Source organism: Lissotriton helveticus, chromosome 9 (genome assembly GCF_964261635.1).
Source record: "Lissotriton helveticus chromosome 9, aLisHel1.1, whole genome shotgun sequence".
Lineage (NCBI taxonomy): Eukaryota > Metazoa > Chordata > Amphibia > Caudata > Salamandridae > Lissotriton > Lissotriton helveticus.
The window spans coordinates 400965062-401037150 of NC_136070.1; positions in this window are offsets into that span (position 1 = coordinate 400965062).

The following is a 72089-nucleotide window of genomic DNA, read 5'->3' on the forward strand; positions in this document are numbered from 1 at the left end:
AAAGAGAGAGTTATGTTCACTTGGGTGTTGTAGAAGGTGTAGTTGTACAATCTTGAATATTTTCATGAATTTTGCATTCCGCTTGTACAAAATTCACAATATTATTTAGCGCAGCACCATGTGAACAATGCGAACATCAGAGCACTTTTGTGCACTAGTTATTAGTGCAAAATGCATCCTCGCATCCAAAATAGACGTGAGCATGTATCTTGTGCAAAAATATTGTGCTAATTGCCAGTTTTGCATGTTGAGGAATTTTTGCGTAATTTCACTTAACTACACAAGAGCAAATTGCTCACTTTTTTGCCACCCCAAGTTTAAAGACACTGTCAGAAGGTAGAGTGGTTCTGTGAGACAGTTTCTCTCGTCCTGTGGCAGTCAGTGATAACCACTTCACAGCCTTTGTAGACTTGGCTCTCCAAAGATAGTGAGGGTAGGGGGGTTACTTCACTGATGGTACAAAGTCTGGATCTCAGAGACTGTGTGATACAAATAAATACAATCAATAAACAAAAGGCACAGTCAGAGTTATACATTTTGAAAATAAAAGGCATATTATCTACAGGTCGGAAATCAGGGTAGTCACAATTAAGAACAAGACAAAACAAGTTCCTACTGTGTTCGTGCATGAAATCCACCTCCATTTCTTTTTATTTATATTTAAATGTTGGAATAAAGATATACAAAAACACAGAATTCAACTAAAAGCAGAGCAGTAAACCACGAAGGCATACAACCAGAAGCCCCACAAATAATATGTCGGCAATCTTAATCATTTACAAATAAAACAACGGTTACAATATTAGAAATCCTGAGAGAGAAGCCCCCAAGATAATGGAAAAATATTGCAAATGTTTCCCTTTCTGTATAAATCCTTTAATGTTAATATTCTCATTAGTGGGCCAATTTAGTTCTAAAAAATTGTAGCCTATGGGTCTTAACTCTAATGTCCTGCTTGGAATAGAAACTTGAGATACGCTCTTGCTACCAATCAGCAAGTGAAGAAGGCGGGATTATTTTCCTGGCCCCATCTTCAATCAGGTAACATCAGTTGCATGAACTATCATTGGTTTGCTTTCAGAGATTATGGGTAGTTCCAGATTACACTCAAATATAAGAAGCAGAGGGTATAATATATGGGGAGGCAAATAAAATTGATTCTGACAAAGATGTTCTTTCAACATTTAAATGTTATTTACAGTCAGAAAACATAAGTGAATAATCGGCGAGAAGATGCAAGTATGATCCGCATTGAAGAAGTCAACGTAGACTAGAACCGTACAATTACACGAAAGCTCAGAATATCAAGGTTAATGGGCTTCAATAAGATCTCTGTATAGCGATGGCAAGGAGTCAGAGTTACTTCAGTTGTGGTGGAAAACTTGGATCTCAGAGACACTAAATACACATAATTACAGTTAGCAAACAAAATGTACAGTCAGGGTTAACTTTCTACAGGCCGCACCCACAGGAATGAATGTGGGTGAGTCTAAAGACTAAGGGCCAGTTGTACTATTTATTGGTCGCAAAGTACTGGTCACACTTTGCAGGGTTTTTTTTGCAACAAGTAATGAGTTTTTGGAACACGCCTATGTACTAATGGGCCAGTCTTACAATTTAGAATGGTAATGGGTCGCAATCTGTCCTACTTCTTAAATGCTATTTTGGTAGGTTGCAAATTGGGACTGGGATACCATCTCAGGGATAGTGGCTTGCTGGGGTCAGCAGATCGCCATGTCTGTGATTGGTTTTAAATAAAGGAAGCTTTAAAAAATGTAGCTCCTTTTTCTTAAAGGAAACAAGGCTGCATTAAAAAAAAGTCTTTTTTCCAAAGTTTTAGAATTGGCAGTGGTCCATGGGACCACTACCTACTTATTATTCAACAATGTTTTTCTTCATTTGCAAGCGGAATGGGTCCGAAGAGGATTAGGATTGCACCATAGGTCTAAAAGAAAAGCAGCCTAAAGCCAAACAGATCCACTTTTAGGAGCATTGGGAACATTATTGATAAATGCAGTAAGGTAAACACATTGCCTGACACCCTAACAGCAAACTCATTTAGCTTGGAAGCCTGCGTGCACTGCCTGTAGGTCTCCTGACAGTCTAACATTCAAGCCCCACACTCCTGCGGGGGAATTATTGTTTAAGCACTATAATGGACCAGGCAAAATAATTAGCTCAATGCAATTACCATTAAGGTGGCATTGGCAGTGTACGGCAACTCAAGTATTTCCCACAGCAAATAATGAGGAATTCTTGTGCTTCAGGATATTCCAACTGCACTCCACCTTTTTTTAATACCAGGGCAGGTGGATGTAAAACCAGCAGAAACAGGCAGAACTGGTTGAAGATTTGGATCCACAGACCTCTGACTTAAAAGAAACAAAAAGTCACCGACCCTTCATTTTATCAGTCTGAGACACAGGAGGTGGTGAAATCTGCGTCCAGTTAAACCTGTGGAACTGTCTTTGGACCTGAACTTTCCCTGGTCAGAATGGGCAAAGAAGCCTCATTGCTTTTGAAAGGCACAATGGAAAGCTGCTGTCCTGAAGTACAGACAGATTTGTCGTGCTAAGACCATAAAGACAACCCTCTGGAATCCAAGGACTGGATGATCAACACTAGGTCATATGGACTGGAAGATCTCCCGGGTTCTTGTGACCTCACACTATATAGGATGCCTTGGATTGGCGGTCCTCTTAACAAGCACACCATCTTCCAAAGAGTAGTGCTGCTCGGTATGTGTGTCCTTGCTGTCTGTAAAGCGTCTCCCAGGCCTCCCCGGCTACGCCCACTGTGCATAACCACACAGAGGTAACCATCAATTGAAAGATTCAATGAGAAAATCTCTTTGGTGACCTGTATTAAAATTCACATTTGAAAGAAGAAACAGAGTAACTTTTTATTTTTCGTTTACCTCTGCGGGCAGTGGGGAGACACTACTCCGTCATAGCGGAGTAGCCGTCCATACTTAAAAACATACCAACCAGTATGGATGACCTGTAAATCCTACACCTTGTAGTACCCAATGTCTTATGTAACATTTTCTATACACTGATTTACACATGTACGATTCATTGTCTCTGTATGTGTATGTGACATAAAATGTTCCCACATCCTACACTGGTATGAGAGGGGCTATACAACAAATCAAATATATGTGCAAGAGGGCCTATGGAAAGATGAGAGGCACTGTTGGAGGGTGATAGTGAGGGAATCATGCGCAGTCACTACACCCTCCCCTACTGAAAGATTCCTGCGGGGTGTGATCTCCCAAAAGGCTACAGAGAACCTCTCTATAACGCTATAACTTTGGCAATATTGTACATGCACAAAAGGGTGCTCTCATTTTCGCGGGCTGCGCATGGCTGCAAATGAGCGAACACACCTTAATATTGCCCAGATGTGAAATATACCTCAGAGCAATGTGTATTACTTCTGAAATCAGGACCTTGAGGTCTTAGATACCTAACATGTGTACTGTGATGTCACACTCTCTTCCACGATGCTTCTGATTTGGAGAACCCTGCTGCTCAGATATGGAAACACAATTAGAAAAACGAAAGCATGTTGTTTGAAGGGCCAAAGGTGATCACTTGGGTTTGCAGGAAACCTTATGCAGGTAAAGAAATTGGAATTTTCATAAAGCGGGTACATTTTGATTGCTCAGAATGTAGGAGCAAAACATATTGAATTTCTCGCACAGCTCAGTTTGCACTACTGTGAGGTTAATGGAAGGTTCCCATTGCACTTTCCCTCTGCTCTGTGGCTAGGCTGCTACTGACTGTAATCACCTTCAAAAATGGTTCTGTCGGGTGAGTAAATTGCTTTTACGTAAAGGCTAGATTAGCTGACTGTGCCCGGAGCGACCGCGAGTAATGCAAACCGGCACCCTGCTCTTCTGGATAGTGCTCCTCCATGTTAGATTGACCTATTGGCTTACGCACAGTGTGTGACTTTCGCCTCCTGTGTTTCCGGAAATCTAAACAACCTAGTCACCCCCCTCCTTCCCCCCGTACCCCTCCCCCCTGTCTTGATAAAGATCCGCGTGACCACCAACCGGGGCGCATTAGGATCGAAACGTCGACGCACAATACTGGTCAAGAACCCTCCAGGAACGGGCACAGTCACCATCTGTCTCCTTGGAGTATTAACTTAGAACTCTGACCGCCAAAACCTTTCCCCTTGCCCATTCTTCCTTGTATAAATTTTGTATATACTTGTAAATAAGTGTCACTGTGATTTTTGCACTATTCACTTTGTTCACCAACAGTCACTTTTTTCACCTATAATTGAAATTGAAATGGAATGAAGTAATTCCGGTGTTTTAATGTGACTTTGCTCTTTCATATAAACATTTTGAATTATATTTGTTGTCAGAGAGGTCTTCTCTTTTTATTTGTTATATTTTGTTATGAGCTAATCTAGCCTTTACGTAAAAGCAATTTACTCACCCGACAGAACCATTTTTGTCTTTAACCATACATACCCAGGTTCTGAGGGACACAGGGTTACCCCTTCTTGGTAAAAACATGTAATCACCTTCAGGCAGTAGCGTAGCAAGAGGGGCGCAGGGGTGGGAGGTCTGCCCTGGGCGGCATGAGTTTTAGGGGCGGTGCCCCCCTCCCCCCCAATCTTACCAGCGGACGCGCAGGGCGGCAAACGCAGAAATAGATCACCAGCACCCCCTCCCACTCCTACGCCCGCTGTGGGGCGTCAAAGGCTGGGACCACCGTGGGCAGCAAAAGGCCTAGCAACCAGGGGCGGCTCCTCCATTAGGGCGGAGGAGCGTCACCCCACTGCTTTCTCGCAGTGCGAGAAGCAGAAACATAAAATGATATTTTAAATACCAATTTATATTTATGCTTCTCTAACTGTGAAAAACTAGAAAGGCAGGGTATGCATGGTTGGGGCAGGCGGGAGGGTATGCCTGGTTGGGGGTGGGCGGGGCGGGGACGAGTGGCTTGCCCACTGTTTTGGGCCCTGATTGTTTGGCCAGCCCTCTGGGGCCGACAAAAGCAGTCATGCGCACTCTACATTTTCTCAATGTAGGCTGCATACAGCCTAAATTGAGAACCTCCCTACAGGTGCCCAGCTGGGCGCTGTCCGCATCAATCACAACGCTGCGTTGTGATTGGCTTACAGGAGGGGAGGGGAGGGAGCATGCCTGTTCCTGTTCCTGTTCAGGAGCAGGAAAATGTCAAACGCAGGACCTGGTCCAGGAGCAGAGGTGGCGCGGGATCCAGTCAGGTACGTTTTACATTTATTTTTCTTTTACCCCACCTCCCCCTACACGACCCACCCCCACACCCGTGAGTATTGCGAGCCACGACTGCTAGCTACGCCACTGACTTAGATGCTTCCAGCTTGATAGATATTCCTTACTAAAAGGCCTGGGTGAAAATTTTGTGGGTGTAATTTTGGCAATTTTGCTTCACACTTGTTACATGAGATTGCCAGAATTGCACCACATGGCATAAAATGTTACAAAGGGAACACAAGAGCAACACGAACGACCAGAACACGAGCTGCGGTTGGTCACCGCACCTGTGTTTTTTTGCACTTTTATTTAGTCTGCAACGCGTCCTTGTGTCAAAAATGGATTTATGGACGTTTTTCACACTAAAATATACCGTAAAACTCCGGTATTGCATTTCGTATATTTTGACCTTACTGTAGCATTATTTTTGCTGAATTTTGCATAATAACACAAAAGCAAATTATGCAAATGTAGTACACCCCAATTTGTTATGTCTCAATTACAGAAATCGTTCGCTATGTCAGACCTATTGTATCCAACATGTGCATGCATCACATTGCACATGTGCGTATATGTCATCATACATATCATCCATCTTGGAATGGGTTTTCTTTAATAGGAAACCCATTCAAATACTGCTTCATAAACTTGCCCTGGTGTAGTGATGCATGCTTTTGCATTCTGGTGTAAACAAGCATTGGCAAAGCTAAAGCCTATTGGCTTTGTCAACACTTGCCTGTCGTTGCACATAAGTTAGAAAATGCCCCTCCCTGCAACATCTACTTAATTTCAAACTACAGTGCTTTAAGAAATGCCATTATAGCTCTTCTCTTTTTTTTTTTTATTGCATCCCTGGTTCTATTCTTTGGTCCTAGCTGAATGTGCACATTGTAAATGTACTTTCTTCCAGGCATTCATTATTTAATTCCCACTTGATAGGTAAGTACAATAAAAATTCGGAACAGAATTTATAATTACAGGTGTAAAGAATGACTTAATTACTGGGTACCCCGCAATGGTAGAATGTACAGTTTGACGGGAAAACAACACTTCAATGGTAGTTCAATGTCTAAGTGTGCTGAAATAGGTAATGTTAAAACTAACTCCTGTACTCTGCAACACAGTAGTATGGGAGAAGTGTGAATCTCCTGTAGTACAGGTACATCAGTGCCCTTGCCATTTTCTCTTACACTGCAGCATCAAGACACCATCAAAATGGAGGCTTGGGTCTCTTTTCACAATCTGGTCAGTGCTGGGGCCCTAAGTTTTGCTCTGAAGTCTCTGGCCAGCACTATTTTCGGGAGTGCCGAACCCCAAGTCTGCATAGTCTTGATTCTTCCTGCTGCCTCTTTGATCCATCACCAGTGACTACCGGCCTCTTTATCTCCCTCTTTCAGGTCCTTTTTTAATCACTGTTTTCTTTCTTTGTTTCTGTTTTTCACCTTTCTCTTTCCCCTTCTTTGCCCCGTTTGTGTTTTTTCTCTCTAGCTTGCTCTGAGTGAAAGTCTGATGAGGAAAATTAAGTGCGGGTGCCCAAAAATGATGTCCGGTCAGTGCTTAATTTGTAAAAAAAAAATAAGTGTCAAGGGTCTCGTCAGGAGGTTACCGCAGCTTTCCCCTGCCAGCGATGCCAGTGATGGGAACAAAACAAATACTAACCATCACACTCCTACAAATGTGACAATTCGGACTATTTTAGGCCCCCAAAGCTATAAGGATGGCTTGGGCGGCAGGTAATAGTTATTTTTATTGTATATGAATTCATAAGTAACATTTGGTATAGTCAGCTCTATATTGGCCAGACAGAGCCACTTCACCAGAACCGGTGTTCACAATTAATTACGGGTGACTGGTACCAGAAACCACCGGCTCAAATAAAGCACTGGGTCCGGTAGGCCCCCACCAGCAACCACCAGCTAAAGTGACGCACTGAACACTGCATGTGGAAAACAATTGACGTTTTCAGTAGTTGAAAAATAGTGAAATCAGAAATATGAAACAGAAAGAAAGTGTGGTACCTGAAGTGAAACATCTCCAATAACTATTTTATTCTGTTATTTCATTTCACTCTACTGAGGCACCAGGTGGCGCCCGTCATTCTTCTTTTATAGGCAAACCTAGCAAGAAAGAGGTTACACTTCTGGAGTGCCTGTATTTAGACTGGCGTGGCAGTGGTCTTTGTGGTTTTGCCGTCTCTGTAATGAACACAGAACTCGAATGCGTGTGTCTGTCTGCGCCAACCAGAGAAGAAGACAAAAACATTTAGTCACTGAGGCCCATGGTTTCCTAGGAGCCGTACCTCAGTGAGGCCACAGGCAGACAAGTCAGTCTGAGCTCTCTCCTCCATCTCACAATATTGTTTAATGATGACGTAGCTTCAGTGAGTCAGTGATGTACTGTATGAGCCCCAGAGGCCTGCAAGGCTGTGATATTTAGTTCCTCCTTCTGGCTGAGCTAAGTTTCAATAAAAGGTCACAGGTCAAGAGCAGGCGAATGCGAAAACTGAGGCCTTGGAGGTTCTGGTGGTCTCTGGGATTTCTCCCAAGCACCACAGCTGCAGCTATCAGTAGAGCAACAGCTGGGGTGCAGTGGCAAAGGGGGCCAGAGGGGCCCATTGCACCCCTATAGGCTGTATTTTACTACCAAAAGGGTTCAGTAGGGCCTGTCCTTCTTGCTGGCTAGAACTACTACCACCTTTGCTAGGCCACTGCAGAAGATCAGTTACATTTGAAGGATTTTTTGGGGCCAGGGCAAAACATAATTTGAAGCAACTTTGTACTTATTACTGTCATTCAGTTAATTCCAACCCATATTATGCCAAATGTTCAAGTAGGTGACAATTAGAAATCTTTCATTGATTTAAAATGAAGTTTTATTGAGAACAAAATCGTAAGAACTCTCCTGCCTCGGCAACCGCCAGCCTCAGAATGTACACAACAATCTGGAACCTCTTAAGCTCCATAGATGACACTGCCTGCACGAGGATAGAGGACAACTAACATCATAACATAAAACTAATAGACTTATACCGTAATTGTACACCAAACTTTCAGAAACTGTGGCACACCAAATCAGCAGAAAGCTAAATCTTCCCAGCATCTGCCAGCCAAAAAGTACCAAAAGAAAGCTTGAACAAGCATTTAGAAAGTAATTTCTATTTGCAAAAAAGTCGAATTTTCTTGGTCTTTGAGCAACAACATTTTAAGTGGAATTCAGTGTCTAACTAGAGTGAGATAGGAAGAAGGAAATGTAGAGAGTGGGTAAGAGCTGTGGTGCACCAAGGTTTGAGGTAGTGAAAGAGGTTAGGGAGAAAGAGAGGTGATATAGAGAGATAAATACTGAGACAGAGGGCGAACTGTTGAAAGAGATGAGGTACAGAGCCAAAAGAGTAAAGTAGAGATACAGAGGTGAGGTAGAGAAAGTTGAGATTGATACAAAGGTTGAGAAAGAGAGGGGTGTGGTAGAAAGAGTTGTGACATAAATATAAAGGTTTGGTAGAGAGATGTACAGGGAGAACAAATTAAACAAGAAGGAGGTGCAGCGAAATATGAGAGGGAATGTAATAATAGAGAAAAAGAGGTGGGGCACTGTAAGGAAGTGAGAGAGGTGGGGTTCAGCGACCAGAGGTAGGAAGAGTGAAGGGGAGGAGGAGAGGGTGAAACAGCAAACAAGTGAGGTACATTGAGAAATAAGGTGGCGAGAGAGAGGTGGGGTAGAGACAGATGGAGTAAAGAGAGTTTAGTGAGGTAAAGAGAGACGTGTTAGAGTAAGACGTAAGATAGAGAGTGCTGAGACGGAGCGAGGAAGGAGAGAAAGGCAGAGGGACGTGAGGTATAGAGAGACGGGAGGGAGAGATGTGATAGAGACAGATGAGGTTGGGCGAGAATTAGAGGAGAGAGGGGGTGGAAACAGCAGTGAGGAAACAGCAGTGAGGTGCAGAAAGAGGAATGCACTAGAGGGAAAGGAGGTAGAGGGATGGGTATTGATGTTTCAAAAGACACAGAGGGTGGGGGGCGTGGCTTGGCGCCGAGCGGGGATGGCGGCTGAAGGGTGAGCGCTCCGAGGACGGCGATGAGACCTCCGTTTTTTTGTCATCTTTTTTCATCACGGATGACATAATTTGCAGTCGGAAGGTGTCTGGAACGCTTTGAGGAGCTTTTCGTCGATTGTTGTAGCTGACTCGACTCCGAATTTGATCTTGTAAGTTTGGTCGCGGCTATCCAACTGCCGCGGACGCCACTTTGTTCTCTTCTCATCCTTGAGCCAGCATGATGATTTTGCTCTCCTCTCTGCCTACGGATTTCCGTACCTCCTTTCATACCTTTTGAGGGTCACACAATGACTATCTTTCGCACCTTGATCCATCACTCTGCTTTTCTGCAATGCTGCTGCCCTTCTTTATCTTCATGACGTTTACGAAGATTTCCTTTGCCTCAGCAGTGGCGGCCATTTTAAGTGTTGGAGTTTCAAATTACTTCTCCTCATAACTCCTTCTACATTTTTGGGACTTTTTCCTGGACTAGAACGCATTATTGCTGCCTTTTTCCATTCAAGCTCCTTGCTTCTGTTGTGTAATATTTTTACTTCATGGGCAGGAATAGGTTGTCTTCTAGTTCGGCGACCTCCTCACGTGCTGTGCCAAAAAATTCAAAACTGTTTTCTGCCTTTGCTCAACTTGAAGCTTCTCATATTCCTACTGCTCAAGACGCGATGTCAACGATGGAGCAGCTCAGCGCTAATACCGGACAACTCAATGCGAAGAGGCCGAAAAAAGATCCTCCTTCCCCACCCAAGCCCTATCTCAGGTTTCTGTGGAGTTACTATTGGAGGAAATCAGGGCTTTGCGTCCGTTTATGGAGGAGACCAACGCCAAACTTCAAGTTCTAACAGATAATTGGTCAAGCATGGATACCAGAGTCACTTCTGTGGAGAAAAGTGTTGCGTCTCTTCAAGAATCTTCTGCCAAGGTTACTCACTTGTCGACACATGTTTCCTCCCTTCAGCGTCAAGTCGAGGACCTTGAAAACCGTAATAGGCGCAATAACCTGCGTATCTACGGCCTGGGGGAAGGAAGCGAGGGGACTGACCCTTCTTCAAATCATTCCTCCCCAAGCTCCTGCAACTTCCAGAGGGCACAGCGCTCAATATTCAACGTGCTCATAGACTTGACCGACCTTCCTCCTCCGCCTCACCTCCACCTAGACTGAGAGGAGTCATCATCTATTTCCTGGAATACACAGACCTTCTTAAGGTCCTGTCGGCGACTAGGGCTTCCCCTTGTCTCACCTGGTCTGGTTCCTTCCTATTTTTTGCACAGGATTACGCCAAGGCCACTGCTAACTGATGCAAAGCTTTCCTGGACATGTGACCTGAGCTCCGTTCCATTGGGGCCCGTTATGGCCTCTTTCATCCGTGCATTTTTAGGGTCACTTATAACAACAAGACAACGACCTATGAGGACCCCCTTCGCCTGCGAAGCTTCCTGAACTCATGCGGTTCCTCTGATATGGATCTTTCTGGACCTTCATCTTCATTCCCTCCTTGACTTTTGAGACCTTCATATATTTGTTTGATTTCATTGTTCTGAATGGTCTTTTTCTTTTCCCTCTTCCTGTTTTTGATTACTGATACATTTCATATGTTTCTGGTTCATGTTTGATGCATTTTACTTCTTCTACTTGTTATATTCTTCATTGTTATTCCTTGTTTTGCAGTTGTTACACGCCTTCCACTTTTTCTAATGTTTCTTCCTTCCTTATCATCCGTAGATTTTACCCTGTATTCCGTGGTGCTCTCCCGACCGTCCACACGCTGCCCTGAAGTCTTGCCTTGCCCGATGTGGTTCCACCCCTCCCTCCTTCCTAATCTCCTGGTATTGTTCCTGGTTGTTTCCCCTCGCCCTTCCTTAATTGTAAGTATGTCTTTTTCTCCGTTCTTTCCTCTTTTTTTTTCTCGTCTTTCAGTATTTTTCAGTCAGGTGTCATTCTTTCTTCTCCTTTTATCTCACTCTCATTGCCTTCCTTACTTCATTGCGTTACATTGTCTTACAGACATGGCTTATCTCTTCTTCGTTATTCTCTTCACCAAATCTAGACTTTTTTTTTTCTCTTCTCTTGCCTTTTATCTTCTGTCTTGTTACATGATGTGTGTTAGCGCATATATTTTTTCTAAATTCTGGTTTCTTCTTTTCCTCTTTTTCATTTTTCTTCTTTTCTTTTGTCTTGAGGTTTTTTCTTATTGTATTTGTTTTCCTTTCTCTTATCGTTTTTAATGTCAGTGCGTATCGTGTCATGGAACATTAAAGGTCTTAACTCTCCAATTAAGAGACAGAGAATTCTTTCTCACTTTGCCAAATTGAATGTGGATTTTGCTTTCCTACAAGAAACTCACTTATCTGACGTAGAATCTGTTAAGCTTAAGAGAGGTTGGGTGGGAGAGGTGTGTTTTTCTCCTGGAGATGGTAAACGCAATGGTGTTGTTATTCTAATTCGTAAATCTCTTTCTTACTCCATGCTGGCTAATGAATCTGATATTGATGGTAGATGGTTATATGTCAAGCTTTCCTTGAGGGGTGTTCCACTTTCTCTTTTAAATGTTTACGCTCCCACAGGCGGCGACCCGATTTTCTGGCGCGAAATGGCTACCAATCTTATTGATGATAATTTCATTATGGCAGGAGACTGTGATCAGCCTCTTGATCCTTTTTTGGATCGACACTCTAAAGTTTCCTTCATCCCGAATAAGCCCCACAAACTTTTTACACAAGCAATCTCGCAACATAAACTCATTGATGCTTGGCGTCTATGTAATCCGACGCCCAAAGAGTACACCTTTTACTCTCCCTCTCACCATTCCCAATCACGTATTGATTACATTTTTGTCTCCCATCATCTTTCCCAATCCCTCACACATGCGGAAATTGGCCCTATCCTCTTATCTGATCATGCCCCAGTCTCCATTAATATTGATATCTTACCTAAGGTTATTGGACCTAAGAGGTGGCGTTTCAATAACTCTCTGCTTTTAGATCCTAAATTTACTGCCTCCTTCATTGATTTTTTCAACGAATACTTCGCCATTAACTACACCCCCACTATCCCTACCCACACTATTTGGGATGCATTCAAGGCCACGGCTAGGGACTTTATCATCAAGTATGTAGCTAAGAAACGGAAGACCGCTCGTAAATACACCAGCGATCTTCTCCAGAAAATCAAGGGTCTGGAGCACTCCTTTTACACTTCTCACTCAAAGGAAAGCTTGACAGCACTTATTGACGCCAAGTTGAACTTTAACAAAAAATCCACAGAGGACGCCTCTCTCTACCTATTGAAATCTAGTTCGAAATTTAGCTTTGGAGCCTTTTCTCTCTAAACTCAGACAGAATCCTAACATACAGGGATTTCAAACATCAAGTTCTCACATCAAACTTGCTGCTTATGCAGATGACATTTTACTCTTTATCTCCAATCACACTGACTCTATCCCCGCTTTTCTTACTGAAGTACGTGAGTATTCGCAGATTTCTGGATACAAGTTGAACCATGACATATGCGAAATTCTACCTCTCACAAAATATACCTTTAAACCTGATTTCTCTGCCTCTAATTTCACTTGGAGTCCTTCCCATATCAAATACCTAGGCTTACATGTCACTTCCTCTATTGCAGACACGGCCTCACTTTGTCTCACTAAATGCACCCAGAAACTCTCTGATCTCACCACCATGTTGAAAATGGCAATGTATATGCACATAAGCGGCGTTCATTTGTGTTTACTGTACCCCTTGTTGTAAGCAGAACGGATATCGCTAAACACTGACTGTGTTATCCCGCCAGCATAGACCCATGCACACACGTACACAACAGCCATTTTAGGCACCAAGGCCTCTCTGCCCGTTTGTTCCCGGCACCCCTCCCCGCGCGCACTGCTCATTCATGCATCGGCCATAAAACCCTCTCCCTCTGCGTGACCCTGCTCTAGAAGTAACACTCCTGCTTGACCCACACCCCCCCCATTTCCTCCAAAGAACACCCTTCCCCTCAGCTGACGACCCCCCCCAGCTGCACTTGGCCTTTCGACCCGGTCCCAAGTCCTAAGACCAAGCCTCGTGGATGTACACCCCCCCCTTTTCCTGCCCAGCATAACAAAACCGTGATACACCAGCCCAAGTCCCCGATCTTATCGCCTGCCCAACCTTTGATCTGATCATCCCCTCCTGCCCTCGTGTCCTGTAGGAATGTCCGGCTGAGAGATCACAATCTCTTGTTACATTCAGGAGGGGAGGATGACATCTGAGCGACTGGTATGGGAATAGGCCTGAAGCCGGGATTCCAAGCATGCCTTTTTCTACTTCAAAGTGTCTTTATTGTAATAAGGAATGTTTGTGCATCATAAACATGTGTATAAAAGACGAAGCCTCAGAGAAAAAGGTGGTGGGGTTGGTGTGTGGAGCACCAAGAGAGAGCACCTCCTGAAGACACTATGCGAGTGTCCGAAATGACAGGCTCTCCTCATGAGAAATAAAACTCTGTTCTTGTTTTCCTGCTTCCAGCGCCCGTCTCTTTATTTGGTAATTGTTCAAGATGGGAACTAAGAGGCGTCCTGCACCAGCAGCCTGGGCATCAGGTGCGTTATGGGCTGACTTTTCCACAATTGGCGTCCCAACGCGGGGTCCATCAGCGACATAAGGTCCAGTAAGAGAGGTCCAGACGATGGGGTGAACATCTAAACGATTGGAGTATACCTGCCTTGAGAGGGCCCTCGTCCGGCTGCCGATTGAATGGACTTCACCGATTCCGAACGGACCTCTCTCAAGTGACCTACTGTCCTGACTGGAATCCCACAGGAATGCTGCGGTAAAAACATGGAGAAAGAGAACGATTGGGCGCTGGAAAAGGGAAGGCGAAGAATTGCCCACACGGTCCGGTCCGGGTAAGGGTAAGTAGGACGTCTTTACGTCCGATTGGTAGGATGGCTTTATCCATCTGATTGATTGATTGATTGTACTTGAAGTATTGGTTCTCTTTGAGACATTCTCTATTTGCAAACAGCGATGAATAGGAACGTTCCTCTCTCTTTGCCAATAGTGAAGGATAGGTAATGCAGACGTTTGTCCCCCATTGTAATCCGTCATGCCTATCTTTCTCCCCACTGATTGTTTGTTATCGATTTTTATCGATTATTGCTCTTTGAGATATTCCCTGTCTACAAACAGGGAGGAATAGAAATATTCTGCCCCCTTTGCAGATAGTGAAGGATAGGTAATGCCGATTTTTGTCCCCGTTGTAATCCGTCATGCCTGTTTTTCTCCCCACTGATTGATTGATTGTCTGGACATTTATTGTTCATGGAATAGTTCTTTTGAAGTATTCTCTTGTTCAAATAACGTAGAAAAGAAATATTCTGTCTAATCTTTGCAAGTAGTGAAGGGTAGGTAATGCGGACCTTTGTCCCCCATTGTAATCTCTCGGGCCTATCTACTCCCCACTGATTGGTAAACTAGTTCCACCCGGACCATTTATTAGAGGTAGGTCATCTGGCTCGACCAGAGGGCACCCCTAATAAAAAGGACATATGCAACAATGACGAAGTAATCACCGTATCCTGTTAACAGAAACTTTAGCATGAAACACGCTAGGAAAAAAAGGGAAGAAAGAAATAAGAAAGCAAAATCAGTAGGCCACTGATGAGTTTTTTGATTTCACTACAAATAGGAAAACGTTAGAAATAGCTCACGATAAAACACATGATTTCGCTAGAAATAAGAAATGTTAGAAATAAGCCCGTAATAGGAAACATGAAAATGGTGAAAGAAGCCAAGCTTGACATCGCAACGGCCACAAGGCAACTAGGCTTCGCCACCCCTCACTGCTCCAAACATGTCTGTCCCACCGCCTGCCACGCCCCAATAACGGTAACATGAGATAGATACAAATCAGCAGATACCTACCCCCTTTCTGGAAACATCCGAAGTGCAACAGGTTCGCGGCTACGCCCATCCGGAAGACGAGATCTTCGGCACGTGTAGGGCGGGTCCTGCTGCCAGCCGTCGGCCGGAGGTCGTCGTGTAAGGTGGGCCAGAAGAGGAGCCGAGGCCGACGGGATCCGGGCGTCCCCTCTTCTTTCTTCAATAATGGCTGCGACAACACGGGGGGGATGTCTTGCTCATGCCATCGACCCCCCCCCTCGTATCTCCTGGTCCAGCCCCGGCTTGGTATGAGCTCCCCGTTCGGCCCTGAAGCGGCGCCTTGCAGGCCACCGGGGGGGGGGATGTCTTGCCTATGCCTCCGACCCCCCCCCCTCTCATCGCCTGGTCCGGCCATCATGAATATTAGCGCCGAGAAAAACGGCGTGGGGTGCGCTGGGAGGGAGAGGCGGCGCGAACGAGCCTCTCCCACCTCCCCAGGTGGAGGCCCCCAGCGGCACCCCCAACGCTCCACTCACCCGACGAGGGTTCACCCACTCGTAAAAATGGTGGTCGATCCTGCTGGAGCGGGCCCGGCGTGAAGAGATGGCCCGGTTGCTTGTTGATTAAGAAATGAGTCCCACAATCAAAAGTGTTCTCCTCGACTTTGAAGATTCTATAGGAGCCACGGGGGCCCCCGACCCCCGCAGACACCCCCGATGGGGAATGACTGCCATGATTACCCGCGGAACGATGAAAATGTAGCCGCGAGACGTCGGCGCTCCCATGCTGACGCCAGCCCCAGTTCGAATGACTAAAATCCTGCAGATTACAGTTCGGATCAGTTCCGGTGAAAACCCAGTATGACCCGGTAGGAAACAATTGTTGCCTCCCTCCCCCTTTGACTGATGGTTCATACTGCCGATCCTTTCTGTTGCCCTTTAACGGAACTTTTTGAACTGCCGAAAGAGGCTCTGGGCCAACCACGAGTAGGTGGAGATTTTGACTATGCCTAGATCTGCCTGGCTGCTCCCAAAATGGCGCTGGTACAAATGAAACTTTCAACTCCTTGTTGTACCCCGATTGCTCAGCCTTGGTGTCATGAAATATGTATGCAGTTTTTAAACACAATGAATTAATATGGGATGGGTACTGATTATGTGTTCGGACAATGAATTGAGATGGGTACTGATTGAACATTCGGACAATGAATTGTTGTTAAGTTTTGGCGCATCATGATTATTGAAAGTTCGAATTTCAACACTTATGATACTCGCTCACACTGAAGTTCGATATGATTTTATTGCACCTGTCGCACTTTTTATTATGAAATCAACGACCACCGACTCCATTAGGTTTTCCACTAATAAGTATCCCCACATGTACAGTTCTGGCCGGCCCACGGGGTTGTAGGCCCGTATTTATGCACCGACATTTTTATTAAAGATTTTTGGAAAAAGCAAACGTAGTTGTCACGCGTAAATTGGTAAGTTTCGAATAAATGACCACTATTTCCGATATAACTAGATTACAGGTGAAATGGCTCAGCTCGACTAGTTAAGGGTTAAAAAGTATAGTACGCAGAAATATTGCAAATATGAACGGTCCAGGTTTTTGTTGTATGTGTTTTGCATTTTTGTACAGCCTAAAGCAACCGCTAAAGATCCTGGTATTTAGCCTATACTTTATATGCTACCTGTATCAGGAAAGTTGTTTTAAAATGCCCCTAAATCGCCCCGAAGGAGTGCCACCTGACCCCCCCCCCCTGGTACGAACGACAAACGACCCCGTACCACTGTAGGCTATCACTTTTCCTCAAAGGAGAGCACGAGCTCCCCCCCCCCACGTTGCACCGACTGCCCTTTGTTCTGACCCCCCCCTGCACACGATCCGTAATACCACACTTGGGCGACCTATGCTATCCACAGGCTTCCGATAAATCATCTCTCCCACACTAAATGGTCCACCTGGGCTCTAATGCCAAGTTGGCAGGGACTGCGTCCAGTGGAGATAGCCCGAGTATGTAGTAAGTAAAAGCCTTTTCGAGTTTATGCGCGCTGATGTGTTTTTAAAATGCTGCCCCCGCCCCCCTTCTTTTTCCCTCTTTCTGCAGGTCACATCGGAACGTCGACTAAAGTACAAAAAGGAAAATGGTGATCTAGCGGACAAAGATGGGAAAAAGGGGTTCGATTATGGTACCTACACACGACGAGCGAACAATGGCTATTTCTCTCCCTGAACTTAGCGCTTGGGAGGACAGCCTGAAGCGGAAACTACAAAATATGACTTCGCTTGGCACCCCGAATAATACAACCAAGAATGACGTGCACTAATGAATAAATTCCTACGTTTAATTAAATAGGGAAAGTTTAAGGAATATTCCGAGGTGAGGTTTACCCAAGTACCCTCCGCTCGGAGGACTAGGAATGTTGCCAGTGTTTAAAATCTACTACCTCCTTTCGCACCCTCATAGACATGAAACTCAAAGCTGCCCCATTGTTCTCACAACTAACACCCACTGTTGCCTCAGCCTGGAAACACATTAACCCGACCAGGTTAGTTCTTGACCAATTGCCAAAAGCGTAAGTGTGTGGGAGGAGCCAAGATGGCCGACGGGACGGACGTGTAGGCTCCCGGCTCCGCGAGCCTTCCACTCCTGCATCGACATCCTGATGTTTATCCTGTGCCTCTGTTGCGGTATAACGGCGATTTAAACGCGCTGTTTCCGATCACGTTCTTCCGAGGTCTCTGCCTGCTGGTTTGATGGAGAACTCGATGAGTTGGCTGTCCTCCATGGCTGCCCCTGGACCCTGTGCCGACCGCCGCCGCTGGGCGCTGCTGTAACGGTGTCGGTGGGACGATCTGGGGAGGCGCTGACGCTTGAGGTGGCGCTGCTGACGGCGGAGGGAGATGGTGTATACCCTTTCCGATGTGGCGAGATTCCCTACGTGGCTGAGGTGTATACTGGCGGCGCGGGATCCCTTCTCGCATCGCTTCTCTTTGTTCCGCTGCTGACGGGCTGAGCTGCCTCCATCTTGGAGCGCCTTCTCTGCCGTGGGTCGCCCTCATCGACTGGAGGCGCAGGGGCTCTCCCTGTGCTCCGCTCTGGATTACGAGCCGTGCTCCTACCGGCGACCTGGCCTGATGTTTCCCGGTATCGATGTCGCCCCCCTCCCTCCATTGTGGTCTCATTGACGGGGTGGTGATGGCGTCGGTTTTCCAGGACGAGGAGATGAGTGCCTCCTTGTTCCCGGGGCGTGCTATCCTGCCTGTCCTTGAGCAATATGACGGCCCGACGGCGTCCACTCAAAGCGCGGACCGGTTAGGACTGCAGCGGGTCCTGACTTGCGGCGACATCCTGGCAGCTCTTACCGACTTAAAGGTTACGTGGCTGCTATACACCCGAGAGCTGGGTCGGAAGATTGAAGATGCTACATCTGAACTGGGGCGACCGAGGCGCTCCAGCTCCCTGCTGCCTCCAACTACTCCTGGAATGGATACTATGTTTTAGCATGCGTGTACAATGAAGCGGACTGTCCCGGGCAATAATGGGTCGTGTCCATCTATCGACGGAGCTGCTGCTACACTGTCTCCCCCCGCTCCGAGAACTGAGACTCAGCCGATGCCATCGCTACTATTGCTTCGTTTGCCGCCTTCCCGGTTGCTGGCCCTCCTGGCTGCCTTTGCCTCCGGAGCCTTTTTACTACGACGGTGGAGTGTGTTTCATCCTGTGCTCGAGGGGACACTTGTCTTTTGGGACACTGGACTTCTTGGTAACTGGAGACATTCATTTCATCTTTTTCTGCTTCTTCTTTGTTGGGGGCGGCCATTTTGTCTCTTTGTTCTGCCTTCAGTGGGCTCCCAGCAGTGGCTATGTTTGGTGGGCTTTCAACGTTCGGGCCAGGGCTGATGGTGTTCTTCTCGCTGATTTTGTTTGCTTGACTGGCGGAGACCCGGACTGGAACGCTTCCTGATACATTTGAATGCGCTGTTTGTAATGTGTTTTTCCCCACTTCATGGTTGCAATTGATATGTCCTGTTGTTGATCCTTGTTGGTGGGGTAGAGGTTCTGTGCGGGATGTGGAGTCCGGGATTAATTGGTTCTGGCCCTCCTCCGGTCTTCTGTGTTCTATGGGAGTTTTAGATTAGGATGCTCTTTTCTTACTCTCATAATTTAGGTATTATACTAATTCTTTCTCTCTTTTTTCTTCTTCTCTTCTTGTTCTATATTTCGGGTTTATTGGGCGACAGACACACTGCTGGGGGGGGGTAGGCCGTAGCCTCTGCATGCGTGTAGGGTGGGGGGTTGGGGGAGGGGTTTTTAGTTTCTTGGTTTTAGTTTCTATGGTGCCTTGTTTTTTCTTCGTTTTGTTTCTTCTTCTTTATTCTCTTTGGGTCCGTGTTTTGGATTGCTAGCGGGCGGGTGGCGGTGGACATCGGCTAGGTTGTTGGTTCTGATACCCCCACTGCACACATTTTGAGCCGCCATGCCGCCTGGAGGGACTTGACTTTTGGATTGTTGAACTATATGGTGGATTTGTCACTCATGTACTGTTATGCCAGCACGGACTCCGCTTTCTTAGTTTATAGTTTATATTTTCACTTTGAAAACCGAAAAGTCGACCTTAATAGTTGCAACGAAAAAACATTTAAAATTAACCTTCATCGCTCCTACGACATGGTATCATGATGATCTACGGTGTAACTTTTCAATGCTCGCTTATGGTAGTAATGTGTTACTGTGTCGCCATATTGCATGCGCTGGTGCTTTAACAGTTTCCGTGGCCGGCCTGATGGTTGTGGGCCCGTAATTGTCCCTTTATTAATGCACAATAAAGGTTTTCACAAAAAAAAAAAAAAAAAGTGTGTGCAACCAAAGCCACTAGTGGAGGCAGCCGACGATAAACGAGAAGAAAAAGGTAAAAAGAGCTTAGGATGCTAAGGACGCGCAGCGTACAGGAAGAGATCATTTTGGCCAATAACTGTTCTATGTTTTGTCTTGGATTTTTGTATATAATACCAGTCACTGTTCTATGTTTTGTCTTGGATTTTTGTATATAATACATGTACTGTCTCCCCCGCCTGAGTTTGTGTGCACGTAATGTATGGGTCTACGTCGTCCCTCTGCCTGTGTTTCCGTATTACTTGACCCCTGCTGTTCTGTGTTGTGTGCGCACTAAATGGCCTATTATTGTACACGTTTCTCTCTCTCTCTCTCTCTCTCTCTCTCTCTCTCTCTCTCCATGTCATACGTGTACCGAATTGTTCATTTAGAGTGCGGGCGACTCTCTCTCTCTCTCTGAGGGTCACCCTGTTCCCTCCTCCCTTGTGTGGTAACGTTGTGCCCCACCGGCACAAACCTAATTGGGTCTCTTCGAACACAAAGGTGTTCGGCAAAATTGACAGGAACTAAAACGATTGTAACTTGCCATATTACTACCTCTCCTTTCTGCAAAACGATAGAACCCGAGTTGGTAATGAAAGAAAGGACGGGTAAGACGACTGATGTCCCCTAATCTGGCCTTTTTATAGGGGGACTATAACGTCAATGGTCTTCTGTTTTTCAGTTCGTTAGAAATGCAATCCCCAAATGCCCAGATTGCCTCACCCCTCTGCACTTAAGTGCGGATGTCCAAAGCGTCCTCGCTTCTCCCGATTGACCCCAGCTCCCTGTCCAAAGCGTCCTCGCTTCTCCCGATTGACCCCGGCTCCATATCAGCTATCCCCGAAGAGTAATTGATGACCTTGATTAACAGTCGCTCCCCAAGAAAAACATGTTTAACCTCTGCCCCCCTCTCATGATGATAACCCCCCTGCTTGCAAGAGTTTGCCGACCCCGAAGGGAAATGTAAGATTGTCAGTACTTGGGTTAAAGAAAAGGGCGAGTCTCTACCTAAGGACTCGATTTCGAGTTTGATAGAATACACTGTCAATGGGAGTCCGATTTCTCTCCACGTACGTCACGAATGAACGCCAAATAGGCTTACGAATTCAGTGGAAATGCCCTCCTACATACTCCATAAGTTATGACTTCTGACTGTGACTGATGAACCTATCCCCCACCTACTTAGGATTGGGGACGGAATTGAGATGTATAAATGTCTTCTCCTGCCAGTTTTTCTAAAACTTGTTTTGTACCCATTCAAAGATACAATCACCGGAGGAGAGGAGCTGGACGTGACGCACAGCCCGGCCACAGATCATGAAGCACGTGTGACCGCGACCAAAGGTGGAGTCGCAGAGCAACGAGACGCGGGACGAGGCACCACTCTCAAACTCGGCAGATGAAGGAACGAAGGGCTGCCTTGATGCCCTCGATTTGCTGACCCACTCGTGCCTGAAGTCCCCGTCCCTTTTTGAGCCCGACTGATGGGCCTGCCTGCTCGTCGTCCTTTGCTCCTTTGGTCCCTTGGTGTGTTCAAAGATCTGATCCCACTCCGCCCTCTCTTCCCTTGATTATTCAACAACATCACCCTTTTCGCATAACTTTTTGACTCAGAAAAGAAGAGCAGCATTTAGATAGAATAAGGTTTTGCCACGGAAGAAGAAAAGACACGCAGGTGCCCAGCATGAGGCACCCCTAAGAAGATCAGTTAGGAAACAGGACTGTGATCTAACAGCAGAGGACTGATCGCACCCTGCAACGCGTAAGGATGAATCCGAGCTGGACCTATAGCTCCACCGCCGGTGCTCAACAGCGCCAACGAAAGAAGACGGACTCTGTTAAAAAGACATTGTGACAAAGATCCCCCTTCCTGAACTTTCTACCCACCCCTTGACTAATTGCTTGTATCAAACTGAATTCCTCCCTCAACCATTTTGTACTGCTTTCAAAAATGTTTCATCGGTCACTCATGTATTTAGTTTTCCAAAAAGTCTCTTATAGCACTGACAAGACCCGAAGGTATCAGAGCACTTTTTACTGTATGATGATGTCACCGGAGAGAAAGTCAGAACGTGATTCTATAATGTGTCGGAACCTTTTTCTTGATTGACCCCGACTAAGTATTATTCCGATCTCTAGACTTGTATGAATAACCCAACAAATGTAAAATAATATGTACCGTATTCCGCCAATCGTATCGACTGTATAGAAATGAACTAGCTTATGTAAAAAAGCGGCGACTGTTGAAAATGGCAATGTATATGCACATAAGCGGCGTTCATTTGTGTTCACTGTACCCCTTGTTGTAAGCAGAACGGATATCGCTAAACACTGACTGTGTTATCCCGCCAGCATAGACCCATGCACACACGTACACAACAGCCATTTTAGGCACCAAGGCCTCTCTGCCCGTTTGTTCCCGGCACCCCTCCCCGCGCGCACTGCTCATTCATGCATCGGCCATAAAACCCTCTCCCTCTGCGTGACCCTGCTCTAGAAGTAACACTCCTGCTTGACCCACACCCCCCCCCCCATTTCCTCCCAAGAACACCCTTCCCCTCAGCTGACGACCCCCCCCAGCTGCACTTGGCCTTTCGACCCGGTCCCAAGTCCTAAGACCAAGCCTCGTGGATGTACACCCCCCCCCCTTTTCCTGCCCAGCATAACAAAACCGTGATACACCAGCCGAAGTCCCCGATCTTATCGCCTGCCCAACCTTTGATCTGATCATCCCCTCCTGCCCTCGTGTCCTGTAGGAATGTCCGGCTGAGAGATCACAATCTCTTGTTACATTCAGGAGGGGAGGATGACATCTGAGCGACTGGTATGGGATAGGGCTGAAGCCGGGATTCCAAGCATGCCTTTTTCTACTTCAAAGTGTCTTTATTGTAATACGGAATGTTTGTGCATCATAAACATGTGTATAAAAGACGAAGCCTCAGAGAAAAAGGTGGTGGGGTTGGTGTGTGGAGCACCAAGAGAGAGCACCTCCTGAAGACACAATGCGAGTGTCCGAAATGACAGGCTCTCCTCATGAGAAATAAAACTCTGTTCTTGTTTTTCTGCTTCCAGCGCCCGTCTCTTTATTTGGTAATTGTTCAAGATGGGAACTAAGAGGCGTCCTGCGCCTGACTTTTCCACAACCAGATGGCATCCACTTTATCTTTCATGGTGGGGGCGCCTCGACACCATTAAAATGATGTTATCCCCTATTGTCCTGTATACTATTTCTAATATTCCGGTTCCCATTTCCATGAAGTTCTTTAAAAAGATTAATACCATCCTTTCTTCTTTTCTTTGGCTGGGCAAAAAATCCTGTATGTCTCTCCTCAGATTAACACGTCCTAAATCAGAGGGCGGTGTCAACTTCCCCGACTTTCCTACCTATCACAGGGCTTTCCTTCTACGCCAGGCCTCCTTTTGGCTACGAGACCCTGTTGAGCCTTGTCCTTTTTGGGTTACGGTGGAACGTCTTTCCCTTTCCCCTTTACTTTTGCTGAATTTCTATCTTTTTCTCGTAAACCACAGATATCATCCACTCCCATACACAAATTTACTGTCAAAATACTCTTAGCCTCTTCTCCAGCCCCTCCCTCCTCCGTTGCTGATTTTCTATCCACTACCATCTGGCATAATAGGAGTCTTCTTTTTATTGGAAATCTTGGAGGCAGAAGGGTTTAATTTGGGTCTCTCAACTTTTTTCTCACTCCACTTTCTTACCTTTTTCAACACTACGCCAATCTTTTAACCTCCCCGCTTCCTTTGCCCGTCAATATCTCACACTTAAAGCTGCGGTCATGTCTACCTATTATCAACTCCACCATTCCAACAATTGTTCTGCATCTCCTAACCCTATCTCACAATTACACTCCTTATTAACCGCCCCTTCCAAAGCCTCCTCCATTTACACATTCCTCCGAGCCCTACCCTCTCTTCGCTCAAAGTCTAAGGTTGAATTACAATGGGAATGTGATTTTGCCACCTCTTGGCCCATTCCTTTATGGGACAAGTTGTGGACCAAGATACGCAAATCCTCTCGATCTGTCACTTTAACACAGACATTGTTCTTCATTTACAATAGGCTTCTTTTCACATTCCATTTGCTCAGTAAGAATTTCTCTTCACTCCCTGACCTCTGTTGGTCTTGTTCTTCACCTGATGCAACTTTATTCCATATGCTTTTTTCTTGCAAGTTCATTCATGATTTCTGGAAGCAAATTTGGTCCCAAGTTAACGATATCTTTCACACTCACACTCCTTTTTCTTTTACCCACATTTTCTTAGGTAGTCTTTCTCCTTGCTGGGATCAGGTTACTTTTGATGTGCGAATCGTTGATTTATTGATAGCGGTAGCATTCCAACAAATTACTGTTAACTGGAAAAACTTTACAAATATTTCTTTCAAGCATGGTGGTATAATGTTTGTCATAACCATAGGTTAGACACTGCCTTTGTTTTTCCTCCTCATATGGCAACGAAACGCACCACTTTATGGCTTCCTATTACGTTATACCTTGATGCTTGTGCCAAAAACTCATTTCAATTATCACCTGTTCAACAAGAAGTCTCCAAACCTCCCTGATTGCCCTTTTTATTCCTCAATATTTTACTTTTTAATAGATTTTATTGCAGTTGCCTTTTCACTTTTTTTATTGTATAACCTCATTTATTTCTTTCCAGCCAATCTATCTTTTGTTATTTATGCAATGCTTTTCTAGAATTGTTTTTGTTTCTCTTCTAAATCACGTATGTATATTGTTTTGACACCTTTTATTGTTCAATAAACCCTTTCTGAACTTAAAAAAGACACAGAGGGTGGTGGAGAGAGAGGTGAGGTAATGGAAGGAAGGCAGTGGTGGGGTACAGAAAGGTGTTTTGAGAGAGAGCTGAGGTAGACATGGATGAGGTAAAAACAAGTTGAGCTAGACTGAGAGGTAGGTATCAAGAGTTTTAGAGAAAGAAAGATAAGAAAAGGGCAGTGGTGTGAGGTAGCAGAAGTGAGATGAAGTAAAGAGAAAGTCTTGAAACCAAGACACTCCTCCTATATTTAATTGCCTCAAACTACTTAATGGTCCCTAGGTTAAGAGCTCATGCCTAGCTGTCAAATTTAAAAAACGGATTTGTATGCATACCTTTATAGTAGGACCTCTTATGACCCTGATCACTTTACCAGGGGCCCCCTGGAAGCTGGGAGCCCTGTGCAATTGCCTACTTTGCTCATGCCTTAAAATGGTTCTGCAGAGAATCACTTCAAACACAGCAGCTGTCTCCGCTCACATTTTGTCCGATCAACACCCACCACGTTAGTTTACTTTCTAAACTGGAAACTATACAGCTGGGGGGTGTTCTGTTAGGCAGCATCTTTTTTTAAAGACTGTGTCAGCTGCTTAACCGTTCATTAAATGACTCTCTTGAGGTACTTCAGTTTAAAATGTACAAAAAGTATTGGTCATGAAAAAGTACAAATCCAGGGACGCATTTACAATGAGGCTGCGGCACCGGAGCATCAGTTTTTGTGACACTCCGGTGGCACAGGGGCCTGCTTCATATTTACCAGACAGCACTAAGCCACTTTTTTTGGCTTAATGCTACCTTGCAAATATCGGTCCCTTTAATGCAGTTTTCTGCGTTAAAGAGGTGTGCAATAGGTGTTGCTGGGGCCGTTCCCTGCAACACCCAGGGCCTTTTGACAGTGCCCCAGATTGACAAGAAATCGTAACTCTGAGGCAGCACATAAACATACGCCTCCCAAGGGGAGGTGTAAGGGAGGTGCAACAAAGAGAAATACCTTTATTCCTCCTCTTTGTCTTTTTTGTATGTGAGCTGCATTCTGCAGCACACATATACAGAGGAAAAAGCCTCTTGTGATGATTTCTTTGCAGGAAGGTGTTCCTTCTTCCACAAAAAACAATCATGCCTGCAATGCAGACACTCTTGCACCATGGCGCAAAGGTGCCTGCTTTCGGGCATGGCAGCACATTGTGCACCAGCGCAGGGGATAAGAACTGGAATGCACTGTATCTGATAGATACAGCGCATTCCTGCACTTTTCTTTTGCTGTAGGGCCATACGGCAAAATCTTGTAAATAAGGCTCCCAGTTTTTTCAATCTGCTTTATACATATATTTAGCCAAGTTTTAAGATCTCTCAAATATGGAAAATAGAACTGTAACAGGGATAACTCGATCTGCTAAGTTTAATCAAATGTGCCTAAATGGCGAAATAAACAAGACTTCTGGTGTTGTAGTTTGAAGTGGCTAGAAAGCACATTCTCAATATTCAATTTACTTTATTCAATTCAATTTACTCTATAATTTCAGTTAATAAAAACAATAACAATATTCCAAAAGACAATTAATTTATCAAAGACATTTAAAATTACTTTTAAAACAAATTTCATGTCATTTAAAATAAACCAATGCGTAGCGTATTACAATATCATAGAACTAAATACTGTACGATAATGCTATCACATCAGATCTCGATATAAAGTGCATTGCTACTATTAAAATCTAGAGAGTAAATAGCTTTTTTTTAAAAAAGAGTTTGATGAAGGGTAGGCTTAATCATCCAGTGCATAAATCATAGCGTTCAAGGGCATACGTGATCATTATTATATCAGTGGATCACAAGAAGGCGTGTTATTCCTTGATCCGTATCGTCTTCTCTTAAAGCATCAAAAATGTCATCTTACAGTTCAGTTGGAGGTCTGTTGGATCGAGACCTTTAATTATAGCTGATCTGCAGGACCATATACACTTATCGTTAAAAGCTTTTTTCAATAACAAAACCCAAATAGATTTTAAAAAGGGATATAAACAGATAAGATTAATAAAATCTTGCATCGCTGCACCACATAAGTTACATGTCCTGGAACCATTATACTTTCATGTTGGTTGATCGGCCAAGCTTGGTAATACCCTGAACCTTGTAGCCATTAACTTTCATTGAAGATGTAGCGAATATGTTGTGTTTAAATATTCTGCTGGATGTGCTGTTGTATAGGATTGGAGAACCATCTAGGAGTGGGTCCGATTGGCTAATATACATTTGTCTTCTAGTAGTGAGTGGAGTTTGGCAGTTTTGTTTATAATCCTGCGAAAAACCGTGAACGAGAAATTCTGGGCCCATGTAAAACCTGAGTCGGGTCGGGGACAATCGATATTTGCCCGGCGGTATTGCCTCTGTGACCCTCTAATTATTTAATCAATGAAGAGGCAGGCGCTGGAGACTGGAAAGCAGGAAACAAGGTTTTTATTCTCTCCGGAGGAGAACACGGCAAAACGGACAGCAGGTATCGTTCTGAGGTACTCTACCTTACGTCTGAGGCCTGGCCCCTTATATACAGGGTTTTGCGGTTTTTATTATAGTTTACATACTCATGACAAAGCTTTGATGTACGGAAAGACATTCCCGGAATCCCCCCTCCGGGCCCGTTCCCACACACATTTACAGTAGAGGTCCCCACCCTAGTCACAACAGGTGATGAGTATCGCGCAGCTGGATATTCCGTCAATTCATGGAATGCGGGGTTCGATCGGATCTCATGGGGTGGGGGCTTTGATCAACCCGGGGATCCTTTGATGGGGGAAGCTTTCTATTGTACGGGGAGGGGCAAGGAATAGTATCGGCAGAGCTGGGTGCCGGTCTGGGAACGAGGAAGACAAACGGGCACACGGGGAAAAAGGGGGTTTGCATCAAAGGGCCGGGGATCATGAAAGGGGAGAAGGGAGGTGTTGCGCTGGGAACAGGATGAGGGCCTGAGGCAGAGCAGCGCTGAAGAGGGGTTTATGATTCAGGGCAGGTGCAAGCAGGGGGTTGGTCAGCGTGCAGGCTTGGTGAGGGCGAAGGGCGATGTCAGAGGTCAGCGGCATGCAAAAGGGTTTGTTCTGCTCAGGGCATCTTAAAATGGCGGGTGCGCCCGACAAAAGTGTGGCATCAGGGGAAGAGGCAAGATGGCGCAGATAATGTTCACCAAACCGTACTAATTTTCAACAGTCCTCCCTTTAACATATTCAAGACATCTTGCTGGTTCATTTTCTACTCGGTTCTATTGTGGTGGGCATGAGAAAGAAAGCAGTAGGAACCCTAGATGAAAGAGTTGTAAACAATACATTTTAAGATTTCTAGTTTTTGGAGGCGGACCTATTGATAAACTTTGATAAACTTGTTTAGCAGGAAAATCATAGAAATGCAATACAAAAACGATTCTGTAGCGAGAGCAGCGAGTACATTTCATAATGTGAACTGATAGGTTATTACATATATCAGATTCGGATTGGAGCATAATCAATACAATGGCGGCTGGGAGAGAAATGAGGCGCAGCAGAAACGGTGATTGAGGATGTCAAAATGTCCGCAGTTAACGAGTTCTCAGTATTCTTTGTTGTCTTTCGTTGGCGCTGTGGAGCACCGGCGGTGGAGCTACGGGTCCAGCTCTATTCTAGGTCTCGCGTTGCAGGGCACGACCTTTCCCTCGCACTCCTGGTCGGAAAAGTCCCTTTCGCCCTGTGTCCTTTGAGGTGATTGTCAAAAAGTTCAGATGGAAGAAGGGTGCATGTGAGCAGTCCTTTTGGGTAGGTTGGGGGAAAGAGGGGGATGGAGCAGGGCCAGATCGGGTACAGACTAGGGGGACGGAGAATTTCAGATAGGCAGGCTCATGACCGAATTCAGAGAGCGGGGACTTGTCGGCAAACACTGGACATCGAGCAGGGGCATCAGGTCGGCCCCTTGTTCTCATTTTGTCGAAAACAGTGCCTCGTCCTGCAGCTCTTTTCTGTCGTGGTCTCGCCTTGGCCAATGACGCAGGTGTTCCATAGTCTGCAGTCAGGCCTCGTGCTCCCACATCCGGTCCTTCTCTCTCCCGACAGCCGTACCCTTAAATGAGTTTGAAAAGACAGTCTTTAGAGAATTTGCAGAGGAAGGTAATCACAAAAGTCTATTTCTCTCCCAGCTCCAGGCAGAAATGAAAACGTCCGTTATATTAGGGTTCACAACTAACATATAAATGACCGATGACGGGCCTGTTGGATTTACTATGACTTTCCTTCACAATTACTTATTACAGTTACGACAGTTTATCTGATGGAGACCCACCTTCGTAAGACGAGCCTGACAAAGAAATGCCGTTCTCTAGGGTTTATATTTACCAAGGGTACTGTGTGCTATCGACATGGTACTAAACAGGTATTATGCTGAGGGACGAACATAGGCTAAACATTTCTTTTTTTTTTTATCAATGCGTCCTGCTTTTCAACTAAACATTTTTCACTTTCGACAGGGTTTATTTCAACGATTTCTTCCCTTTGGTCTAGTCTTTTAACCTTGTAAAACATCATTCTGGTCCCTAAGTAGCCTCCTACGGCCGGATTACTTAATTAGAAAAGACAGGGGTTTTATGGGAAACAACTAGGGACATAGAAAACTTGTGGTAAGGGCGTAAATCGACCCATCTCTCACAACCGGGAATGAGGGACAGTTTCATAACTCCCGTCCGGAGCAGCTGATATGGGGACAGGGGCGTTCATGGAACATGAGGATGTTTTGATCATTTTCACTGTTTGGGTATTGCGACAATTCGGGGCGGGGAAGGTCGCGTATTCTGAGGCCCTTTATTATAACACAGGAGCCGCTGACTTGTAGTTCCCTTATTGCGGGTCAGATTAGGGAACTTCAGTCGTCTTACCTGTCCTTTCCCTTACGGCCCAACCTCGGTTTCATCGACTTTTAGCAGGAAAGGAGAGGTAATGACACGGTCTCAGGGTGATGGTACTAAAGGCAGGTTTTTGTGCAAATACTGACGGTATTTGAAGCCAATTGGGTGGTGTGCTAGGGGTGGCTGTTTGCCAATTTCGGTGCTAGTCCTTTAGGAGAGTGAGAGTGTGGAGGAGAGAGAGAGAGAGAGAGAGAGAGAGAGAGAGAGAGAGAGAGAGAGAGAGAGAGAGAGAGAGAGAGAGAGAGAGAGAGAGAGAGAGAAGCAATAGGCTCGACAGTACACGTGCAACGTAGGGAGCGGCCGTGTATTTAAGATAGGCTATTCAGCGCATTTCTCGGCACAAGGCATTGCGGGTCGGGGTTAGTATTTTGAATACATGCGGTTCGGGACGGACGAGCATTAGGTCGGGTACGGGGGGCATGCATTGACAAAGAGGAAAAGGGGGGCACCATCGTGTCGCCCTCCCGGCATTCTTGGTCCATTGACCAGTTGAGTCAGCGCTTCAGTCACACACAAACGTTCTCTCATAGTTTCATTCACACGCGACTTGTGTCCATTCACGCATCATGGATTAAGGGTGATCATTATTCATCGAGTCATCCTATTTGCTGGTTCGTCTGTTACATTAGTAGTTCGTGGGTGTGCTTAGGTGCCACCTTGCGACGCTAGTCTGCTTCGTGTAGTAGACATGGCAAGGCTTCAGATCTTTGCCACACCTCGGCTGCAATCTCTGATGTAACCTGCAGAGGGAGGAAAAAAAAGGGGGGGGGAGGGGAACAGCATTCGCGCATATTCAAATACATGGATTCGAGAGTCCTTTACTTACCTCTTACTCGTCTTTCCTCCTCGGGGTAGAGTCCCCGGGGATATGGTTTCTGGAGTCGGGGGGGGGGCAGTGTGTCCATATAGGTCGCGCGCGGGGAAACGAAAAAAGGAAACCAGAGGTGCCTAGTGCGAGGTATCTAGTCGAAAGATGTATCTCACTATCGGTATCCTTAAACCTCCTTCAGCGCTGTGACGGTCTAAGGTTCTTCGGTTCTTGGGTCAGCTCTGTTCCCTAATACCTTTGAACGTCGTACTTTATGACATTTACATCGTTTTATTTTACCCTTCTTTTACATTCCCTCATTTATACCGTTCGTTTTACCCATCCTTGGAAGTCGAGGTCTTCCTCCATGCGAGAGTTCATGAGTCAGTCGCGTACTTTGAAGGCAGAGTGTCGTGTTGTCGATCCGATCCGTCCTCCAGGGCTGGGTAGCCATCTTCTTAATAACCTTAAAGAGAGAGCATAGTAGGGTGCACAGAAAAGAACTCTCCCACCGATCCCACATTTTCTTTAAAATAAAGCATGCAATACCCGTTCATAGTTTCGAAAACCTTTATTTTGCAAAATCATAGTACGTGGATTTATAAGGGTGCAGTCGTAATTGGCCGGACACGGCAATGGCTAAAGTGCGTACAATGGGGGGTGTTGTTTTGCAGAAATAAGAACATTAGAAAGTTTTTTTTATCAATTCCTTTGTAGCAAACTAAAACGTCTATCAGTTGGCCGGGGGTTCGGGGGCGTTTATTTCATAACTTAGAAGCATAGTCGGACTAGTTGCAATCAGATTCCTACATGCATACCGTGTGCGTGCGTCATAAATGAGGTTATACATTAGCTATAAAAATATAATACATCGTACATTGGTAATCAACATTTTTAACGGGATCCTTTCACAATGTTCGTCGAGCGAGCTCTCCTTGTCTTTTCTAGCCAAGTGTACAAAGGATCATATAAGTCTCAGAACATCAAGTTTATATTGGTGCGAATGAACACCACGAGGTGTTCGTAAGTTCCTATTGATACCAGCGCCATTTTGGGCGGGGCCGGTTCAGTCCGGAAGTAGCATCAGGGGGAAATGTTTCCCATAACTGGCAGTTGGACCAGAGTCCTTTTCGGCAGTTCAAGAATTCATGCTAACAGAAGGAGTGGCAATGTCATGCCTGTTTCGTTAGTGATCAAGGCGGTCGTCCCTTACCGGAAGCCTGCAGGGGCCGAAGGCTCCGCCGGGGACCTTTGTAGAATCTTCAAGGCTGCGGAGATGCTGTCGGAGGTGGGGGCTCGTGCCCCAGTGGGCAAGTGTCCGAGTTATATTGCTGGTCAAAGTTACTCTAGCGGCCGAGGCCCGCCTTCCAGCGGACCCAGACGCCATTTTGAGGCCCTACAGGGGCCACTCTCGTCGAGTTTGCAAGAGTGGAAGAGACCCTTCGGAGTGAAAGGAAGAGAGCTCTGTTTTGTGAAAGCGGGACGTTCGGCTGGGGTGCAGCTGTGATGCCCCCACCTGGGGGGGCGAGGGAGACTCGTTCGCGCCGTCTCCTTCTCCCGGTGCACTCCATGCTGCTCTTTTTCATCAGCCCGCACGAAGGTCTCTCCACATCCGGTGTTCCCCAAGTCTTGTGCTCAATGCTGTGGGAGTATGGCCATCTGTGGCGCACACTCGGTGCCGCACAAGTATCGGTGCAGTCATTGCATATTCGGTGCTCCAAAAATATGGGCACCATTGCACGTTCGGTGCTGCGCAAGTATTGGGGCACCATCGCCTGGCTGGGGGTGTTCGGCGTTGGGCCGGGGGGCTGGGAGACCTCCTATCCGTGGAGGTGGGAGAGGCTCGTCCGCGTCGCCTCTCCCTCCCAGCCCGACTTGGACAAATTGTTGCGGAGGTACGTGCAGGGCATCCCGCCGTCCAGAGCTGCTGCGGCTGTTACGGAAGGGAAAAGAAAGAGGTGTCTCGTTCTTCTCTGGACATGTGGCGGGACTACCTAACACTATCCAGGCCCGTTGCGGCTGGCCGAGGAGACATGTGGCGGGACTACCTGTAACTGCCCAGGCCGCTGGCCCCTTCCTCTCCTCCGGCTCCCCAATACGTTAAGATTTCCTGACCAAGAGTTGGCAGCAGGGCCCGCCTTATATGGGTTGCCGCCGGTTGGGCGTGGCCGTAACCCTACCCTACTTTGGAAGGTTCCAGAAGGTGGGGGGGCGAATGTTCTATTGACTTTCATGTTCTACAGTTTACCGTTCTTGTTTTTCTAGCGTTATTGTGTTTTTCCTTGCTTGTTATGTTAAAATAAAAGTTCGTTTTTATCAGTGGCTTACTGATTTCGTTTCCCATTTCTTTCCTTCCAGGTTGTTTCATGCTAACATTTCTATTAACATAGTTGATGTAACATGGAAGCACGTGCAGGGGGATGACGCAGATTTACGTACACATAAACTCAGACGGGGGGTAGTAGAAAAGTATGACACACAAGAACCATAGACAAACATAAAACAGTGATTATTTGGCCAAAATTATCTTTTTCCGTCTGTTAATTTAGAGCTAGGCTGGGTTCCCGTTTTTATATTGTCCGACCTAGGAAAACTCGAACATGTCGCTGAAATCGTTCTGGCGGAACCTGTGCCATCGGGCATAATCAAACGTGGTGGTTCTATCTGGTCTGTCCGTGCGAGTCGGATTTTTCTTTGTCTCGCGCTTTTTCTCATTCTGCCGGCCTGTCATTCCTGTCGGCCCTTTGCCCTTACTCACGCTCAGTAGAGTCTGGCATTGGGCTTTCCAGTGTCCGACATATCTACAAAAAGCGCATTGGTCTTGCCCTAAGTCTGGCCGTCTTTTGCGTAGTGCCGGGGGATAACTTTTGGGTCGTGGTGCCCCGGGGTTGTCCTGTCGGTATATTTCTCTACCTGGTTTGTCCTCGTCTTTTCTCTGTCGTTGCATAGCCTCTCTGCGCCACATACCGAGACTGTCGAGCATAATAGGCGTTGTCTTATTATTGCGAAGGGCTATTTCCAATGTTTCTATTTTATCAAGGTCAAAGGATCCTGCCAGTGGCCACTGTTTGTCTTGACTTTCTTTGGTATACCTGTGCCACAATTTATTATAGGCTATGGTAACTAATCCATAGTTTATGAACATGTCCTTATTAGGGGTGCCTTCTAGTGGAGCTATATGGTCCACCTCTAATACACGGTCCGGGCTGAACCAATTATCAATCAGTGGGGAGAAGACAGACATGACGGCTCGTAACGAGGGACAAAAGTCAGCACTGCCTATCTTATCACTGGGTGCAAAGACTAGACAGAATATTCCTATTCTACGTTGTTTGCAGGCAGTGAATACCTCATGAACAAAAAGTAACCAATAACGAGGAACAATCAAACAATCAATAAATAAATAAGATAGAGTAAGATCAATGGGGAGAGTAAGTAGGGCGCAAAAGTCTGCGTCCTCTACCCTTTCACTATCCGCAAAGAGGAATCTGTTGTTTCCGGTTTGCAGACAGAGAATCTCCAGAAGACAATCTGCGAACAGTAGTTCGGGGTCAAAGAACCCAGTTAATCAGTGAGGGAGAGGGAGTCTCCCAAAAACCGTTAGGAAATAATAGAGTCAGTGGGGGAGAAAAATAGGCGCGACGGTTGCGTTACCTATCCTTCACTGTTTGCAGAAGGGAAAGGGCCTACTGTTTCTCCGCGTGCAGACAGTGAATCTCCAAATAAGTTAACAAAGAGTAATACTAGTATATTTTTTTTGTAAACAATCAAGCAATCAATTATTTTCGCAATCCGTCGTGTTTACACGACCTTACCCGGACCGTATGGACAGTTTCTTGTCTTCCGAATCCAGCGCCCGTTCGTCCTCTTTTTCTCGTATTTCTCACGGCACTCCTAATGGTCCCCAGTCAGGACCGTAGATCACTCGAGAGAGGTCTGTTCGGAACTAGTGAAGTTCGGATGATCGGCTGCCAGACGAGGGTCTATTGGGCAAGAGCTCTCCCGATCGTTGCAGTCGTTCACTCTGTCGTCGGGACCTCTCCCACTGGATCCACGAGTCGCTGATGGGCCCCACGCTTGGGACGCCAATTGGAAAACCTGAGTCGGGTCGGGGACAATCGATATTTGCCCGGCGGTATTGCCTCTGTGACCCTCTAATTATTTAATCAATGAAGAGGCAGGCGCTGGAGACTGGAAAGCAGGAAACAAGGTTTTTATTCTCTCCGGAGGAGAACACGGCAAAACGGACAGCAGGTATCGTTCTGAGGTGCTCTACCTTACGTCTGAGGCCTGGCCCCTTATATACAGGGTTTTGCGGTTTTTATTATAGTTTACATACTCATGACAAAGCTTTGATGTACGGAAAGACATTCCCGGAATCCCCCCTCCGGGCCCGTTCCCACACACATTTACAGTAGAGGTCCCCACCCTAGTCACAACAGGTGATGAGTATCGCGCAGCTGGATATTCCGTCAATTCATGGAATGCGGGGTTCGATCGGATCTCATGGGGTGGGGGCTTTGATCAACCCGGGGATCCTTTGATGGGGGAAGCTTTCTATTGTACGGGGAGGGGCAAGGAATAGTATCGGCAGAGCTGGGTGCCGGTCTGGGAACGAGGAAGACAAACGGGCACACGGGGAAAAAGGGGGTTTGCATCAAAGGGTCATGAAAGGGGAGAAGGGAGGTGTTGCGCTGGGAACAGGATGAGGGCCTGAGGCAGAGCAGCGCTGAAGAGGGGTTTATGATTCAGGGCAGGTGCAAGCAGGGGGTTGGTCAGCGTGCAGGCTTGGTGAGGGCGAAGGGCGATGTCAGAGGTCAGCGGCATGCAAAAGGGTTTGTTCTGCTCAGGGCATCTTAAAATGGCGGGTGCGCCCGACAAAAGTGTGGCATCAGGGGAAGAGGCAAGATGGCGCAGATAATGTTCACCAAACCGTACTAATTTTCAACACCCAGAGTTCTGTTGTTTTTGCTTCCTCCAATGATGTTTTCAAGAATTTGCAGTAATTTGAATGAGGATCTTCTTCCTGGGCCATTCACAATGGATCATGTAAGACATTAGATCAATTTAACCAGATTTTATACCAGGTTTTAATAGCGCCATATCTTCTCCCAATCTCTTGTTGCATAAAACCAAGTTCCAGTCACACCTGTACCGGGAAAACATTCTGTGGTAGTCCAAAGACTTTTTGGTACGTTTTTGTTTGGAGATTATCTAAAAGTTTGGCATCTTTACCGTTTAAAATGATGCTTGCATAAGCTACTGTCTGCAATAATTTGGGGGCCATAACTGCCACTATCGGCTTAAAAGATTGACCCCTTCATTTTTTGCAAGCTCACAGAAGGCATAGATTAGGCCATTTCCTTTCTTTATCAAGGTATTGTGTGTGAAATTGTATTTCAATCAATCATCTATGTACAGCCCCAAATATGTAAAAGTGATGAATACCCCTAAGGCTGTTTCTCCCAGCTTAATTGGGTGCTGAGGCCCAGGCCATTTCCTGAAAGACATGGTTTTTGTTTTTGTGATGTTAATTTCAAGGGCATTGTTCTTAGCAAAAGTTGATAATTCATTAAGTGATCTTTGGAGGCCAACTCTTGTTAAGCTAAGCAAGACTATGTCATCTCTGTAAGAAAGATGCGTTTTGGATAAAGGGCCCATTCAGGTTGAATGGGAATTAACCTGATTTTATCTTGGCGAGAGGTCTGCCATGAATTGATTGATTAGATGAGGAGCTAATACACATCCTTGCTTTAGACCTATCTCTGTCTGTATTTCCCTTGACAGTCTCTTGCCATTTGCTATTTTTAGACAAATTAATGTACCTGTATTCAATTGTATTATGGCTCATAGTATTGTTTCAAGAAGGCCCAATATCGTTAATATTCTCCACAACAAGCCATGGTCTACACGGTCAAGCACTGCTTTAAAATCAATAAAACATAGTTGCAATTTTCTTTGAGTGCGCTTGCATTTTTCCGCCATAAAGGCCAGGGCTAGTGTGTTTGTTGCTGTACCAAACCCTTTGTGAAACCCTGTCTGATTAAGTGGTATCAACTTGTTGTTATTGGACCATTCCACCAGATCCTCCAGGATTAATGATGCGCAATATTTGGCTTCATCATCGATAAGTGCGAATAGCCTGTGGTTGTCCGATATGACCTGCCACCCCCCCTTAAATATCCAACTCATAGGGAGGATGTCCATTATATAGCCCAGACAGTGGGAAAGCCCAATATTCTGTATCACTCCTGAAGATGGCCTGCAGAATAACATTTGGCCTGGGAGCCCCATCCCTTCGTCACGATTTTATTACCTTGGATACCTTTTCTACCACATAGTATTGGCTATCTAGGGCTATTGGGGGGTCTGAAACTAAACTCAATTGTCCAATGTCTTGAGATCTAATTATGTTTTTTTTCTGATAACTTGGGCTCCAAAGCTTTATGGCTGTTACCCATCTCTTTATTAACAATTGGTTTGGCACTTTTGAATGTTCTACTTAGGTGAGCTACCCAACCTGACTCAGTCACGCATGCATTGTTTTTAATTTGTGGTGATCTCTTTGTCCCATTTATTATTTGCCAAAAGATTCTATTGTTGGTTTGTTTAGCACAGAAAAGGAGCTTTGTCCAAAACATTTCCCGTTCACTTTTATGATCCTCCCAAATGTGCTTTATATAAAGCTTACTCATGTTTTTTTTATATTATCCCAAGTATGTTTTCAGGCATTGGGAGTCCTGTTCTTTCTGACCGCCTTTCTCAGTTCTTTTCTTAATATGAAGGCTTTTTTTTGAGAGGCTTGAAGTGTACTTGTTCATTGTCTTTCTTGCATATTCAAATTTTGGTGCCTGCATTATCAAGTTCATTGTAAAAGTTGTCCAATTCATCACTCGGCTGCTTTCTGAAGTTGTGTTCATTTCTAATATCTCTTTAGCTAGCATTATTAGTTCAGGTAGAGTATCTGCCGACCATAGTATACGTTTCAAACTAGTTGTCAGCTGCCCCAAATCTGTGGGGGCTAGCTGATGTTTGGGAGGGTTTATTTTTAGTTCCAGATGCTGGTATGAGTGATCACTTTGGGTTATGTATTTGATAATATGTTTCCCTACATGGTTCAGTAGTGGTAGTGTTAGAATTGTGTAGTCTATTGTTGACTGTGCATTTGCTCCACGATAATTCCATCGTGGGGGTATCATCTTTAGTTCTACCGTTTATTACTCTCAGGCCTAAATGTTCGGCTAGAACTATCTTTTGCCGATTCAAATCCTGTTGTTTTTTTGCTGAGAACTATTGTGGAGGTACTGACCAGAACACATTGTGTGCTACTAGTTGCTCTTCTTCATCAGGGGTGTCAACTAGATTTGAAATCAACTGTTATTATTTTTACCCAAGCTGGGTTCTCAAATCTAATATCGATTATTAGAGAGAGTAATTTATCATATTGTGACACTTTTTTCTTTACATTCAAATGCATGTATACATGTATTAATAATATTGTTTTTGTCGGGCGGTTAGACCATTGATCCAATTTGATTACTTGTAGGTCTGATGTAGTGCTGCAAAGCTGTTCTGACCTGATACTCAGTGCTGTAGATACATACACTGCAAGGCCACCTCTTGGTCTCCCACACACATGCATTCTTGTAGTTTTTCTGTAATGAAGTGTGTTGTTGGTCACGTCCTTTGGCTTGATTAGCCAAGTCTCCTGGAGCACAATGATCTTATAGTTGTTCCAATTTGTTGGAGGGACATTATCCTGTATTTCTCTTTTTGCCCTTGCATTGTTCCAAGATAATAGCTTTAAAGAATCATTAAAGATGTCATCCTATTATTGAATAATATTCACATGTGGCGTGATACAGTCTTCTTTCTGAGCGTGGGGGAGTTCAGCTGTGCATAAGCCCTACCCCTAACCTACTATGCACCTTCTGTACTCGCTGTGTTACTTTAACAATATAAAAAAGAAAATACATGACAGTGAGCACCTTTGGTTGGCACAGATATAGGACCAGAGTTTGTTCCCTAGTTTTACCAGCTTTTACCAGCTCTCACCTGTGTCTCTGCTCTAAGATCTCACTGCTGGTGCTGGTGCCAGAACTGGTGCTACTCTCTCCACTGGTCATGCTGGCACTCGGTTCTCAGTGCTGGTACTTCTCCTGGAACAGCTCCTGGCACTCTCTGCTGCTCTCCTGCGATGTCGCTCGTCTCTTCCTCTGGCTCCCGGGACTTCCACTTGTACAGCATCTCCAGCCCTTCTCATGTACTCACTTCCTCTCCTCACCTTCACCTTCACCTTCACCCTCACTCTCACCACTCTCTTCCAGGGTCCAAATTTCCAGGTGCAGAGTGCAGGTTCTACTGCAATCCTGCAGCCGGTCCTCTGCAGGGCTCGGCACAGAAGTGTAGGGGCAGGAGCGGGGGTTATGGAGCAGTGAGACAAGTTTGGTGGATCCAGTGGCACGGAGTGAGCATGGCCAAACAGGACCACCCGCAAGCCACATCCAGAACTAACCGGGATGCCTGGGGCCGTTTTCCGCGTCAGACAGCTACGACCACCACTCTCACTTAGGGAGGCTTCAGGAGTCTTGTCAAGTCTTGAGGAATCTTGGGGAGTCATTGTGAGACGAGGTGAGGGCGAGGGGTGGGTGCTCCTGGGTGTTCCTGAATGCCGTTGGCTGTACTGCACCCCTCGCTTGCTCCTCTCACTCCTCTCGCTCTGCGGCAGTTGCAGCTGCTGGCCTCGGCGTGTAATGTCAGACGACTCTCCACAGGCGTCTAACACAACCGTCAGAACCCACAATTCTCACTAAAAATGCTCAATCTCAATTATACTCATCTAATTAACCAACATAATCTACTAATCGCGGATTTTGCATGGTAATCTGAAGCTTATTAAGGGAGTTCCACAGAGGTTCTTTAGCATCTCAATACCATGCAAAGGAAAATGACAGAAAGATCATCTATTTACAATAACGTCTAGGAATCTGACTTCTTTTCCAGATTGCCCCTAGCTCTTCAACTCTTACCGTACACTTTGAGTTGCATGCTTTTTAATCATTTTTTTTGCTTTCCTCCACTTCTGAGTCAAATATTTTGCACTTGCAACAATGCCACCAAACATCAACTTTACAGGAAGGACCAATTACAGATCCTGCACTGATTATTGTATTATTCTCCTTTGTGTCATTTGTATGTGAATCATGCGATTATTCATGTTTTGTATTATTACTTGATGTTGATATTGGGTTTTGACCTTCCTTCCACCCTTTTGTAAGGCACTCTGATATCCTTCGGGATCTTGTTTGCGCTATATAAAACTTTATAAATAAAAAAAATAAAAATAAATGCCCGCTGAGCACAAACTGTCTAGAGATTCCTGCCAAACTGGTGGGGACATTTTACAGGAAGTGCTTCTGCTGACATCATGAGAGCAACTTAGGCAAAAATACCAGCCTTTCTGCCATGGTATGGCACATAGCAGGCCGTTCAGATTTTGTTGTGGAGTTTGCTGTTGAAAAACAATTAAATCAATGTCCTTGATGGGCTGGAAGTTCTCTTCCAGTGCTTTAGGCATATTGTTGTTTTTCCCTGCCCTGGCCCCTGCCATGAGCTGCATCACAGTCCTGGGCAGGAAAAACAGTGCCCACTACACCACCCTAAATAGGGAAGCCCCTCAGATACCAGTTAGCCTGCGGGTTTTCGAACAGGAGAGCTGAATTAATCTCTGCTGCCTCAAAATTCAGAAACTAAGTTGTTCTTTCAACTCTAACTGGTGAAGGGGGGATGAGAGGGTTACAGAGAGGGCAGATGGGACATACACCATATTGTGGCATACGTTTCAATGCAGCAGTCCTCTGAATAAAGCTCCTCTACCGTCCCTGTGATCCCGCCATCTCATTTAAGGGTGAGAGCACCTATTATACCCTTTGCAGTGGGCCCAAAGATCCAAGTACGGCTGGCACAATGTTATCAGAAACCCCTGCCCATGACATGACTTTTGACACTGGATTTTCCCTCACGGACTGCCATGCACAGCATTCGAGTCATGACAGACCCTGGCATATAAACAAAAATACAATATCTCATATCGTCAGTGATACTTTTTTATTGGTTTTTTTCTTCACACTTGAAGCACTTTTGGTGAAAAATCCTTGGCGACCCAGCAGGAGTCTTTAAATAGGGTAGATTGGTGACTGCAGAGCTGGTAGTGGTGGTAGGATCCCCACCACCCGTACCGCTTAGCGGGCCACCTGCCAGGTTTTAAATGACCACCTAAGACCTTCATTGAGAGAGCTACACAAACACAGTGATGCTACCACGATGCAATATTTCTAATGAAAACGAAGGCATTAATGTTTGTAAAACGCCATTACCACAATACTCAAAATGTGTATGTTGTGTAGAAATATTGTCATTTTATTAACACACATTTTGTGTGACATGTCATGTTTTTAAGTGAGGATGTGGGTGTCAACAGTTTGTTTTTTCAAATCTCTGGCCCTTGAAGCCTTAAACCAAACCTATTAACAAAAGTCTACCTACATAAAAGGCCTCCCCACCATAATGAGAGTGCCACATAAAGCCACGGCAGGGGCATCCATTTTTTATTGCACATCACCTACACCATGAGCCATTCTGAATTATTTCTGCACTGATAAATGAAATGACTGGGAGCGACAGGTGGAACGGTCTAGTAACCTCACTTCCTACTTCAGACTTCTCCAGCACTCACTTCTGCAGGGACTAATTTGAATCTACTCAATCCTGGAGATCATGATCATCGCTGCCCAAATGTGGAAAAAATATCAATACTTTTTTGGGCTTCATTTCCTTTTCATTAGTGCTTGGGAGAAATTGTTTCTCAAGGAGTCATCTTAATGTGAGTGCAACTTTGCCCAGTTAGCTCAACTTCTAGCTCTCTTTCAAGACTAGCTCAGTCCTGAAGGCCTGACCCCCAAAGGCTTATGCTGACACTGACATTTCCTGAACATTTTAAAACTGCCATCGGCTTAAATGCCTTTAAACCTCTGTAGTATTCTTGCCCAAATGTTATACTGGTTGGGTCATATTTGTGTTTTTTTTCATCTTAAATAGTTTCTATTTACTATACGTTTTTCTTTGTATACATTTCTCTCTCCGAACAAGGCCATTTTTATTTTCAGCTATTTGGCGTGAGTTCAGAATATCGCTGAAGAAATATCGAGTTGTAATTATTTCGTAACCAGGATATCCCACACTAAAAAATCAACAGGTATTTATGTAATATTTACAGATTTTCTATGCCGAACTCCATATCTACTACCTTGATACCTTGAATACAGTTTTCCCTCTTTTTTTGTCTTTGGCTCTTTTGTTCACCTCTGGACAATACTGATTTACTATAATAATATGGCTTATAAATAGGCTAACACCGTCCCCTATATTGTGCAGCAAGAGGAATCAATTCCGTGTTAAATTGTACACATCACACAGTCCACAGTTACAAGGCACGCATGAAAGCTGAAGTATGGACATTTGACACCTGTGTATACTATTCACTTAGATGTTGCCATGTGCCTGCTCCCTTGTATGGAAATCTGCCTCTAAAACCTCAACAAAGAGTGCTTATCTGCAGTGTTACTGTGACTCACTGCAACTCCATAAACATGGCTTTGATGAGTCAGCAAGCGAGTTCTTAAATCAACACATCTGTAGGTGTGTGCAGACATTTGGGATGCGGTATTTCCTTACATGGTCCAAATTACTGCATTCAGGACCAACTCGCTGATTTTATGCTTTCAATTTTCAGAGGGAACGAAGCAGAAAATACAGCACGTTCATTAACAGCGAAGCTCTCATGAGACTGAATCATGTATCCTCGAGACAGTTTTTGCTGTCTTACCTCCTTTCTGGAATACCACATACTGCCCCCAGTGGACAGCATTATCAGAACCTCATTTCTAGGTAAGGCTGAGAGACAGTTTTATGTGTCTTGCTAGCCTCATATAATCAATAGTATCTCATAAATTAAAAACAAGCACATATACATACATTGGTCTGTTCTGCTGTCATTCACATTTTGTGTCCACCCACCAAAGCCTTCTGCGTCGGCAGTAGGTCAGCCCACTTTAGCCATTGGCTCTCTTGCACTCTTCGCAATGCCTTTTTGCATGATCACATGTGCACATTTGCCTAAAAAGAATTGCACTCTTGTTCCAGGGCTAGAGGTCTAATACTTTGTTCTATCGATGCGTTTTTCTTTCCATTTTTTATCCTTTTTCATTTGCCTTCCTTGTATGTCTAAACTACACCTCTATTTTACAGTAATTCAAAGCTAATATTCTCTTTTGTTTGCCACCGTAAGAATTATGCTTCCTGTGATCTGTATTAAAAGGATTTCTACACCAATTCAAACATATCTGCCTGAGAGAATGCATCCACACTTTCCTAAGACTTATATACATTGCTTTTTTTAATTCACAATTTGTATTATAGGCATATGGCTGACACGTTTAGGAGGCAGCATGTTTGCTTTTTTTTCTTCTTTTTATTTTTGTGGCATGCAGCAATAAAAAATGTAACCAATGCACCAACTTGCCTAGGCTAGACCCATGTGCCTTTTGCCAGTGCTTGTTTGTTTTAAAATATGGAGTGAAATAGCACCGTAGCGCAAATTAGCACTTCACAGGCAGATTATGTAATCCAGCGCTCCATGTTATATGCGCAAACACCGAATTGTTTACATTGGCACTGCAAATTACGTTCTTTTTCTTCCCACTATGCAAGAAGAAAAGATTAATTGGCTACTCATAAATGCTCAGTCAATGAAGCACCGACTGTCTATTCATCTTTTGTAGGTCGCTAATTTTATTGATTACTACAACTTGTCTGTCAGACAGTAAATGACACTAAATTAGTTCCCTGTAGCGAGGAAGTAAGTATGCAATTGTGTGAAATAGTTGCCAGAAGATATAGCTTATGTAGCCAGAACTACTTATTGTAGCAGCATTAACTCACTGGGTGCTCCTAAAAGATCCATATGTAATGGAGACCCGAGAAGAAATGCTTACATTTGTGCAGTGATATAACATTTAATTTGTAATCACTTTTAGGTAGACTCTGCATTTATATATCCCTTCCAAAGCTCATTAAAGTAAAACAAAAACGAAAACGGTGAACCCTTCCATGCTTTTGAGGTCAAGCTGGCGTGGACTGCGCACATGCGCAGTCTCGCTCGCGAGATTCAATGATTTAGAAGTAGATTCACTAGCGGGCTTTAAGCCCTGCCCCTCTTTCCCATTGGCCGGCGTCACCGTTTATGCTAAACGGTGGCCAGCCACTGGGAAAGAGCATTCCGTGACGAAGACTTTTCTGTTTTTCAGACTGCCCACTTGCAAGGGCTCACCTGTTTTACGTTTGTCGTAAAAGCTTTCTTATCTTTATGGGGGCCCCATAAAGACAAGAAAGGTTTCAGACGGACGAAAGTGAAAGCGGCACATCGCACACCTCAAGGGCAACCACCCGCCCACCAACACAATCGCATCACAACTGCTCTCACACAATCTAGCTCCGCTTGCAGTATATCACCATAGGTTGTCAAACCTAAATCCAGGACTAAAAGAGATTGTCCTGGGAACATGCAGCAGTGTGATCATCTTTGACATCTGACTATGTCACGAGCTTCGATGCTTTCTCCCACCCTTTGTACCTCCACTGGCACATACCTGCTGAAGATGGGCGAAGTAAAGACACTACATTAAAGACATGGGCTTCTTAGTGGACCAATCACTTTCTGTTCCTGCCTCTGCCTTGCTCACCAGTATGACTATGGATAGCAAGGACAGTGCTGGCAGCTACCCAAGAGGTTGCAGCTGCCACTCCCCTTTGACCCCTACTGCCATCTATTCAGGACCCTGGGTTACATAAGAAGGTGCTGTGTGCATGCATGTACTGAGAGAGTCGAACCTTCGTGCTCTGTAAGCACACACTGCTCTTCCACCCTCCCCGTCTTGCCCAAGCCGTCTCAGTCCAATGACGTCACACCTTCAAGCCCAAGTGAGAGGACAGAGAGGGTGAGAAAGAAGTCGCCTTTCTTCTGGGCATGTGCAACACTTCCCACATTGCAGTGCGTGGGATGTTATCCCTTCATAACAAGAAAGACACTGACAGCCCGAGGCTGCACAGAGAAAGGTGAATCGCATATTGTTGAACAGTTAGCATATGCACAGGGAATACCGCCCAACAATTGAATTACACGTCGGCTTTAAGGAACCTGCAATGGACTGACCACCGCTGCATCCACTTCACCTTCAAGAAACCCACCACCGCACCCAACAGATGCCTCACCCCTGCTGGAGCAAAGTCACCGAACACCAGCTAACCACCACCCTCGCCCAGAGTCCACCCGCCGACCATACCGACCCCGACACCGTAGCCCGCAACCTCAGACAGTTGATCAACGACTGCGCCAACACCCTCACCCTGATCAAGAAACCCTCCAACAATCATACCAACAAGAAAGCCAGCTGGTTCACTGAAGACCTCCGGGCCTCCAAGCAAACCTGCCGAAAGCTGGAGAAGATCTGGCTCCATGAACGAACACTGGACAGCTACGCCGCCCACAAGAATGCCACACGCAGACACCATCATCTCATCAGATCCGTCAAAAGGGCCTTCTTCAAAGACCGCCTAGACAACAATGCGCACAACAGCAAAGAGCTCTTCAACATCGTGAAGGAACTCTCCAACCCCAGCTCCAACACCAACGACGTCCCACCCTCGCAAGACCTGTGTGACTCGCTGGCCACCTTCTTCCACCGCAAGATCACAGACATCCACGACAGTTTCAACGCCACGACCGCCCCGACAACCACTGAGACCTCCACCACCACGACCACCATCCGCACCAACCGCCTGCTCTACTGGACCAACATCAACGACGATGACACCATCAAGATCATGAACACCATCCACTCCGGATCTCCGTCAGATCCATGCCCACACCACATCTTCAACAAAGCCAGCACATCCATCGCACCCCATGTCCGGAAAGTCATCAACATCTCCTTCAAGACAGCAACCTTCCCGGAGAGCTGGAAGCACGCCGAGATCAACGCCTTGCTCAAGAAACCCAAGGCGGACCCCAAGGACCTCAAGAACTTCCGGCCCATCTCCCTGCTCCCGTTCCGGGCAAAGGTCATCGAGAAGACCGTCAACAAACAATTGACCCGCTACCTCGAGGAGAACAACATCCTGGACCCTTCCCAGTCCGGGTTCCGCAGCAATCACAGCACCGAGACTGCCCTCATCGCCGCCACCGATGACATCAAGTCCCTGCTGGACAACGGAGAAACTGCGGCCCTCATCCTCCTGGACCTGTCAGCCACCTTCGACACGGTCTGTCACCACACACTACGAACACGCCTCCACAACACTGGGATCCAAGAGAAGGCCCTGGACTGGACCACCTCCTTCCTCTCCGGCAGAACACAGAGCGTCCGCCTTCACCCCTTCCGCTCCGAAGCCACCGAGATCATCTGCGGCGTACCCCAGGGCTCATCCCTCAGCCCAACTCTATTTAACATCTACATGGCACCGCTCGCCCAAGTCGCCCATTGGCACGACCTCAACATCCTCTTCTACACTGATGACACCCAGCTGATACTCTCCCTCACCAAGGACCCCCACACCGCCAAAACCAACCTTCACGAAGGAATGAAGGCGGTTGCTGAATGGATGAGGAACAGCCGACTGAAGCTGAACTCGGACAAGACGGAGGTCCTCATCCTCGGATCCAACCCTTCTGCCTGGGACGACTCCTGGTGGCCGACCGCACTGGGAACCACTCCAACACCCACCGACCACGCACGCAACCTAGGGGTCATCCTCGACTCCACCCTCTCCATGACTAAACAGGTCAACGCCATCTCCTCCTCCTGCTTCAACACCCTCCGCATGCTCCGTAGGATCTACAAGTGGATCCCCACTGAAACGAGAAGAACAGTCACCCAGGCCCTTGTCAGCAGCAGGTTGGACTATGGAAACGCCCTCTACGCAGGAGCCTCGGCCAAATTCCAGAGACGGCTCCAACGCATCTCGAACGCCTCTGCATGCCTGATCCTCGACAGCCCTTGCCGCAGCCACATCACACCCCACCTGAGAGACCTGCACTGGCTCGCGGTCAACAAGAGGATAACCTTCAAGCTCCTCACCCATGCACATAAGGCACTCCACAATACCGGACCAACGTACCTCAACAGACGACTCAGCTTCTACACCCCCACCCGCCAGCTCCTCTCCGCCGACCTCGCCCTCGCTACAGTCCCCCGCTTCCGAAGAGCGACCTCAGGCGGCAGATCGTTCTCCCACCTCGTCGCCAAGACCTGGAACACCCTCCGCATCCACCTACGGCAGACCCAAGACCTGCTGACCTTCAGAAAACTCCTCAAGACCTGGCTTTTCGAGCAGTAGCAGCATTCCCCACCCCAGCGCCTTGAGACCTTCACGGGTGAGTAGTGCGCTTTACAAATGATTTGATTGATTGATTGATTGACTGATTGATCGATATTTCATATAGCGTGACAGTTGTATTTTTATTATTTGTCACCACCTGGACCTCCAGAAAAAATCTTCGATGTCCACGTTTTTAACAGAATATTGCCAGTATATGGCCTGACGATCACTGCTTAGTTCAGCGTTACTTCATTCATTCAGGCACAGGTTGAGTCCTAAATTAAGATGAGAAAGAGTGAAATACTTCTTGGGACCAGTGGCGCAACGGAACGTGTGCCCCCTGCCACCCTCCCCCTGCAAAGTACATGAAGTCCCCACCCCCACCCAGTCAGGGGCTCTCTGACCTGGATCCCGCCACCGGTGCACGGTGCTAGACCCCCCCTCACCAACCTCCCCCCACCACCGAGCTCCCAACGCCCCGCCGCTTCGCAGGGGCTGCTGGGGGCTAATGGTACGCCACTGCTTGGGACATTAGTTATAACACACATTCATAGAGACGGAGGTCAAAAGACATCCAAGAAGAGTAAAGTAGGCAGATATTGACATATTACACGAATACAGCACAACAATGTGGACAAAAGAAAACAGACACCTCGGTGTCCATCACATTAGACTACTCATTAAGCTGGTGTGCTGCACAATTTTTTTAAAAATGTGTTTTTATAGATTTGTTTTGTTTGTATCATCAAGCTGCAAATAGCGTACATGTAGATGGATCCTACAAAGGAGCAAGTAACAATTGGAATGCATGCTGTTACATCTCACAATCGCTAGACTTTAGACCCCCATATCAGGGCCGGACTGGGAACTGAAAGCAGCCATAGCAAATTTTGTTTCCCGCCAAGAAAATGTGGTAAGAAATTGCAACAAGCATTTGCATCGCGGCACCTGCAATTTACTTTTAACATTAAAAGTAAAGCGCGGGTGCCATGATTATACCAAAAGTAAAGAAATAGATGTTTTTTTCTATTTCTTTACTTTTGGTATAATCGTGGCACCCGCGCTTTACTTAAAAGTAAATTGTGGGTGCCGCGATTATGGCAAAAGTAAAGAAATAGATGTTTTTTTCTATTTCTTTACTTTTGGTATAATCGCGGCACTCACGCTTTACTTATAACATTAAAAGTAAAGCGAGGGTGCCGCGATTATACCGAAAGTAAAGAAATAGAAAAAACCATCTATTTCTTTACTTTTGCTATAATCGCGGCACCCTCAATTTACTTTTAACATTAAAAGTAAAGCGCGGGTGCCACGATTATAGCAAAAGTTAAGAAATAGATGTTTTTTTCTATTTCTTTACTTTTGCTCTGTGTGTGTTCAGTGGGGAAGTTCACCTTCCCGGGCTCTGGTTTTCATACTGCTATATGACCAAGCAAAATAGAAAAAGTAACAAGCAAAACAAAAACAATAAATATATACCCACTGATAGCCACACACCGTATTGTGATCTGTAGACTGATAGCCCCACTCATTCCCGCCCCACCTGCTCAGGAAAGGGTACTCAAGCTGTCAACGCTCTGATTTAAGCCTTAAGCCAGGGATGGCTGATCAGACAGAACATGGTGGAATTAGTGTCGCCGGTCTTTATAGCGATGCAAAGGCCTGTCCGAGTTCCCTCACTCACCTTTCCTGCTCCACTCATGCACCACTCTTGCTTGATACCATTTCTATGAACCTTTCTCTGTTAAGTTTCTTCCTCATCCCCCTTTCTCACACTGCATCTAGTGCAGTGATAAGCACGAGTCTGTTAGTGCTTATCACAGTTATTGGCAGCACCCCGTTTTTTCATTTTTTTTTATTCTTTACATTTCTGTCGTGTCAATATAGTAAGGGATTGTGTGTTCCCAAAGGCTCTATCTAGTATTTGAGTCAACTTGTGATCCTCTCTCTCACTCGAAATAGATAGTATTTTAAATACAATATAATTAAATTATATTTTAAATAAGATAGGATTTGCAGATGGTTTTACTGAATTTAAGGATTGTAGTGGATGTACATACCTTTAACCGCATGCGCGCTGCGGCGATTTTCGCGCTACGCGGCTTTTTTCTAAAAGCCGCGTTACATGACGAGCTCAGTTCGTCATCAGCGTGCGAGCGGCGCAACTGATGACGAGCTGAGCTCGTCATCCGCGCCAAAGGGGTTAAAGGACCGCTGAGTAAAACCGTTTGTTGTTGCTTTCTACCTAGTCTGGGAATGCTTCTGACTAGACACCTTTTTAGCTTTTGCTCCTAGCGCAGCTGTCGAGTGACCTTTTGTAGTCAACGTAAAAAACACAATTTATAACAACTATTGAGAGGGGCTTAGGCGTCACCCACATATATGTTGGTTGCCTTGAGTAGCAGGACATTGCTGCTCATGGTCTCAAGCCAGTGATCTTGGCTGTGTGCCGGATCTGTTTATGTAAAGTTACGTTAAAGGCAGTAGGCCTGAGATATTTGTTGTGGAAATATTTTTTTCAAGAATTTCATGCGGCCTAGTGGACGTTGGTAAACCACTGTCATTCTGTTTCTGCACAGTAAGCAAAGCAGGCTTAAGGTGCAAACTTTTCGATTTTCTAGGGGAGAGGATGTAGCCATACGGTTAGAGTGGTCGACTTTGAAGCTGGAGATCCCGGTTTGAGTCTTGGCAATGAAGCTCAACATCCTGTGATTCTGGGCAAATCACTTAATCTGTGCCTAGCAAAACAAGCATTTGGCTAGTTTAAGCTATTGGCATTATAAATGACAATGCCTTTTATTTATGTTTAAAAACAAAAGCAAAACTAAAAGGCATTGTCATTTGCAATGTCAATAGCTCAAACTCGCGTAAATGCGAGACCTATTGCATTGCAAATGCTTGTTCTTTTAGACGCAAAAGGCACAGGACAAGATGGCTTCTAAGAAAGCCAGAGTTCAAAATCGACATAATTTTACACATTTTAAGACTTCACAAATCATTGCCAGGTTGCATGTGGACAGTTTCTTTATTTGCAGCTTTCTAGGCCTAATCTTGGAAAAACATTTGCGAATTATTTCTTTAGATCTAGCTTCACAGTGCAGCTGCCTACAAGACCACTTGTTACCAGTTCTCTTTAAAATATACACAGTGTTATTTGGCTTCAACTAGAGAAGCATTTCTCTCTCACCTCATGCAGTTGGCTGCTTGGTGTGTCATTCCTCCTCCAATGGAGTGCTTCCATTGCAGTAATTAAAAGACTATTGTGCATCTCAAAAGTATACAGATTAATCACACATTAAATTCTGCATGTCATAAATTCATCAAATACAGAAAGTAAAGCTTTTTCCCAGGTTTTTCATTAAAGCAGGCCTTTTTTGATGTTTTAGTTAGGACTTCAGTTTTTCCTTCTGGAGCACTCAATGTACTCTTGTAAAGAAGCAGGGGCAAAGCCAATAGATCCGGCTTTCATATGTCAACCCAGGCATGCACAAAAGCTGTTTTAATATGATAACACATTAAAGCCAAACCAAGTTGGCTTTGCCAGTGTTTGTTTTTGCATGGGCGTTATCGCAGTGCTTAATTGTATGAATTGTACATTTATGCATTGCAGAAAGCCAGTGCCTTCGTGCAACAAGCATATTTTTCTCTGAGGAAATAGTTTTCAATGTGGAGAAGACCCTTCCACAACACGCCCACCAAGATTGGGAGTATTCCATTACTTTCCTCATCCTGGAAAGGTACTCAATCCTTTCCATGACAGGAGAAAATATTCAGCTATTCCCAGCTTGGGAAAAGATTAAAAAGTAATTTGTAAACTTCTATAAGCTCACAGTCATTAGGATTTTCATAAACTTTCAAGTCAATCCTTGTCTTGGAACTCCAATTTCACACTTTTTGGTGGGAATTCTTTCTGGAAATAATTCACAATAGTGGGGTAATATCACATGGGAGTAAAAGGACGCAATGTCACCCATTGTGCATTCCTTACAGGAATAAATCTAGCAATTTGGATTGGATTTTTGGGAAAATAAACATATGTGACACATTATTGTCCGTACCTCAACATTAGCATACTCCCACTAAAAAGACAATCAGAACTAACTCAGTCACAATCTCTGATTATCTTATTTTGCCTTTTATTTCCTCCACAAACAGCACAAGCGCAGAAGAATGGAAAGTGTGCAGTTTCTCTTTTGAACCTCTAGATCATTTGATATGAGGTGTGCTTACTGGAGCAAATGAAACAGTTTCCATGTTGGAGTGGATTGCACCTTGCATAGACGTGATCTTGTTTTTGATGATCGAAGTTCTTCACGGTATCCCAAGGTAGTAACAGTTACATTCTTGTCATAAATTAGTATTGTGGTCTGCTAAAAAAATATTATATAGCTAACCTGTTTGGTTAATTGTTTCCTTTATTTCCCCTGTGTGATTGCCTTTTATAAGTGTTCAAGCAGATCTTTTTTCCTCAGTGGCATCAGGGTTTCTGTGAGCCCTCTCATTATCCTTGGTAGTCTGATATTGATTTATATGTTGGTCTCATTGAGTTCTGGTGATGTTAGATTAGAGAATCTATTGTAATTGTTCTGCATTGGAATCCAACGGCTAGGGGCTACACTGTCTGGAAGAGATGCTTAAACTGTTTGTTGTTACTTCTGTGGGCTAGCTGACAGCAGGATCACAACGTCTGTCTTTTTTTTAAGTTGGGCAGTAATTGCACACAAATTGATAAGTGAATTGTCTATCCAGGATTGAGGTTAGACTTTCATGTTGGCTGATAAAATGTTCTAGCTGAATGGTTGGTCCAGCTTATGCTCTTCTATGATGTTACAGAAAAGGGGGTGGTGATGAACAGAGTGCCTGAATTAAGCAGACCACTCTTACCCAGTCCAAAGATCAGGGCTTGATCCATCACCGTTTTTTTAGCTCACTGCACCATCCCAGCTCAGAACTTGGCTATATGCAAATTAGTCTGTTCCTGTCCCAGTGCATGATGGGAACAGGGCAAACCAAACTACCAAGCCAATTCTTGTACTGGGAAGGAAACAAGCTTCCGGGGACCGGTTTCTGCCATTTCAGGCGTCGTCGGCCCGCTTGCTTGAATCCTGATGGTGCAATGAGCAAGGGACTCACATCTGAGTATACCCTTCCACGCTTAAGGTGGACAAAATGATTCAGAAAAGGGGGTGGTGATGAACAGAGTGCCTGAATTAAGCAGACCACTCTTACCCAGTCCAAAGATCAGGGCTTGATCCATCACCGTTTTTTAGCTCACCGCACCATCCCAGCTCAGAACTTGGCTATATGCAAATTAGTCTGTTCCTGTCCCAGTGCATGATGGGAACAGGGCAAACCAAACTACCAAGCCAATTCTTGTACTGGGAAGGAAACAAGCTTCCGGGGACCGGTTTCTGCCATTTCAGGCGTCGTCGGCCAGGCTTGCTTGAATCCTGATGGTGCAATGAGCAAGGGACTCACATCTGAGTATACCCTTCCACGCTTAAGGTGGACAAAATGATTCAGAAAAGGGGGTGGTGATGAACAGAGTGCCTGAATTAAGCAGACCACTCTTACCCAGTCCAAAGATCAGGGCTTGATCCATCACCGTTTTTTAGCTCACTGCACCATCCCAGCTCAGAACTTGGCTATATGCAAATTAGTCTGTTCCTGTCCCAGTGCATGATGGGAACAGGGCAAACCAAACTACCAAGCCAATTCTTGTACTGGGAAGGAAACAAGCTTCCGGGGACCGGTTTCTGCCATTTCAGGCGTCGTCGGCCCGGCTTGCTTGAATCCTGATGGTGCAATGAGCAAGGGACTCACATCTGAGTATACCCTTCCACGCTTAAGGTGGACAAAATGATTCAGAAAAGGGGGTGGTGATGAACAGAGTGCCTGAATTAAGCAGACCACTCTTACCCAGTCCAAAGATCAGGGCTTGATCCATCACCGTTTTTTTGGCTCACTGCACCATCCCAGCTCAGAACTTGGCTATATGCAAATTAGTCTGTTCCTGTCCCAGTGCATGATGGGAACAGGGCAAACCAAACTACCAAGCCAATTCTTGTACTGGGAAGGAAACAAGCTTCCGGGGACCGGTTTCTGCCATTTCAGGCGTCGTCGGCCCGGCTTGCTTGAATCCTGATGGTGCAATGAGCAAGGGACTCACATCTGAGTATACCCTTCCACGCTTAAGGTGGACAAAATGATTCAGAAAAGGGGGTGGTGATGAACAGAGTGCCTGAATTAAGCAGACCACTCTTACCCAGTCCAAAGATCAGGGCTTGATCCATCACCGTTTTTTAGCTCACTGCACCATCCCAGCTCAGAACTTGGCTATATGCAAATTAGTCTGTGCCTGTCCCAGTGCATGATGGGAACAGGGCAAACCAAACTACCAAGCCAATTCTTGTACTGGGAAGGAAACAAGCTTCCGGGGACCGGTTTCTGCCATTTCAGGCGTCGTCGGCCCGGCTTGCTTGAATCCTGATGGTGCAATGAGCAAGGGACTCACATCTGAGTATACCCTTCCACGCTTAAGGTGGACAAAATGATTCAGAAAAGGGGGTGGTGATGAACAGAGTGCCTGTATTAAGCAGACCACTCTTACCCAGTCCAAAGATCAGGGCTTGATCCATCACCGTTTTTTAGCTCACTGCACCATCCCAGCTCAGAACTTGGCTATATGCAAATTAGTCTGTTCCTGTCCCAGTGCATGATGGGAACAGGGCAAACCAAACTACCAAGCCAATTCTTGTACTGGGAAGGAAACAAGCTTCCGGGGACCGGTTTCTGCCATTTCAGGCGTCGTCGGCCCGGCTTGCTTGAATCCTGATGGTGCAATGAGCAAGGGACTCACATCTGAGTATACCCTTCCACGCTTAAGGTGGACAAAATGATTCAGAAAAGGGGGTGGTGATGAACAGAGTGCCTGAATTAAGCAGACCACTCTTACCCAGTCCAAAGATCAGGGCTTGATCCATCACCGTTTTTTAGCTCACTGCACCATCCCAGCTCAGAACTTGGCTATATGCAAATTAGTCTGTTCCTGTCCCAGTGCATGATGGGAACAGGGCAAACCAAACTACCAAGCCAATTCTTGTACTGGGAAGGAAACAAGCTTCTGGGGACCGGTTTCTGCCATTTCAGGCGTCGTCGGCCCGGCTTGCTTGAATCCTGATGGTGCAATGAGCAAGGGACTCACATCTGAGTATACCCTTCCACGCTTAAGGTGGACAAAATGATTCAGAAAAGGGGGTGGTGATGAACAGAGTGCCTGAATTAAGCAGACCACTCTTACCCAGTCCAAAGATCAGGGCTTGATCCATCACCGTTTTTTAGCTCACTGCACCACCCCAGCTCAGAACTTGGCTATATGCAAATTAGTCTGTTCCTGTCCCAGTGCATGATGGGAACAGGGCAAACCAAACTACCAAGCCAATTCTTGTACTGGGAAGGAAACAAGCTTCCGGGGACCGGTTTCTGCCATTTCAGGCATCGTCGGCCCGGCTTGCTTGAATCCTGATGGTGCAATGAGCAAGGGACTCACATCTGAGTATACCCTTCCACGCTTAAGGTGGACAAAATGATTCAGAAAAGGGGGTGGTGATGAACAGAGTGCCTGAATTAAGCAGACCACTCTTACCCAGTCCAAAGATCAGGGCTTGATCCATCACCGTTTTTTAGCTCACTGCACCATCCCAGCTCAGAACATGGCTATATGCAAATTAGTCTGTTCCTGTCCCAGTGCATGATGGGAACAGGGCAAACCAAACTACCAAGCCAATTCTTGTACTGGGAAGGAAACAAGCTTCCGGGGACCGGTTTCTGCCATTTCAGGCGTCGTCGGCCCGGCTTGCTTGAATCCTGATGGTGCAATGAGCAAGGACTCACATCTGAGTATACCCTTCCACGCTTAAGGTGGACAAAATGATTCAGAAAAGGGGGTGGTGATGAACAGAGTGCCTGAATTAAGCAGACCACTCTTACCCAGTCCAAAGATCAGGGCTTGATCCATCACCGTTTTTTAGCTCACTGCACCATCCCAGCTCAGAACTTGGCTATATGCAAATTAGTCTGTTCCTGTCCCAGTGCATGATGGGAACAGGGCAAACCAAACTACCAAGCCAATTCTTGTACTGGGAAGGAAACAAGCTTCCGGGGACCGGTTTCTGCCATTTCAGGCGTCGTCGGCCCGGCTTGCTGGAATCCTGATGGTGCAATGAGCAAGGGACTCACATCTGAGTATACCCTTCCACGCTTAAGGTGGACAAAATGATTCAGAAAAGGGGGTGGTGATGAACAGAGTGCCTGAATTAAGCAGACCACTCTTACCCAGTCCAAAGATCAGGGCTTGATCCATCACCGTTTTTTAGCTCACTGCACCATCCCAGCTCAGAACTTGGCTATATGCAAATTAGTCTGTTCCTGTCCCAGTGCATGATGGGAACAGGGCAAACCAAACTACCAAGCCAATTCTTGTACTGGGAAGGAAACAAGCTTCCGGGGACCGGTTTCTGCCATTTCAGGCGTCGTCGGCCCGGCTTGCTTGAATCCTGATGGTGCAATGAGCAAGGGCCTCACATCTGAGTATACCCTTCCACGCTTATAAGTTGGGCAGTAATTGCACACAAATTGATAAGTGAATTGTCTATCCAGGATTGAGGTTAGACTTTCATGTTGGCTGATAAAATGTTCTAGCTGAATGGTTGGTCCAGCTTATGCTCTTCTATGATGTTAGGCCACTGATTAGTTGTGGGAACCATATTTCCAGCAAGCTCCTCAGCATTTTATTGGCCATTCTATTCTATGGCCTTATTTTTCAAACTGCTAGTTATGTTATGTTATGTTATGTTATTCGAGATTTGTAGAGCGCACGGGCACCCGGAGGTTTCATGGTGCTAGAGAAGCAGAAGATGGTAAGCAGTGATTTAATCGTGCGCTTGCTTGAACAACCAGGTTTTCAGTGCACCCCTGAATTCCATCAGGTCAGTGCAACTCCGGAGAGACAAGGGAACAAGTTCCAGATCTTTGGGGCCAAATAAGCAAAATCGGCAGCCGCCAATGCGTTTCTTTTTGAAGAGGGGCAAGGTGAGGAGGGACAGGTGGGCAGAGCGGAGATTACGAGTCGGTTCATGTTTGTTTATGAGATGGTAAATAAACTTAGGGCTTTTACCATGAAGAGCCTTGAAGGCCAGGCAGCCTACTTTGAAGGTTACCCGTTGGGCTATAGGCAGCCAGTGAAGAGTGGCTAACAATGGTTTCGCCGGACTCCTGCCGTTACATTTAAATATAAGTCTGTCCGCCTGATTTTGCACGATCTGCAGGCGTTTAGAGAGAACCAGGGGAAGCCCTAAATAAATGGAGTTGGAGAAATCTAAACGGGAAAGGACTAAGGCAATTACCACCTGAATGAGGGCAGAGTGAGTGAGAAGATGAGCAATTTTCTTAATCTTCCGTAGCTGAAAAAAGCATGAAGATATCACTGTTCCCACCTGACTTTTCAGTGAGAGATTGGAATTAAGAGTGATCCTGAGACTTTTTACCGAATAAGAGGGAGACGGGGGAGAACCCATTGAAAGCGGCCAAAAGTGAGGGCCCCAGCTGGTTGCACTTTTACCCGGGAGTACCAGCTCGGTTTTTCCAGGATTGAGTTTTAAATGGTTCATCTCCATCCACCCTTGAATATGCAGCATGGTGGCCTGAAATTCCTCAATAGAGTCTGTGAAGTTTAATGGGAATATGAGCTGCAGGTCGTCCGCATAATTATAGATTGTGACCTTCCTGTTTTTTAAGGAGTGCAACAGCGGTTTAAGGTATAGATTAAACAGGAGGGGGGACAATGATGAGCCCTGCGGAACGCCGCAGGTAGTGGCAAGTTTGGGCGCTGTAAAGTTCTTGAGCTTGACTGCCTGGGATCGGTTGTTCAGAAAGGACTTAACCCATCCGAGGGCCGCGCCTCGTAGGCCGGCCTTTTCGACACGGTGCAACAAGATGGTATGATCCACCGTGTCGAACGTAGTTATAGCCTTCAGTTAAGAAAACCAGGTTGGCTAGGACTTGGGGCGAATTTGTGAATTTCATCAGTTTAAATAGGGGCATAACAAGCTTTGATAAAGGCAAGGGCCATTCAAACTATACATGCTGTGTCATGTGCTTGAATAAGCAATATGAGTCACTTGAGATTAGATGAAAAGGTTAATCATCACTTTAGTTACCTGTCGATCCCTCTTGTTTTCATTTCTCTTTATTTCTTCACACAGCTTTATTGTCCCAGGTTGGATCTCGTGAAGGTGGTGTGTAAGTATTCACCAGATCAAGGATTATTTTCCTCCTTCATAAGACTGTGCATCTCCAAAGAATACTTAGTCACTGGTTGCCACTTCACCAAATTGCCTTTAATGCCAGTGTGCTGTTGTTGAACTGGCTCCATCTGGCTAATTGGTAAGCCATGACAAGGTGTTGTGGTTGGGCCATAGATGAAACGTCGCCTGTGCCAAAACTCCTTTGGACTGCGGTGTTGTGTTGGTTCCTCTTGTGGCCTCCATGAGTGGGAATGTCTATTGCTTTCTTTTGAGGGGGCCTGTTTTGGACTGTACTGTGTGACATAGATTTTCTGAATCAGTCATTTGTGATATTGTTTTCCCTTAGTTCCCAGGCCAGATATTGCACCCATTGATCATCTTGATGTGAAAGTATTATTACTGTGGTTATGTCAATGGTAAGTACTGATGGTTTGGGCACTGATTGCTGTTACAGCTCATAAAAGGGACAAATCTCTCCAAGGTTCTCTGTTTTTAACCAACTGAAAATGGTGGATTATTTGTACATATTGAATGGGAATGTTTTGTACATATTGACTGTGTAGTTACAGGGGCAAGTGGGTGCCCTTCTTACTGCCAGTCTCTTGATTCTGTGGGTTTTAGAAAACGATGTTACTTACAGGGCACTACAAGCTGGAAGAAGTGTTTGATGTTGAGTTTCAACATACTGGTATTAACAGGGAGATCAATGATGAGCATTTATTGATGCTCTGTGAGGTTGTTGCTCCCAAGTTTGATTCTGGGATTATTTGAGATGATGTCAATGTCCTATTCCATATCAAAGCTCAGTATGCCATATATCGGCTTTCAATGTATAATATTCGTATTGTTAATAAACCAAACACTTTAACCTGTGTCTGTCAACCAGGATACGGGACAGAAAATCAAATTCACCACAGAAAAAGAATCGTGCATTTTGGCATTATCAATCACACCAAAATAGGTTTTCAACAAGCAACAAACTACCTTAAAAGTCAGCGCCTTTATCCTTGAGCACCAAATAAATAAAATTTCTCGGGATTAGTTCTCACACACAGCTAGACTATTAAGGATTTTATAAAGTTGAATGTATTAATCTGGCCACAGATGTGGTGTCACATCTTTATTCTGCAGAAAACTTTGGGCCCGATTCACAGACGTAATCTGAGACGAAAGTCTAACTTTATGACTTATGGTATTCACAAAGGGAATTTATGATTAGTGAAGCTAAACTTTTGGCCTAACTTTAGACCAAAAGTCTAACTTAGAGCAAAAGTCGAATTTTACTACTACTAAAGTTAGTAATTGGGCATAAGTTAGACTTTTGGTCTAAACTTAGACCAAAAGTCCAACTTTACTACTTGTAAATGCCTTTTGTGAATACCGAAATTCGTAAAGTTAGACTTTCGTCTAAGATTACTTCTGTGAATCGGGCCCTGTATACTTAACTTGAGTTCTTCTTTAAACAATAAATCCAAAAACATATACTTATAAATCCAAAAATATTTGCATAGCGATCACTTAAAACTACAATATCTCTCCATCAAAATACAGGTTTGCAAAGCTTCAGAAATTCATCCAACACATTACAATACAATGCAGAACAATACAGCTTTGAATTTTCACTGCATCCACAAGACAAAACGCCACTGGCACTTCTTGCTACACAACAAATGATGTCACTCCAAATCACAAGTTGCACGACAACACACTCTGTGCCAGACATCTAATCACTGAAGGCCATATTAATAGCCACCTACCAACAACATCTATAGGCATTCCAGCAATAATCCTACCAATTCTAGGATTCTGTAAATTCTGACAATTTGTGAGGTCAACATGTTTTTCAGTAAGTCAAGTTATTTAATTTTTATTAATTAGCATTTTCCATTAAAATCTGTTCTACTTTTTCTTAATTTGCCTTCTGTTCTCCACCAGCAATTCTGCCAATACTGCAATGATCTAGTTTAAAAATTAGAGGGTCGTTGCACACTGAGCATTTGTAAGATCTAGTAAGTCCAATTAATAAAACTTCTACAAGACACGAATTCAAAGTCAGAACCCCTAAGGTTTATTCAAAATTAAGATAATTACAGATGGCAAAAATTGTATTAGGCAAATCATGGGTAATCAACATATCCTGTCAAAATGAAATAAGGCAAGAGAATCAATATAAGGTCCACTTTTAAAGTAAGCAAACAGCTAGAAGCAAAAAATAGTTGAACAAGAGTATTGGCATTCAGTCTTACCCTAAAGAGTGTGCAAAAAACTCGAAGTATAAATCAAATAACAGACTAGCATCGAATGTGCCCAGTTACAAAGGCAGGACAATTCTAAGCATGACATGAGTAAATAGACTAGCATAGAGTCTGATCCCTATGAACTAAGCCAAAAGAGAGGGCACATTTTCCAAAAAGAGCATGTTTTATATGGTTTCAGGCAGAAAAGCCACACATTTGATAAAGTGTGAAATGACAAAATAGGGCTGAATTAACAAAGATTAAAAGCACTAATCATTGTTCAAATTCACATGATACATGAAACAAGAAATGTTTGGGAGCACCTACTTTGCTGCATAATAATAAACACAAGATGAATTAAAAAAACACGAATCGACTGTGCGTTTAATAACATGCGAATACAATAACACATTCAAACAAAAGAATAGCGCATGCAGAGCCTGCAGCAAAATACCATGACATTGTTAGAGAGACAAGAACATCCCAGCAGAGCTTCCTCATGAGGGAGGCACATTAGCACATCAATACATGTGTATTTTATTAGCAAACAGACACCATGAAGAAGGTGTAGAAAAGCTCTTTCATTGTAAAATGAATGCACACATTTTTTTCTGAATAGATGTCAATTGCTGAAGCCTTGTCTTTGACAGAGGCCTAGTTATGCAAACTTAAACATGTCTGAATTAAGCATTAATTTCTAATGATTGAAACACTTCTACGGGACTTTAATTATGGTCATTGCTACCTGATGCTGTAGCAGAGTTTCCTGAGTTTCCATGACCTGAATGTTGTTGGATAAGGTACAGAGTTCAAAGCGTTCTGCGAGCCTGGCAGGTACATCAGTATTATTTTTCTTCCTAAATATGCTGGTAGGCTTTCATTCCCTTTTAGCTGTCTCTCCTTTTCTTCATATGTAAAAATGTTCCTCGTGGGGTAATAAGTAATAGTTCATTCTATTGCGCTTCGAATGCCTATCATATCTTACTAGCTAATTTTTATTTATGACTTTATGTGTGCCTGTGTGAAGTGTGTACGGCTGAGATGTGCTGTGCCAGCTGTGAGTACCAGTGGAGTTTGTATGTATGCTACCCTTGTTGCACCATTTCACTGTGTGATGGAAGTTTGTACAGCTGTGTTTGTTGTTCTGTATTTCAGAAATGCTTGCACAACTGTCCATTCGGCAGGTTTACTTGGTGTCAGGAAAGCTTGCGCTGTTTCCTGTGCTATACTCAGAGCCACTGGAATTATGCGATTCTGCAGCCGCAACGTTTTCCACATAATTATGGAATTGCCACAGTTGTTTCATAATCTGCATATTTTAACAAAAAAAAATCTAGCTCAAAGCAAACAAACGTTAATGAAAATGAGGCAACTTGCTTTCTCGTGCGGTGAAAGGCCCATCGCAAAGGCTGACTGCCATCTTTCAATTGTTTATTTCTGTAATTGGGTGTTAAACTTGCACTAATAAGGTGACATCTTTGCCCAGACACTGCTACCATGTGTAAAAATGTCAAAATAATGAAGTAATACTGTCACAAGTTGCACCGCATTACACTGCATAATTTGTCTGTTCTTGCCACAGAATTTAGTGAATCTGACCGTATAATTTGTATCTCCCCTCCAGCAATATTCCAGTGGCCCTTGATATAGTGGATCTATGTGTATGGAGGGCGTTGGCACATGTTCTGTCTGGGCTGTGTTCTGTGTGTGATGGAAGCTTGGCCTGCTGACCTTTGTGCTGTGCATGCTCCATGTGCCACTGAACGTCAGACTTCTGCTTCCCTTGTGCTGCCTGATGAATGTGTTCTCCTGAAGTTTGAAAAAATTGTTTCACTATTTAACCCGAACGAATGGCTTTGTCAATAGATAACCATTAAATAAAACAGGGCTTATTTACAAGCCCCTTCGCTGCAGGTAAGTCACTTTTTTTTGCAGTGTGTTTTTTGTACAGTGTACTGGGCCATATTTACAAGGCCACACAAAGCCCCCTTTCATGGCTTTTCTTGGCCTTGTAAATACGGCCCCTTTCCACACATCACTTTGCATGAAAGGGACGTGCCATGGGTGTTGCTGTGGATGTTCCAACACAACACTTATGGATTAATGCCTCATTTACAATGTTTCGTAAACCTGGGAATGCGTCAGAATCCGACACCTTCTCAGGGAAGATGTAAGGAAGCGCTACGTGGAAAAATACTTTTGTTTCTCCTAGTTTTTTTCTCTTTCTATGCATGCTGCATTTTGCAGCATGCATAGAAAGAGGAAAACACCATCAATTATTGTTTTTCTGCAGGAAGATGTCCCTTCCTGCACACCAACAATCATCCCCACAACGCAGGCACCCATGCACCATGGTGCAAACTTGCCTGCATTGGAGCATGAGAGCCAATTGTGCACCAGCGCAGGGGAAAGCACAGGGATGTTTCATATTGTTGTAAAAATGACGCATCCTTGTGCTTTTAAAACGATGCGCCTCGGCACAGCAAAATGGCTTGCAGAGCAGCGCTGCGTCATTTTGTTGTAAATGAGGCCGAACGTGTCTAACATTTTGACTAATTCACACAATGTTGTGGTTTCTTTGAATGTCTGCTAGTATATTCACCAGGAGGCACCCCTTTGGCTTAGTCCACAATGACGTGTTACCAATAACTGAGGTTTAGATTTAATCATACCACTGTTTTTGTAGGTTTCTTTAGAAATCACTAGTAGTGCTATTCTTTCAAGATGAACAAGGTGCTGTTCATTCCCCAAGCTGTTTTTTCTGGCACCCAATCCAATGATGTCATGTGGGTTAACCACCGAAGAATTCTGTGGCAAGATTATCATCTGTTTACACGTATACACTGACAATAACCGCAGGCTATGCAATGTGTGGGATCCATTATCTAACACCAATTTATCCAGAGAAGAGAGCTCATGTATTTATGAAAGCTGCATGCGTGTTATTTCAGTAAAATACAGTGCCTGACAGGTTTCAGCGTGGGCGGAGCAGGGGAGGTTAAACTAAACCCAACCCTAAGTGATTGTTGTCTGGGTGCCAGCATCAGAAATTGTTGCCTCGCATTCTTTGGTTTTTTTGTAATTTAAATTGTTTTATATGGGACCAAATGTGTTGCCTTTCACTAACCTCTGTGCACTTTATTACAGTTACAATGAGTGAGTTGATACATGTGTGGGAGGTACATGTGTGGGAGCTAGTGGATTGTCGGGCAAAGTTCATGCTATATGTAGCATCTCGGAGAGGAAGTTGATCAATGAAGTATTTTTCTTAAGGTAGAGGTATGATAGGCAAGAAGCAGACTCCAATTCAAAGAGCTGTGAAGGGGAGATGGGGAATATCCGTCTGGGATGTCCATCGTCTGTCATGGATGGTTGAATACATTCCATTTTTATTCATCTACCTGGAATGAATTTAGATTTTTTTTTTTACAGAGTTTTATGTAGCACACACTTGACCCGAATCGGGTATCAGAGCGCTTTACATAGCACCAGTTGCATTACATGAGGACACATTCATTTTTGTTAGGCACGGGGAGATTAAGTGATTTGCCCAGAATCACAGGATGTTCAGCGGCATTGCCAAAACTCAAACCCCGTTCCCCAGTTTCGAGGTCGACTACCCTAGCTGTTAGGCCAACTCCTCTCCCAATTGATTTGATTTGATTAATATAGTCAGTGTTTGTAATTAAAGTCCACATAGACCCATTTCCCTTTGACCAATACTAGGCACCAGCCACTGCTACACATAATGTGTCAATATAGGGGCAATTTGAGTCCAATGGGATCCGGGTTTGGTCCCCTGTCCGCAACTATCCAGTCGCCTCATCTAGTGGAATGATCAATCGCCAGCAAATCATGACGAGCACAATGTGTACATGGTCCAATTTGACAGCCCAGTATTCTATAAGGCAATGCACATTTCAGAGCCACTGCTTGCACAACTTTTTTTCACATTGTACCACTGGCCAATACTTTATCAGGCCTCTCTTACCAGTCTTACACCCATTGGTGGGATGCTGGGCTGACTCAAGGGCGGCAGGCGTTAACTGGAACTAATTAGTTCCACAGATCCAGAATGATGATGCAGACAGTGATTTCAAAGCTCACTTTCATTGTAACTTTGTGTGTGTTGCCACCTATAGGTGATTGCATTAACATATTTAAATATACAGTCAACCCACCATATAGAGGAGCAATATGTGTAAGAGAATTAGGAGATGTCACATTCATTCAGACTATAGATATGCATTAGTAGCTTGTCCTGCTGTGACCCTTTCCTGCTGCAGCTGCTTAAGATCGCTAGCAATTTGCGATATCTAGCTTCCTATTTGAATTACCTGCTGGCGACTGGGGAACAATGCGGTGCAGGGTGTTGCAACAGCAATGCAACAGAGTCACGTAACCATAATGAAATATCACTTCTCAGACCTGAAGCTGTGAGTGGTAAACCACCCGAACTGACTGGTCATTGTAGAGAGAAACTGTAGGCCCCATGGAGGTCCTGCAGAGAACCTTGGAGTATGGTGAAAGTAGAGTAGAGAGGGCATCCACAATTGGTTAAGCTGCAAACAGATAGTGAAGCTGAGGATGATGGAGAATCTAACAGGATGGACATAGGGGAGATTAGCAAGCATAGTTGAGGATCAATAGTGCCATCCATAGTTCTTCTGAAAGACGTAGCTGTCATTATTAGCTTTGGCTCTTTAAACCTCCACGTAGTATGTCTAACCTGATTAGATTTCCTAGAGAAGCTACAAAAAAAACCTTACATCCTTACACTTCCATTTTTCTGCTCCTGAATGTTTTTGCAATATGTCACTGACACTGTAAATGGACTAATAGGATGATCAAGAAAGTCACACGGGCATGTTAGGAAACACAGCCAATATGGACAGTACAGGAAACATTTTAAGAGGCTTTAGACTGTGCCCCTCCAAGAAGAGCAATCATAGCCCTGCAAGATAGTACTTCCTGTAGTTGAAGAGCTTGAATAAACCCACAAACCACAAGCAGTCGGACAACTAGGTGGTGATCTGACCTCCAGGGCTTAGTGATGGGGAGAGGTCAAACATTGGAGGCAAGCCTAGGACTTCCAAATGTGCTGTCCGATAACTGCAATATCAATTCCACACCGAGGCAAGAGCAAAGCAATTGTTTCTACAGGGTAATGTGATAAACACCTACCAGTGTAGGCCCTAGAGGTTACTTTTGAGAATTCACATTTTCACAGACCTATAACCCATTTAAATGAGACACATTGAAATGGGAATCATGTGACTCAAACCAGCATACATATAAGAGGTGTAATGATATATCTACATTGAAATAGATGCTAAAAGTGTGTATGTGCTTTGACAGCTCAGAGATTGATTGTGGCAACTTAAGGTGTACTTGGTGCACTCATTAAAATTGCCAAAATCACATAAACAAATGATCATGGGGGCTGAACCTAAATGACACGAATAAGGCCAGGACTGGATCAGGGGTGCAGTTATAGAGGAGTGATAGTCCAAAAGGAGAATGTTGTTGATGTTTCAACCACAAAGAATGATTTCACAAGGTCTTCATCAAAACAGGTGCAAAGACATTTGTAGTACAGCAATCCGTATGTACAATCAGATAGATTCCATGTTGCTCAGCATGCTTGGAGTAATCTCAATGCAGTAGGGGCGTTTACCGTGCATGGCTGTCTCAAATGCTTCTTTTTACATTGTCACTGACCACAGACGGACCAATTTCAACCAGGCCAATTAGATCAGATAAAGATTGCATGGTTGTGGTGATATACAGTACTCTATATTCTAAAATCTATTCTCAATTGCTCCCCTTTATCACCCTGCTTCACTGAGTCAACAGTGGGGGTCGCACTGCTGCTGAGGAACTGAAAGAAACTGAAATGAGAAGGAAGACCAGAGAAAACCGTCCAAAAGAAAGAGAGATTAAAAGTACTATAACTGGGGAATGCAGAGGTGTGCCTTTAAAGATTACCATCAGGTCCTGATTTCCACCATCATGTCCTCCTCATTTCCTTCTTGCAATCTTTGACAGCAGAAAAAGACACATCCGTATGATGCTATGCTGAAGATAGAAACTCAAATAATCTTTAGAAATGGTTAGCCATGTGTCAATTGACATTCCTCCTCACCTGTGACAAAACATAACAATTTAAATAAAATTAGCATTAGAATATCTAGCATGTGAGGAGGTAAGATCTTCTTTTGTTTACAAAACTGCGAACTTGAAATATTTACAAGATCATTTTCTCCTATATATGAAATAATTACATTAGGATGGTGGAGACTGTACATGTCACCTAATGTAGAAATGACCACTCTTCCTCTCATGTCACTAAATCCCAACCACTTTAACTTAACTCCTGCACAATTCAAATCTGTCTTCGAGTTGTGCTCTCAACCACACTGCTTTCTGTCCCAACCACATACCTGCGTTTACTTTTCCATAATAAATATATCGATTAATGTCCCTGATTCGCAAGTTTGAGCCTTATTTAATTAGAACTCCTGTGAGCAGCAGGTAATTCACCTGTTGTACCATTTCTTCATCTTTTTAAAGATACCTGACAATAACTATTGTCTCCCACTACGTTTTAGATAGTAATAAAAACAATGTCTTCTTCTACATCCTCTTCCCTACTACATAGCATGCATAATTTATTTAATGGATTTCATTCTTACAGGGATTTTCAGCCATGCTTTTTTGATTATTGATTGATTTTCTCTGCTCCGATATTTTGTAAAAAGGCACTAACCTTGAACAATGGACCTAACAAAAAAAAGACACTCTCAGTCACTATATACCTTTCCTTCACTAGAGACTGCACAATGACCATTAACTCGGTGAATATGTACTCTCCAATGAATGATAGGCTTGTTCCTAACTTGTTTGATTGTGCAATTGAAGAGTAAATTCATAATCATCAATCTCCTGTGGTTCTTACAGTTAGCAAAATATGGCAGTTTTATTTTTATCCATATTATCTAGAAGTATGTTTTGTGAAAACTGCAAATTTTGCAAATTATGTGGCAATTTCTGTCGCATATCCATGATTATTTGCTAAACTCTGCACCCAGAGTCACATAAATCCTCTGGCCCTCACCATTGTCTATTGTTTTAACAACAATTTATTCATGAAAGTTTAACCCAAACATTCTAATCCCATTCAGTACTCATAGTTAGCTGCCCTTTAAAGAACATAGCTTTTTGGAGCAAACTATCCAAAATAAACATATATAAACAAATTTTATAATGGGTAGCGTGTAATATGGTTATTGGTTGTGGCCCTTTCTTCAGGGTCATCCCCAAACCTTTTCCGTTCACCGACCTGTTTCCTGAACCAGTTTTCTGGCTTTTAGAACTCTTCACACTTTACCAGTGCTAAAGTGCTTGTGCTCTCTCTCTCATTAAACATGGCAAAATTGTCTTACATCCAATTGGCACACTTTATTTACTTGTAAGTCCCTAGTAAAATGGTACTGCGTGTACCCAGGGCCTGTAAATTAAATGGCAGTGGTGGTCCTGCAGCACTGATGGTGCCACCCACTTAAGTAGCCTTTTAAACATGTTTAGGCCTGCCATTTCTGTTGAAATCTAAGTCAGGGACAATCGATATTTGCCCGGCGGTATCGCCTCTTTAACCCACAAAATATTAATCAAATGAAGAGGCAGGCGCTGGAGACGGGAAGGCAGGAAACAAGGTTTATTCTCTCCGGAGGAGAACACATCAGTTCAGACAGCAGGTATCGTCCTGAGGTGCTCTAACCGCATCTCTGAGGCCTGGCCTCTTATACACAGTTAAATGAATTTTATTGCAGGTAACACAGTCTTGTAATGCTTTGAAGTATGAAAGGACATCCTCCGAATCTCCCCTTCAGGCCCGTTCCCACACACATTTACAGTTGAAGTCCCCACCCCGGTCACAACAGGTGATGACTATCGCGCAGCTGGACATTCCGCTGATTCATGGAATGTGGGGGTGTGATCGGATCTCATGGGATGGGGGCTTTGATCAACTCGGGGGTCCTTTGATGAGGGAAGCTTTCTACTGTACGGGGAGGGGCAATAAACAGTATCGGCAGAGCTAGGTGTCGGCCTGGGAACGAGGAAGACAAACGGGCACACAGGAAAAAGGGGGTTTGTATTAAAAGGGTCTGGGACCATGAAAGGAATGAAGGGAGGTGTCGCGCTGGGGACAGGATGGGGCTCTGAGGCAGAGCTGCGCTGAAGAGGGGTTTATGACCCAAAGCATGCGAGAGTGGGGGGTTGTCAGCTTGCGGGCTTTGCGAGGGCGAAGGGCTATGCTGGGGGCCAGTGGCGTGCAGAGGGTGGTTCTGATCGAGGCACCTAAAATGGCGGGTGCGTACGACAAAAAGTGTGGCATCAGGGAAAAAGGCAAGATGGCGCAGATAATGTTTACCAAACCGTACTAATTTTCCACAGTCCTCCCTTTAACATATCCAAGACATCTTGCTGGCCTATTTCCAATTCATGTCTACTGTGGTGGTCATAAGAAAAAGCAGTAGGAACCCAGGTGAAGGAGTCATAAACATTACATTTTAAGATTTCTCGTCTTAGGAGGCGGGTCTATCGATAAACTTGTTTGCAGGAAAGTCATAGTAATGCAATATCGGACAAAAACGATTCTGCAGTGAGAGCATTGAGTACATTTCATAGATACTTATAGTCGTTCGGAGTGTAAACTGATAGGTCATTACATATGCAAGTTCTGTTCATATTTGGTTGGAGCATAATAAATACAATGGTGGCTGGGAGAGAAATGAGACATAGTAAAAACAATAATCAAGGCGTCTTCTGTTGGCACTGTGGAGCACCGGCGGTGGAGCTATGAGTCCAGCTCTATTCTAGGCTCCGCGTTGCAGGGCATGACCTTTTCCTCGCTTTCCCGGTCAAAAAGGTCCTTTTCGCCCTGTGTCCTTTGAGTCGATTGTCAAAAAGTTCAGGTGGAAGAAATGTGTGTGTGAGCAGTCCTTAGGGTAGGTCGGAGAAAAAAAGGGGATGGAGCAGGGCCAGATCGGGAACAGACTAGGGGGACGGAAAATTTCAGGTAGGCGGGCTCATGACCGAGTTCAGAGAGCGGGGACTTTTCGGCACACGTTGAACATCGAGCAGGGGCATCAGGTCAGCCCTTTCCTCTCATTTTGTCGGAAACAGTGCCTCGTCCTGCAACTCCTTACTGTCGCGGTCTCGCCTTGGCCAATGTCGCAGGTGTTCCACGGTCTGTAGTCAGGCCACGTGCTCCCACATCCGGTCTCTTTCTCCTCCGACAGTGGTACCCTTAAATGAGTTTGAAAAGACAGTCTTTAGAGAATTGGCAGAGGAAGGTAATCACATAAGTCTATTTCTCTCCCAGCTCCAAGTAAATGAGAAACGTCCGTTACATTGGGGTTCACAACCAACATATAAATAATTGATGATGGGCTTGTTGGATTTCCTATAACTTTCCTTCCTATTACAGTTACGTCAGTTCTTCTGACAGAGACCCACCTTCCTAGTACGAGCCTTACAGAGCTATACCGTTCTCCTGGGCTTTATATTAAAAAAAGGTGCAACGTGCTATCACCATGGTCTGATAGGTATCTTTCGGAGGGACGAACATAGGCTAAACATTTTTTATTCTATCAATGCATCCTGCCTTTCAGCTAAACATTTTACTTTCAACAGGGTTCATTGCAACGATTTCTTTACTTCGGTCTAATCTTAACTTTGCAAACATCATTCTAGTTCCTACATAGCCTCTTACAACCCGACTACTTCATTAAAAACCGGGGTCTTATGGAAAACAACTAGGGACATAGAAAACTGTGGTAAGGGACTATCGTCTTGCTTTGTGTCATATGGGCATTATTTAGCAGAAGGCCACAGTTCAGTTGGTAAGCGTTCAGTGACATTTCTCGAATTCTAAAACTCCATAGCTCGCTCACCAACAGATCATTTCTAGGAACAACGGCTGGCCTGCGCTAGTCGCAAATCGACCCATCTCTTACAACCGGGGGTGAGGGACAGTTTAAAAACTCTCGTCTGGGGCAGCTGATACGAAACTGGGGGCGTTCTGGGAAGATGGGGATGTTTCGATCACCTTTACTGTTTGGGTATTGTGACAATTCGGGACGGGGAAGGTCGCGTTATCTGAGGCACCTTTTTTTGTCATAGAAGCCGCTGACATGTAGTTCCCTTATTACGGGCCAGATTAGGGAACCTCAGTCGTCTTACCTGTCCTTTCCCTTATGGTCAATTCTCGGTTTCATCAATTTTTAGCAGAAAGGAGAGGTAGTGACACGGCGTCAGGGTGATTTTATTTAGGACAAATTTTGTGCAAATACTCGCGGTATTTGGAGCCAATTGGGTGGTGCACTAGGGGTGGCGGTTTGCCAATTTAGGTGCTAGTCGTTCGGAAGAGAGAGAGAGAGAGAGAGAGAGAGAGAGAGAGAGAGAGAGAGAGAGAGAGAGAGAGAGAGAGAGAGAGATGTGCAACAATAGGCTAAATAGTACACGTGCGATATTGGGGGTAGCAGTGTATTAAGGTAGGCTATTCAGCGCATTACACAACATGAGACAGTACGGGTCCGTGTTAGAATTTCGAAAGCATGCAGTTTGGGACGGACGAGCATTAGGCCGGGTACAGGGGACATGCATTGAGTAAAAAAAAAAAGGGCACCATTGTGTCGCACTTCTTGCATTCTTAGTCCTTTGACCAGTTGATTCAACGCTTCAGTCACACACACAAACATTCTCTCATTGTTTCAGACATACGTGACATGTGTCCATTCACGCAACGCGGATTAAGGGTGATCGTTTTTCATCATGTCATTCAACTTATTGGTTCTTTCGTTACAAGAGCAGTTTTGTGGGTGTGCTTAGGTGCCACCTGGCAGTGTTAGTCCGCTTCGTGTATCAGACATGGCGAGGCTTCAGATCTTCACCATACCTCGGTCGTGATTCCGATGTGGCCTGTAGGGGGAGAAAAAGAGGGGAGGGGAGGGGGGACAACATTCGAGCATATCAAAAGCACGGGTACGAAAGTCTTTTACTTACCTCATACTCGTCTTATCTCCTCGGGATAGAATCCCTGGGGTTTTGGTTTCTGGAGCCAAGGGGGGGGGGCAGTGAGTCCTTATAGGCTGTGTGTGGGGAAACGTTAGAGAGTCAGAAGCACTTAGTGCGAGGTTTCTAGTTGGTAGGTGTATCTAGCTATCGGGGTCCTTAAATCTCTTTCAACGCTGTGATGTTTCAAGGTTTATCAGTTCTTCGGTCAACTCTGTTCCCTAGTACCTTTGAGTGTCGTATCTTTATAATATTCTATCATTTACATCGTTTCACTTTACCCATCCTTTATATTCCATCATTTACACCGTTTCGCTTTACCCATCCTCAGAAGTCGAGGTCTTTCTCCATGCGCGAGTCCCTGAGTCAGTCGCATATTTGAAGGCAGAGTATCGTGTCTTAGATTCGATCCTCCATCCGGGGCTGGGCAACCATCTTCTAATAACCTTAAAGAGAGAGCAAAGTAGGGTGCACAGAGAAAAAAACTCTCCCGCTGATCCCACATTTTAAATAAAGCATGCAATACCCGTTCATAGTTTGGAAAACCTTTATTTGCACAATCGTTCAGCACGCAGATATGACAGTGTAATCGTATTTGGTCAGGCACGGCAATGGCTAGAGTGCGTACAGTAGGGGGGTTATTTTGCAGTATTGGGAATATTAAGAATATTAAAAAGGCTTATTCATTCATTTGCAGGGAACTAAGATGTCTATCGATAGTTGAGGGATCAAGGGGCATTCATTTCATAGTTGGCAGTACAGTTGGACTAGTTGCAATCAAATTTCCTATATGTATACCGTGTGCGTGTGTCGTAAGCGGGGTTATGTATCGGCTACAATAATGTCATAATAAATTGTACATTGAAAAAACATTTTTCACAGGGCCCTTTTACATGTTTATCGAGTGAACCCTCCTCTCTCTTTCGTCAAGTGTACAAAGGATCATATACATATTTCAGAACATCGAGTCTTTTTAGCTAAAAACAAAAAAACACCACGAGGCGTTCGTAAGTTCCTATTGTTACCGGCGCCATTTTGGGCGGGGCCGGGTTAGTCCGGAAGTAGCATCAAGGAAAAAATGTTTCCTACAACCGGCAGTTGGACCAGAGTCCTTTTCGGCAGTTCAAGAATTCATGCTAACAGAAGGAGTGGCTATGTCATGCTTATTTCGTTAGCGATCAAGGCAGTTGTCCCTCACCGGAAACCTGCAGGGGCCGAGGGCTCCTGGGACCTTTTGTAGAATCTTCAAGGCTGTGGGGATGCTGTCGGAGGTGGGGGCTCGTGCCCCGGTGGGCAAGCGTCCGAGTTACATTGCTGGTCAAAGTTACTCTAGCGGCCTAGACCCGCCTTCCAGGGGGCCCAGACGCCATTTTGAGGCCCTGCAGCAGCCGCCCTTCGTCAAGTCTGCAAGAGTGGAAGAGACCCTTTTGGGGAAAAAGAAATGGAACTCCGTGCTGTGG